General features: G+C 45.7%; 1 protein-coding gene and 1 pseudogene across 1 annotated transcript; one reads left to right on the forward strand and one right to left on the reverse strand.

Moving 5' to 3' along the window:
• The first annotated feature begins 27535 nt into the window (after positions 1–27535).
• Positions 27536–28354, forward strand: LOC147977483 (uncharacterized). The gene is made up of 2 exons (XM_087521181.1): positions 27536–27820; positions 28163–28354. Exons 1-2 carry the CDS (start codon positions 27536–27538, stop codon positions 28352–28354), a joined length of 477 nt encoding a protein of 158 aa, XP_087377307.1.
• Positions 28355–53872: 25518 nt separating this feature from the next.
• Positions 53873–58528, reverse strand: LOC147977484 (putative disease resistance protein RGA3; annotated as a pseudogene).
• Between the last annotated feature and the right edge of the window lie 13561 nt (positions 58529–72089).

Below are 72089 nucleotides of genomic sequence, written 5' to 3' on the forward strand. Positions count from 1 at the left end.
TAATTACATTTGTGGTCTCGCAGGCATTTGTATGTGTATCATGATGACATTTCTATGTGCTAAAGATTCTTCTACAAAGCCTGTTCAAATACAAAACAAATATGCCAAAAAAACTACTTAAATTAGCAGTAGCGAGTGTATAAAAGTTAGCAGCAGCGCCTCGATAGCAGTAGCGCGTCCAGGCAAAGCGCGCTAGCGCTACTAGCAGTAGCGAGCTTCCTCTAACCGCGCTGCTGCTACACTTGTGTAGCAGTAGCGCTGGTGTGCACGTGCTACTGCTATGTGTTAGCTGTAGCGCCTTATTAGTAGCGCCTATACCCGCGCTACTGATACATCTAAAACCTGCGCTGCTGCTAGCCTTTTCCCTAGTAGTGGTCGGCAGTATAGTTCAAGCTTCCAAACCTGACCTGATGGCCAGGGGTGTAGCTATCGATCTGCTCCAGATGGCCAAGCGAGTTGGCCCGCAGTACGAAGCCGCCGAATACAAAGATCTGTCCGGGGAGGAAAACCTCACCCTGGATCGCATCGTTGTAGATGATTGAAGGAGCCATCCAGCCTTATCGTGATGACACAGTGGAACTCTCAATGAAAGCACCAATGTCGGTGTCAAAACCGGCGGATCTCGGGTAGGGGGTCCCGAACTGTGCGTCTAAGGCTAATGGTAACAGGAGGTGGGGGACACAATGTTTATCCAGGTTCGGTCCCTCTCGATGGAGGTAATACCCTACTTCCTGCTTGATTGATCTTGATGATATGAGTATTACAAGAGTTGATCTACCATGAGATCGTAGAGGCTAAACCCTAGAAGCTAGCCTATGATTATGATTGTTGTTCTTGTCCTATGGACTAAACCCTCCGGTTTATATAGACACCGGAGGGGGCTAGGGTTACACAAAGTCGGTTATAGAGAAGGATATCTACATATTCGAATTGCCAAGCTTGCCTTCCACGCCAAGGAGAGTCCCACCCGGACACGGGACGAAGTCTTCAATCTTGTATCTTCATAGTCCAACAGTCCAGCCAAAGTATATAGTCCGGCTATCCGAGGACCCCCTAATCTAGGACTCCCTCAATATGTTTCTCATTTATGAAGGTGAAAAAGAGCTCGTCGTAAACGGTTACGTTGATGCAGGCTTTGACACTGATCCGGATGACTCTAAGTCGCAAACCGGATACGTATTTTTATTGAATGGAGTTGTCAGTTGATGCAGTTCCAAGCAAAGCGTCGTGGTGGGATCTATGTGTGAAGCAGAGTACATTGCTGCTTCGGAAGAAGCAAATGAAGGAGTTTGGATAAAGGAGTTCATATCCGATCTAGGTGTCTTACCTAATGCATCGGGTCTAATGAAAATCTTGTGTGACAATACTGGTGCAATTGCCTTGGCAAAGGAAGCCAGATTTCACAAGAGAACCAAGCACATCAAGAGACGCTTCAATTCCATCCGTCATAAAGTGTCGGAAGGGGACATAGAGATTTGCAAGATACACACGGATCTGAATGTTGCAGACCCATTGACTAAGCATCTTCCAAGAGCAAAACATGATCAGCACCAAAGCTCCATGGGTGTTAGAATAATTACTATGTAATTTAGATTATTGACTCTAGTGCAAGTGGGAGACTGAAGGAAATATGCCCTAGAGGCAATAATAAAGTTATTATTTATTTCCTTAATTCATGATAAATGTTTATTATTCATGCTAGAATTGTATTAATCGGAAACTTAGTACATGTGTGAATACATAGACAAAACATATAGTCCCTAGTATGCCTCTACTTGACTAGCTCCTTAATCAAAGATGGTTATGTTTCCTAACCATATACATATGTTCTCATTTGATGAACAGGATCACATCATTAGAAGAATGATGTGATGGACATGACCCATCCGTTAGCTTAGCATTATGACCGTGTCAGTTTCATTGCTAATGCTTTCTTCATCACTTATACAAGTTCATCAGACTATGAGATTATGCAACTCCCGAATACCGGAGGAGCACTTTGTGTGCTACGAGAAGTCACAACGTAAATGGGTGATTATAAAGGTGATGTACAGGTGTCTCCGAAGGTGTTTGTTGGGTTGGCATAGATCGAGATTAGGATTTGTCACTCCATGTTTCGGAGAGGTATCTCTGGGCCCTCTCGGTAATACTCATCACTATAAGCCTTGCAAGAATTGTGACTAATGAGTTAGTTGCGGGGTGAAGTATTGCGGAACGAGTAAAGAGATTTACCAGTAACGAGATTGAACTAGGTATTGAGATACCGACGATCGAATCTCGGGCAAGTAACATACCGATGACAAAGGGAACAACGTATGTTGTTATGCGGTTTGACCGATAAAGATCTTCGTAGAATATGTAGGAACCAATATGAGCATCCAGGTTCTGCTATTGGTTATTGACCGGAGACATGTCTCGGTCATGTCTACATAGTTCTCGAACCCGTAGGGTCCGCACGCTTAACGTTCGATGACGATTGGTATTATGAGTTTATGTGATATGATGTACCGAAGGTTGTTCGGAGTCCCGGATATGATCACGGACATGACGAGGAGTCTCAAAATGTTTGAGACATAAAGATTGATATATTGGACGACTATATTCGGACACCGGAAGTGTTCCGAAGAAGTTTTGGATAAAACGGAGTGCCGGATGGTTATCGAAACCCTGGGGGAACTAATGGGCCTCAATGGGCCTTAGTGGACAGAGAGAGGGGGCGGCCAGGGCAGGCCACGCGCCCCCTCCCCTTGAGTCCGAATAGGACAAGGAAGGGGGGGCGCCCCCCTTTCCTTCCCCCTCTCCCTCTCCTTCCTTCCCCTCTTCCCTTCTTGGTGGAATCCTACTAGGACTAGTAGTCCTAGTAGGACTCCCCTCTTGGGGCGCGCCTACAAGGGCCGACCGGCCTCCGCCTTGCTCCTTTATATACGGGGGCAGGGGGGCACTCTAGAAGACACAAGTTGATCAAGTTGATCTTTTAGCCGTGTGCGGTGCCTCCCTCCACAGATTTCCACCTCGGTCATATCGTCGTAGTGCTTAGGTGAAGCCCTGCGCCGGTAACTTCATCATCACCGTTACCATGTTGTCGTGCTGACGAAACTCTCCCTCGACCTCAGCTGGATCTAGAGTTCGTGGGACGTCACCGAGCTGAACGTGTGCAGATCGCGGAGGTGCCGTATCTTTGGTGCTAGGATCGGTCGGATTGTGAAGACGTACGACTACATCAACCATGTTGTTGTAACGCTTCCGCTTTCGGTCTACGAGGGTACATGGACACACTCTCCCCTCTTGTTGCTATGCATCTCCTAGATAGATCTTGCGTGATCGTAGGAATTTTTTTGACATTACTGCGTTCCCCAAGAAGGATTACTCCCTCTTTTGGATTTGGTGGTAGGATGATACCATAGTAGTGCTAGGTTGTACTTGCTATGCCGTATGATCATGCATGCTTACTACTACTCTTCTGCTCCATTGCTTGTTGTTTGTTGTGTGCTAAATTGCTTGTTGCTTGTGTGCTCCATCGCTTGATGCTTGAACTATTGCTCTTGTGCACTGCTAGGACAAGTGGTATACGGTGTTCGTCGGGAGGGCTCCAGGGTTTACAGTTCATGGGAAGCTTTCAATGAACAAGTTTCAGGGTACAACAACTTCAACCACAGAGGGTTTAAGACTAGGAAGGCGGCATAAGATGCTTACTCCAAGTTTGTGGTAAAGCGGGCATGCATGATTGAAGTTGACAAGGCCGCGCCACACTATGAGGTGAAGAACTTCATCATCATCCTGTAGTTCGTCACCATTACAGTGTTGTGGGTTAGTGTGTGGTCGCTGTGATTGTGCGTAAGGTGCAGCGGATAAGCTCACCACATAGGGTACAAGGTCTAGAAATTTGTACAAAAATAAAAACAACCACAACCTCATTCATTTTGCCAAAATAATTAACGATCTACAAGAAATAGTAAAAAAGGTTGGAAGTCAAGACACGTCACATTCACACATTTGCCTCAAGAATGGCCTCATGTTTGCTCTCCTATGAGAGACTCCGTGCAATCTTCACCTAAGGCAGAGGTGAACGCAAGGGAGTTGTCCGACGTAAATATGGCATGGCGTGCCCGCCGGGCAAGGCTGCGGCAACCCTTGTGGCGGACGTTGGTGAGGCGGAGTCGCATTCTCTAGCGCGGCCTATGGTGCCCACCAACCCCGGGCGCCGTAACCGTGTCATGGTGGATGTCAGCGGCTTCGGCCATGACAGATCCATCATTAATATCCATCCACCAGCAACGGGTTCTAAGTAGGAAGAGTAGGACATGGAAGACGCCGGCGAATCGAGTCTTGTGAGCCGGTGTGTATCCCATCTCCTACTCTACCTCACCAGCGACCGCACCAACACTTTGAGGGGCGCAGCCATCCACCGGTCATGGACAGGGCGGAGCCGGGCCAAGTTTAGTTTTATGTTGCATGTAATAATATGATTTAATGATTTGAAAATGTTTTTTATGGTTGTGGAATCATTTTTTTGTGTGTTGTTCATTGGGAGGGCTCCAACGTTTTACAATTCATGGGAAGCTTTCAGTGATCAAGTTTCAAGGTACAACAACAACAACCATAGAGGGCGGAAGATGCTAACTCCAAGTTTGTGGTAAAGCATGCATGCAAAGTTGAAGTTGGCAAGGCGGCGCCACACTATGAGGTGAAGAACTTCATCATCATCCTGTAGTTCGTCACCATTATAGTGTTGTGGGTTAGTGTGTGGTCACTGTGATTGTGCTCCATTGCTTGATGCTTGAACTATTGCTCTTGTGCACTGCTAGGACAAGTGGTATACGGTGTTCATCGGAAGGGCTCCAGGGTTTACAGTTCATGGGAAGCTTTCAATGAACAATTTTCAGGATACAACAACTGCAACCACAGAGGGTTTAAGACTAGGAAGGCGGCAGAAGATGCTTACTCCAAGTTTGTGGTAAAGCGGGCATGCATGATTGAAGTTGGCAAGGCGGCGCCACACTATGAGGTGAAGAACTTCATCATCATCCTGCAGTTCGTCACCATTACAGTGTTATGGGTTAGTGTGTGGTCGCTGTGATTGTGCGTAAGGTGCAGCGGATAAGCTCACGGCATAGGGTACAAGGTCTAGAAATTTGTACAAAAATAAAAACAACCACAACCTCATTCATTTTGCCAAAATAATTAACGATCTACAAGAAATAGTAAAAAAGGTTGGGAAGTCAAGACACGTCACATTCGCAACTTTGCCTCGACAATGGCCTCATGTTTGCTCTCCTGTGAGAGACTCCAATCTTCACCGGAGGCGGAGGTGAACACATGGGGGAGTCGCCCGACGCAAATATGGCGCGGCGTGCCCGCCGGGCGAGGCATCGGTAGCCATTGCGGCGGACGTTGGCGAGGCGGGGTCACACTCTTCGGCACTGCGTATGGTGCCGACCAACCCCAAGCGCCGCAACCGCGTCCTGTGGACGTCGGCGGCTCTGACCATGACGGATCCATCATTGATATCACATCTACTGGCGACGGGCTCCGAGGAGGAAGAGTAGGACATGGGAAGCGACGACGAATGGAGTCCCGTGAGCCGGTGTGTGTCCCATGTCCTACTCTATCACGCCAGCGACCGGACCAACACTTTGAGGGGCGCAGCCATCCACCGGTCTGAAGGAAATATGCCCTAGAGGCAATAATAAAGTTATTATTTATTTCCTCATATCATGATAAATGTTTATCATTCATGCTTGAATTGTATTATCCGGAAACATGATACATGTGTGAATACATAGAAACATAATGTCACTAGTATGCCTCTACTTGACTAGCTCATTAATCAAAGATGGTTATGTTTCCTAACCATAGACATGTGTTGTCATTTGATTAACGAGATCACATCATTAGGAGAATGATGTGATTGACTTGACCCATTCTGTCAGCCTAGCACTTGATCGTTTTAGTATGTTGCTATTGCTTTCTTCATGACTTATACAAAGTTCCTACAAACTATGAGATTATGCAACTCCCGTTTACCGGAGGAACACTTTGTGTACTACCAAACTTCACAACGTAATTGGGTGATTATAAAGGTTCTCTACAGGTGTCTCCAAAGGTACATGTTGAGTTGGCATGAATCGAGATTATGTTTTGTCACTCCGATTGTCGGAGAGGTATCTCTGGGCCCTCTCGGTAATACACATCACTTAAGCCTTGCAAGCATTGTAACTAATGAATTAGTTACGGAATGATGTATTACGGAACGAGTAAAGAGACTTGCCGGTAACGAGATTGAACTAGGTATTGGATACCGACGATCGAATCTCGGGCAAGTAACATACCGATGACAAAGGGAACAATGTATGTTGTTATGCGGTTTAACCGATAAAGATCTTCGTAGAATATGTAGGAGCCAATATGAACATCCAGGTTCCACTATTGGTTATTGATCGGAAACAGTTCTAGGTCATGTCTACATAGTTCTCGAACCCGTAGGGTCCGCACGCTTAACGTTACGATGACAGTTTTATTATGAGTTTATAAGTTTTGATGTACCGAAGTTTGTTCGGAGTCCCGGATGTGATCACGGACATGACGAGGAGTCTCGAAATGGTCGAGAAATAAATATTGATATATTGGACGACTATATTCAGACACCGGAAGTGTTCCGGGTGATTTCGGAGAAAACCGGAGTGCCGAAGGGGTTACCGGAACCCCCCGGGGAAGTATTGGGCCTTAGTGGGCCTGAGAGGAGAGAGAGGGCAGCAGCCCAGGAGGTGGCGCCCCCCCCCCCATGAGGAGTCCGAATTGGACTAGGGGAGGGGGCGCGGCCCCCCCTTTCCCTCTCCCTCTCCCTCTCTTTCCTTCCCCCTTCCTCCTTCCTAGTGGGACTAGGAAAGGGGAGTCCTACTCCCACTAGGAGGAGGACTCCCCCCTCCTTGGCGCGCCCCCTAGGGCCGGCCGGCCTCCCCCCTTGCTCCTTTATATACGGGGGCAGGAGGGCACCCCATGACACACAAGTTGATCTACGGATCGTTCCTTAGCCGTGTGCGGTGCCCCCCTCCACCATATTCCACCTCGGTCATATCGTCGCGGAGTTTAGGCGAATCCCTGCGCCGGTAGAACATCATCATCGTCACCACGCCGTCGTGCTGACGGAACTCATCCCCGACACCCTGCTGGATCGGAATCTGGGGAACGTCATCGAGCTGAACGTGTGCTGAACACGGAGGTGCCGTACGGTGCTTGGATCGGTCGGATCGTGAAGACGTACGACTACATCAACCGCGTTGTTATAACGCTTCCGCTTTCGGTCTACGAGGGTACGTGGACACACTCTCCTATCTCGTTGCTATGAATCACCATGATCTTGCGTGTGCGTAGGAAAATTTTGAAATTACTATGTTCCCCAACAGTGGTATCAGAGCCTAGGTTTTATGCGTTGATGTTATATGCACGAGTAGAACACAAGTGAGTTGTGGGCGATACAAGTCATACTGCACCATCATTGGATAAAGCATAAAGCACCATCTTCAAGTAGAGGGTACAGCGGGTTGCGGGAGAGTGGACCGCTGTAGATAGAGGGGTGAAGGTGATGGAGATGTTGGTGAAGATGGCGGAGCTGTTGGTGAAGATCGCGGTGATGATGATGGCCCCCGGCAGCGCTCCGGCGCCACCGGAAGCAAGGGAGAGGGCCCCGCTTCTTCTTCTTCTTCCTTAACCTCCTCCCTAGATGGGAGAAGGGTTTCCCCTCTGGTCCTTGGCTCCCATGGAGTGGGAGGGGCAAGAGCCCCTCCGAGATTGGATCTATCTCTCTGTTTCTGCGTTCCCCGATCCTTCCCCTTCACCGTTTCTTTTATATACAGAGATCCGTAACTCTGATTGGGGTGAATCTTTCGCCCAGATTTTTCTCATAAAATTAGCTTTCTTGCGGCAAAAGAAGAGCGTCAACCGCCTTACGGGTGGCCCAGGAGAGTGCCAGGCGTGCCCAGGGGGGACGACGTGCCCCATATCTCCTGGCCACCTCGGGCACCGTTTCGCTTTGATTCTTCCTCCGAAAAATCCCAAATATTCCAAAATAATTCTCCATCCGTTTTTATCCCGTTTTGATTCCATTTGATATTGGGTTTCTGTGAAACATAAAACATGCAACAAACAGGAACTGGCACTGGGCACTGGATCAATATGTTAGTCCCAAAAATAGTATAAAAAGTCACCAAAAGCATATGAAAGTTGTAGAATATTGGCATGGAACAATCAAAAATTATAGATACGACGGAGATGTATCAGCATCCCCAAGCTTAATTCCTGCTCGTCCTCGAGTAGGTAAATGATAAAAAAGATAATTTTTGATGTGGAATGCTACCTAGCATAATCTTGATCATATGTCTAATCATGGCATGAATATTAAGATACGAGTGATTCAAAGCAAGAGTCTATCATTTGACATAAAAACAATAATACTTCGAGCGTACCAATAAAGCAATCATGTCTTCTAAAAACAACAAGGCCAAAGCAAGATTATACCTACAAAATCATATAGTTTGGCCATGCTTCATTTTCGTCACACAAAATGCTCCCATCATGCACAACCCCGATGACAAGCCGAGCAATTGGTTCATACTTTTTAACGCGCTTCAGCTTTTTCAACCCTCACGCAATACATGAGCGCAAGCCATGGATATAGCACTATAGGTGGAATAGAATATGATGGTGGAGGTTTATATGGAGAAGACAAAAAAATAAGAAAGTCTCACATCGACGCGGCTAATTAACGGGCTATGGAGATGCCCATAAATTGATGTCAATGCGAGGAGTAGGGATTGCCATGCAACGGATGCACTAAGAGCTATAAGTGTATGAAAGCTCAAACTGAAAACTAAGTGGGTGTGCATCCAACTTGCTTGCTCATGAAGACCTAGGGCATTTGAGGAAGCCCATCGTTGGAATATACAAGCCAAGTTCTATAATGAAAAATTCCCACTAGTATATGAAAGTGACAACATAGGAGACTCTCTATATGAAGAACATGGTGCTACTCTGAAGCACAAGTGTGGAAAAAGGATAGTAACATTGCCCCTTTTCTTTTTCTTTTTTTTTTCTTTTTTTGTTGGGTGGGCTTCTTTGGCCCCCTTTTTTATTTAGGCTTCTTTGGCCTTTCCTTTTTTTCTTTTTTTTTCTTTTTTTTCATGGGGCAATGCTCTATAATGATGATCATCAAACTTTATTTACTTACAACTCAATATTACAACTCGATACTGAAACAAAGATATGACTCTATATGAATGCTTCCGGCGGTGTACCGGGATGTGCAATGATCTAGCGTAGCAATGACATCAAAAAATGGACAAGCCATGAAAACATCATGCTAGCTATCTTACGATCATGCAAGGCAATATGACAACGAATGCTCAAGTCATGTAAATGATGATGATGGAAGTTGCATGGCAATATATCTCGGAATGGCTATGGAAATGCCATGATAGGTAGGTATGGTGGCTGTTTTGAGGAAGATATAATGAGGCTTACGTGTGATAGAGCGTATCGTATCACGGGGTTTGGATGCACCGGCGAAGTTTGCACCAACTCTCGAGGTGAGAAAGGGCAATGCACGGTACCGAAGAGGCTAGCAATGATGGAAAGGTAAAAGTGCGTATAATCCATTGCCTCACATTAGTAATAAAGAACTCATATACTTATTGCAAAAGTTTATTAGCCCTCGAAGAAAAGTACTACTACGCATGCCCCTACGGGGATAGATTGGTAGGAAAAGACCATCGCTCATCCCTAACCGCCACTCATAAGGAAGCCAATCAAAGAAACACCCCATGCTTCAAATTTATCACACAACGGTTACCATACGTGCATGCTACGGGACTTGCAAACCTCAACACAAGTGTCTCTACAATCCACAACCACCCACTAGCATGACTCTAATATCACCATCTTTATGTCGCAAAACTATTGCAAGGAATCAAACATATCATATTCAGCGATCTACAAGTTTATGTAGGATTTTATGACTAACCATGTGAATGACCAATTCCTGTCATCTCTCTAAATTGATATAAGTGAAGCAAGAGAGTTTAATTCTACAAAATATATGCCCACGCTCTAACAAGTATAAGTGAAGCAAAAGAGCATTCTACAAATGGCGGTTTTCTATGTGAAGGGAAACAGGCAATCCAAACTTCAAATGATATAAGTGAAGCACATGAAGCATTCTATAGAGCCATACTCAAAAGATTTAAGTGAAGTGCAATGAGCATTCTATAAATCAACCAAGGACTATCTCATACCAGCATGGTGCATAAAAGAAAAATGAAAACTAAATGCAAAAGACGCTCCAAGACCTGCACATATCGCATGAACGAAACGAATCCGAAAACATACCGATACTTGTTGATGAAAGAGGGGATGCCTTCTGGGGCATCCCCAAGCTTAGACGCTTGAGTCTCCTTGAATATTTACTTGGGGTGCCTCGAGCATCCCCAAGCTTGAGCTCTTGCCTCTCTTCCTTTTCCTCATATCGAGACCTCCTCGATTAGACACTTCATCCACACAAAACTTCAACAGAAAACTCGGTAAGATCCGTTAGTATAATAAAGCAAATAACTACTCTAAGTACTGTTGCAAACCAATTCATATTTTGTTTTTGCGTTGTGTCTACTGTAATATAACTTTTCCATGAGTTAATCCACTAATATAAATTGATAGATTCATCAAAACAAGCAAACTATGCATCAAAAACAGAATCTGTCAAAAACATAACAGTCTGTAGCAATCTGAACATTCACCATACTTCTGGTACCCCAAATATTTTACCAAAATTAGGAAAAATATACAAGTTGTACAGAAAGACAGTGCAAAAAGAATCAGAACTGTTTGACGTTCCAGTGAACAATGTAAAATCGCGCACTACAGCCAAAGTTTCTGTCCTGCACCGTACAAACCAACAAGCATTGTAAACATCCTAAAGGCAACCCTTGGCATATTATTTTTATAATACAATGGAATTGTACAAGGGGATAATTATTTTTGATGAAAAGTTTCTGTAATTAAGATTCACAAAGTTTCTGTGAGCATGAACAAAGTTCAAGGAGCTCTCCCACTTCAACAATGCTTGTCTCTCTCACTTTCACTTTCCTTTTTGAAAAGTTATTGGGTTCCCCTCTTTATTTTATTTTTTGTTTTTAAACTATATGAAAGCACTCAACAGAAATAAATGAATCTCTAAAACTTCCGGGTTGTCTCCCTGCCAGCGCTTTCTTTAAAGCCATTAAGCTAGGCATAAAGTGCTCAAGTAATGGATCCACCCGGATCCCAAGGTATATCAAAGCCAATTTTAATTAACAATGATTTGTAATTTAGTAGTGAGCACAAAGTAACATATATCATGCAACAACGATGTCTAACTCTCTTCCTACTCATCGGCATGTCATAAAAGAACAATTCATGCACACATAGTAAAGGCCAATGCATAGTATAAACAGTTTCTTGCAATTTCATCGTATTGGAAACATAGAGAGGTGGAGATATAGTTCCTCTCTCATAACAATTGCAACTAGGATCAGCAAGCACATGCATATTATATCTATCAAAATAATCATGTGCAGTAGCAAAAGGCAACCCATCAATATAATCCTTAATAAGCACAAACTTCTCCGATATAGTGTAGTTGGGAGAATTCAAAAAGATAATAGGACTATCATGCGTGGGTGCAATAGCAACAATTTCATGTTTAACATAAGGAACTATAGCAAGTTCATATCCATAAGCATAATTCATATTGGCATCTTGGCCACAAGCATAGCAAGCATCATCAAAAAGGGATATTTCAAGAGAATCAACGGGATTATAGCAATCATCCTTCGGTAAGCACGAAGGGGAATTAAACAATATATGAGTTGAAGAGTTACTCTCATTAGAAGGTGGGCACGGGTGATCAATCCGCTCTTCCTCCTTTTGTTCTTCGCTCTCCTCATCTTTTTCATCCAATGAGCTCACAGTTTTGTCAATTTCTTCTTCCATAGCTTCCTGCAAAATATTATTCTCTTCTTGGACAGCGGAGACTTTCTCAATAAATGCATCAATATTGTAATTGTATTCATAATTTTCATAGCAATATTTCAATATAGCAAAATTTTCAGGCCTATAAACATCATCATCTAAAGCTTCATACTTTTCAAACAAAGATTCAATTTCATAAGCAGCCTTAAAAGCAACAAATTCTTCAATTCGTTCAACATCATAGTAATCATATATACCATTAGCATAAGAAGCTAAGGTTTCATTATCATTAAATTTTCATGAAAAGGGAAGGTGTGGAGCCTTCATCCTAGAGCAACAAGTAATATCATATCTCAAGCATAGATCCTGAGCATACCAACACAACATATTAATTTGATCCCATAATAGCTTCCCTTTTTGTGTCAAGCGATAATCCCTAAAGTATTCACATTGATCCAACCTTACTCCCATTATAAAATTGAATAGGGTTTTCTCAGGATTATCAAAGTAGTACATAATATTTTTCACATAATGATCATCGAGGGTTTTAGGAGGTTCCCCATCTCCATGAGCAGCAAGTACACCTAATTTTTTTGGTATTTCGTGTTCCATATCCATAGCTAATGATAGAGAACAACTAATGACAGCAAATAAAAATTATTTAGTGATAAAGCAAACAAGCACACACGAGAATATTCACCCCACGCTATGACTCCCTGGCAACGGCGCCAGAAAAAGGTCTTGATAACCCGCAAGTATACGGGATCAGTTGTAGCCTCTTTCGATAACTAAGAGTGTCGAACTCAACAAGGAGCTAAAGGTAGAACAAATATTCCCTCAAGCTCTATCGACCACCGATACAACTCTACGCACGCTTAGCGTTCGCTTTACCTAGAACAAGTATGAAACTAGAAGTACTTTGTAGGTGTTGTTGGACAGGTTGGCAAGATAATAAAGAACACGTAAATAAAAGCTAGGGGCTGTTTAGATAAATAAACAATAAAGTAAATATAGCGAGTGTGGAAAAGTGGTGGTAGGAGTTGTGGAATTATCCCTAAGCAATTGACTACTTTACTAGACCGATAGCAAGTTTTATGTGGGAGAGGCCACTGCTAGCATCTCATCTCTGACTTGAAATTCTATGCACTTATGATTGGAACTATTAGCAAGCATCCGCAACTACCAACGTTCATTAAGGTAAAACCCAACCATAGCATTAAGATATATTGGTCCCCCTTCAATCCCGTATGCATCAATTTCTATGATAGGTTGAAGCTTCTGTCACTCTAGCCCTCCAATACATAGTCCTATCAACATACAACTAACCCTATGGTGTGATCCACGCGCGCGTTCATATGATGGGCACCAAAGGACAGCAACATAACCACAAGCAAATTAAATCAATCATATCAATTCATCAACCACCAATAGGACAACGAAAATCTACTCAGACATCATAGGATGGCAACACATCATTGGATAATAATATGAAGCATAAAGCACCATGTTCAAGTAGAGGGTATAGCGGGTTGCGGGAGAGTGGACCGCTGTAGATAGAGGGGGGAAGGTGATGGAGATGTTGGTGAAGATGGTGGAGGTGTTGGTGAAGATCGCGGTGATGATGATGACCCCCGGCAGTGCTCCGGCACCACCGGAAGCAAGGGGGAGAGGGCCCCCCTTCTTCTTCTTCCTTGACCTCCTCCCTAGATGGGTGAAGGGTTTCCCCTCTAGTCCTTGGCTCCCATGGAGTGGGAGTGGCGAGAGCCCCTCCGAGATTGGATCTATCTCTCTGTTTCTGCGTTCCCCGATCCTTCCCCTTCACCATTTCTTTTATATCCGGAGATTCATAACTCTAATTGGGGTGAATCTTTCGCCCAGATTTTTCCCATAAAATTAGCTTTCTTGCAGCAAAAGTAGAGCATCAACCGCCTTAAGGGTGGCCTAGGAGAGTGCCTGGCGCGCCCAAGGGGGGAGGGCGCGCCCCCTATCTCCTGGCCACCTCGGGCACCGTTTTGCATTGATTCTTCCTCCGAAAAATCCCAAATATTCCAAAATAATTCTCCGTCCGTTTTTATCCCGTTTGGATTCCGTTTGATATTGGGTTTCTGCGAAACATAAAACATGCAACAAACAGGAACTGGCACTGGGCACTGGATCAATATGTTAGTCCCAAAATAGTATAAAAAGTTGCCAAAAGTATATGAAAGTTGTAGAATATTGGCATGGAACAATCAAAAATTATAGATACGATGGAGACGTATCATACGTCACCGTGCAGCGAGGAGGACGAGCACGTCTGTCGCTACATGATTACGTTGGAGGGCAGGTTCGACGATACCTGGCAGGTTCTTCAGGGATCTCACTGGAGCTATGATCCTGTGATGGTTCCTTCTCTTTGGGTGTCCACCGCCCGACTGATACTCGTCGTTCGCTAGGGTTCTATTTGTATTAGTGATGTTATATGTATGATACTATTCGAGATGTATTAGTGATAATATTCGATGATGTACGGACGCAAGAGATGATTTAATTTTGCTTATTGAATACATGCTAATTTGAATACTAATTTATTTTATGATTTGGTTTTGCTTATTGAATTCTCAAATTGGAGAACTACTCCTATTTTGAATGCTCAAATTGGAGAGCACTATGCAAGGCGTATGCATTTGAGCCGGGTATGCTTATCACCTTCGATATTCATCCTGAAGATGAAATTGAAGGTAATATCGATATCTGGGTCGATGTGTAGACGCCTCTAGTTCTACCTCTATGTGTGTTTCTCAACTATTTTTATTAAGTAATTTATATTGTTTATTTAAAAATAGTTGACAACTAGTTAACATCATATATGCATCTTTGAGTGCCTGTAGATTTTGACATGTGCATCCTATGGGAATGATCCTTATATGTAAAATGATCTACGTCTATATATGCATCTTTGACCAAGCATTTGCATTCATGTTAGGGTTCGTCTAAATGTTGTAACATTCGTTGCAAGAGTGCTTCATGCTGTTAACTGCTGAAAACTGTTAAAACTTGCAATCTTGTCTTGATGGTTGCCACCAAATCTGAGCTCATATGCATATGATGTCTTCATGTGATTTGCACCTCATCATGTATCCTTCAGTGCCATGACCTTCTTTGCCCTGTTATGCATCATTAACATGTTCATATCTTGCTGCCAAGTAGCCATGTTTCTGTTTCTGTTGCACTTGTTAGATTTTCACCAAGTCTGAGAATCTGCCAATAGAAAGTTGCATTTTGCAAAAATCATAGTAATTGATTTGTGCATCATATACATTTGTTCAAATGGAGAAAGGGAAATCGGAATAAAAAAACTAATAAAACTAGCAGTAGTAAGGCGAGTAAAGTTAGCAGCAGCAAGCCATTACCAGTAGCGATGTTTACATCAAAGTGCTGCAGCTATTAGCAGTGGCGCTGTTCTGTAACGAGTGCTATAGCTAACCATGTATAGCAGTAGCGCGTGTCAACACACGCTACTACAACAAGTTGATCAGTAGCGCGGGAATGATCAGTAGCGCGGGCTCCTGCGCTACTGATACACCCAAAACCCGCGCAACTACTAGGCTTTTCCCTAGTAGTGCCACCTCCTCCTCCTCCTCCCGCGCACTACGCTCGAGAATCAGCGCCTCGGTGGCATCTTCCTGGAGGGGGGAGGTAGTTGGAAATTTTAACATGAGGTGTTTCAAATTGATTAACCAAACCCATCAGATTGTTCATCGGTATGTGGATTTGTGGGGTTGAGTGCATGAGAGTTAGAATACATATGTTTCTAACAAGGCGGCTCGATTTTACTATCGTCCGCCTTTTTGCGCTACATATGAGCTCTGTGATGAAGAGTGAAGAAGTCTCGCAAATCTGTGTGGCGGATCCGTACTACATGCACGAGTCTTTCTTGAGTCTCGGCGACTTTGAGCGTGAAACTGCTAGGGAGTACCTCCAAAACTTCATGGTACAGAATAAGGACCGGGAAATTGTCCTCGTGCCTTATCATCCAGTTCCGGACAACCCTTTCGTACATTTCAATCATTCCTTCTCTCTCATATGGGGAATAATTTGAGGTGTCTTTTCCCCGCAGCAACGGGCGCGCCGTCCTTATCGTTCTTTACCCGCAAGTCTCCCACGCCGTGTATTTTGACCCTTCCAGAGACTACGAGAAAAAGGACTACACCCACATAATGAATATTCTAGATGATGCTCTCCAAGGCTTCAGCTTTAGAGGTGGCCACATGCAGATCAGGAAACAAAGGAACAAGAAGATGGGTTTCGCGCATAAAACTAACTTCTCCTGCATCCATGTCCCAAAACCAAGCAAGAAGGATGGATTCTACATCGTCCATCTCATGATTCAGTTCAATACGGATCACCAAAAGCTTCGCATTAACAGCAGAAATGATGATCATATCCACAAGTGGCTAGAATCTCATGGAGAAGCGAATTATAAACTTAGAGATGACTTCTTTCGCATCCAAAGCGACATTGCGACGATCATCATGAAATAAGTCGTCGATGAGAAGGGGATGTTCCACCACGGCCCTATATCGCGAGCTGACGTCCGAACTCGCATAGGCATGCAACGTCTAGACCTCACGCCGTTCAAGAAGCTAGGGTTCGTCCTCGATGATATGGAAGGATGGAACTTCTAGTGATTTATGATGCCGATGATGATGATATGTGTCGGTTGAACTTGTATACTTTTTGTAGCGATGAAACTTTGTGATGTCCACTGTCCCTACCGAACTTACGTAACGCTACTTTGTTAGTTTGCGTACGATGACCTGCGTACCTCTAGTTAATTAATTTGCGTACTGTATGTTGCATCTAGTTGCTAACCCTTTCTTTTTCGGTGTTGCTCTAGTATATTTTGTTGCATATATATGATTGTACATCCTCTTCATGAACATGCATCTCTAACAGGTACCTAGTTTCTTGATGGCGAGATGGAATTGCTATGTCGTGTACAAAGGGAAGGTTCCGGGGGTGTACAACGAGTGGCATGAGTGTCAGGCGCAAGTGAATGGGTCCACGGGCGCCAGCCATAAAGGCTTCAAAAGCAGACAAAAAGGAGAAGCTAGTTACTTGAGGTTCACGCTAGCGCGAGAGAGGACTCGTAACTGCCACCTCATGTACTGCATAGTTCCGCTCTCACTCATAGTGATAGCACTTCTTGCGTATACCTTTGTTTAGATGGATGACGTTGTTGTAGTTGCAAGTATTCGAGACTTGCATGTATCGCTATTTTCGAGATGATGACAAGATATCACTTTGTGTTGGATGATGATTATGATGAGACTATTTGTATGTACATGCTATGATTACATTTGTGGTCTCGCAGGCATTTGTATGTGTATCATGATGAGATTTCTATGTGCTAAAGATTCTTCTACAAAGCCTGTTCAAATACAAAACAAATATGCCAAAAAATACTACTTAAATTAGCAATAGCGAGTGTATAAAAGTTAGCAGCAGCGCCTCGATAGCAGTAGCGCGTCCAGGCAAAGCGCGCTAGCGCTACTAGCAGTAGCGAGCTTCCTCTAACCGCGCTGCTGCTACACTTGTGTAGCAGTAGCGCTGGTGTGCACGCGCTACTGCTATGTGTTAGCTGTAGCGCCTTATTAGTAGCGCCTATACCCGCGCTACTGATACATCTAAAACCCGCGCTGCTGCTAGCCTTTTCCCTAGTAGTGGTCGACAGTATAGTTCAAGCTTCCAAACCTGACCTGATGGCCAGGGGCGTAGCTATCGATCTGCTCCAGATGGCCAAGCGAGTTGGCCCGCAGTACGAAGCCGCCGAATACGAAGATCTGTCCGGGGAGGAAAACCTCACCCTGGATCGCATTGTTGTAGATGATTGAAGGAGCCATCAAGCCTTATCGTGACGACACAGTGGAACTCTCAATGAAAGCACCAATGTCGGTGTCAAAACCGGCGGATCTCGGGTAGGGGGTCCCGAACTGTGCCTCTAAGGCTAATGGTAACAGGAGGCGGGGGACACAATGTTTATCCAGGTTCGGTCCCTCTCGATGGAGGTAATACCCTACTTCCTGCTTGATTGATCTTGATGATATGAGTATTACAAGAGTTGATCTACCACGAGATCGTAGAGGCTAAACCCTAGAAGCTAGCCTATGATTATGATTGTTGTTCTTGTCCTACGGACTAAACCCTCCGGTTTATATAGACACCGGAGGGGGCTAGGGTTACACAAAGTCGGTTATAGAGAAGGATATCTACATATTCGAATTGCCAAGCTTGCCTTCCACACCAAGGAGAGTCCCACCCGGACACGGGACGAAGTCTTCAATCTTGTATCTTCATAGTCCAACAGTCCGGCCAAAGTATATAGTCCGGCTATCCGAGGACCCCTAATCCAGGACTCCCTCAATATGTTTCTCATTTATGGAGGTGAAAAAGAGCTCGTCGTAAACGGTTACGTCGATGCAAGCTTTGACACTGATCCGGATGACTCTAAGTCGCAAACCGGATACGTATTTTTATTGAATGGAGTTGTCAGTTGATGCAGTTCCAAGCAAAGCGTCGTGGTGGGATCTACGTGTGAAGCGGAGTACATTGCTGCTTCGGAAGCAGCAAATGAAGGAGTTTGGATGAAGGAGTTCATATCCGATCTAGGTGTCTTACCTAATGCATCGGGTCCAATGAAAATCTTTTGTGACAATACTGGTGCAATTGCCTTGGCAAAGGAAGCCAGATTTCACAAGAGAACCAAGCACATCAAGAGACGCTTCAATTCCATCCGTCAGAAAGTGTCGGAAGGGGACATAGAGATTTGCAAGATACACACGGATCTGAATGTTGCAGACCCATTGACTAAGCATCTTCCAAGAGCAAAACATGATCAGCACCAAAGCTCCATGGGTGTTAGAATAATTACTATGTAATTTAGATTATTGACTCTAGTGCAAGTGGGAGACTGAAGGAAATATGCCCTAGAGGCAATAATAAAGTTATTATTTATTTCCTTAATTCATGATAAATGTTTATTATTCATGCTAGAATTGTATTAACCGGAAACTTAGTACATGTGTGAATACATAGACAAAACATATTGTCCCTAGTATGCCTCTACTTGACTAGCTCCTTAATCAAAGATGGTTATGTTTCCTAACCATATACATATGTTCTCATTTGATGAACAGGATCACATCATTAGAAGAATGATGTGATGGACATGACCCATCCGTTAGCTTAGCATTATGACCGTGTCAGTTTCATTGCTAATGCTTTCTTCATCACTTATACAAGTTCATCAGACTATGACATTATGCAACTCCCGAATACCGGAGGAGCACTTTGTGTTCTACGAAAAGTCACAATGTAAATGGGTGATTATAAAGGTGATGTACAGGTGTCTCCGAAGGTGTTTGTTGGGTTGGCATAGATCGAGATTAGGATTTGTCACTCCGTGTTTCGGAGAGGTATCTCTGGGCCCTCTCGGTAATACTCATCACTATAAGCCTTGCAAGAATTGTGACTAATGAGTTAGTTGCGGGGTGAAGTATTGCGGAACGAGTAAAGAGATTTACCAGTAACGAGATTGAACTAGGTATTGAGATACCGACGATCGAATCTCGGGCAAGTAACATACCGATGACAAAGGGAACAACGTATGTTGTTATGCGGTTTGACCGATAAAGATCTTTGTAGAATATGTAGGAACCAATATGAGCATCCAGGTTCTGCTATTGGTTATTGACCGGAGACATGTCTCGGTCATGTCTACATAGTTCTCGAACCCGTAGGGTCCGCACGCTTAACGTTCGATGACGATTGGTATTATGAGTTTATGTGATATGATGTACCGAAGGTTGTTCGGAGTCCCGGATATGATCACGGACATGACGAGGAGTCTCAAAATGTTTGAGACATAAAGATTGATATATTGGACGACTATATTCGGACACCGGAAGTGTTCCGAAGAAGTTTTGGATAAAACCGGAGTGCCGGATGGTTATCGAAACCCCGGGGGAACCAATGGGCCTCAATGGGCCTTAGTGGACAGAGAGAGGGGGCGGCCAGGGCAGGCCACGCGCCCCCTCCCCTTGAGTCCGAATAGGACAAGGAAGGGGGCCGGCGCCCCCTTTCCTTCCCCCTTTCCCTCTCCTTCCTTCCCCTCTTCCCTTCTTGGTGGAATCCTACTAGGACTAGTAGGACCCCCCTCTTGGGGCGCGCCTACAGGGGCCGACCGGCCTCCGCCTTGCTCCTTTATACAAGTTGATCAAGTTGATCTTTTAGCCGTGTGCGGTGCCTCCCTCCACAGATTTCCACCTCGGTCATATCATCGTAGTGCTTAGGTGAAGCCCTGCGCCGGTAACTTCATCATCACCGTTACCATGTTGTCGTGCTGACGAAACTCTCCCTCGACCTCAGCTGGATCTAGAGTTCGTGGGACGTCACCGAGCTGAACGTGTGCAGATCACGGAGGTGCCGTATCTTCGGTGCTAGGATCGGTCGGATCGTGGAGACGTACGACTACATCAACCGCGTTGTTGTAACGCTTCCGCTTTCGGTCTACGAGGGTACATGGACACAATCTCCCCTCTCGTTCCTATGCATCTCCTAGATAGATCTTGCGTGATCGTAGGAATTTTTTTCAAATTACTGCGTTCCCCAAGAAGGATTACTTGCTATGTTGTACTTGCTATGCCGTATGATCATGCATGCTTACTACTACTCTTCTGCTCCATTGCTTGTTGTTTGTTGTGTGCTAAATTGCTTGTTGCTTGTGTGCTCCATCGCTTGATGCTTGAACTATTGCTCTTGTGCACTGCTAGGACAAGTGGTATACGGTGTTCGTCGGGAGGGCTCCAGGGTTTACAGTTCATGGGAAGCTTTCAGTGAACAAGTTTCAGGGTACAACAACTTCAACCACAGAGGGTTTAAGACTAGGAAGGCGGCATAAGATGCTTACTCCAAGTTTGTGGTAAAGCGGGCATGCATGATTGAAGTTGACAAGGCCGCGCCACATTATGAGGTGAAGAACTTCATCATCATCCTGTAGTTCGTCACCATTACAGTGTTGTGGGTTAGTGTGTGGTCGCTGTGATTGTGCGTAAGGTGCAGCGGATAAGCTCACCACATAGGGTACAAGGTCTAGAAATTTGTACAAAAATAAAAACAACCACAACCTCATTCATTTTGCCAAAATAATTAACGATCTACAAGAAATAGTAAAAAAGGTTGGAAGTCAAGACACGTCACATTCACACATTTGCCTCAAGAATGGCCTCATGTTTGCTCTCCTATGAGAGACTCCATGCAATCTTCACCTAAGCCAGAGGTGAACGAAAGGGAGTTGTCCGACGTAAATATGGCGTGGCGTGCCCGACGGGCAAGGCTGCGGCAACCCTTGCGGCGGACGTTGGTGAGGCGGAGTCGCATTCTCTAGCGCGGCGTATGGTGCCCACCAACCCCGGGCGCCGTAACCGTGTTGTGGTGGACGTCGGCGGCTTCGGCCACGACAGATCCATCATTGATATCCATCCACCAGCAACGGGCTCTAAGTAGGAAGAGTAGGACATGGGAGACTCCGGCGAATCGAGTCTTGTGAGCCGGTGTGTATCCCATCTCCTACTCTACCTCACCAGCGACCGCACCAACACTTCGAGGCGCGCAGCCATCCACCGGTCATGGACAGGGCGGAGCCGGGCCAAGTTTAGTTTTATGTTGCATGTAATAATATGATTTAATGATTTGAAAATGTTGTTTGTGGTTGTGGAATCATTTTTTTGTGTGTTGTTCATTGGGAGGGCTCCAACGTTTTACAATTCATGGGAAGCTTTCAGTGAGCAAGTTTCAAGGTACAGCAACAACAACCATAGAGGGCGGAAGATGCTAACTCCAAGTTTGTGGTAAAGCATGCATGCAAAGTTGAAGTTGGCAAGGCGGCGCCACACTGTGAGGTGAAGAACTTCATCATCATCCTACAGTTCGTCACCATTACAGTGTTGTGGGTTAGTGTGTGGTCGCTGTGATTGTGCTCCATTGCTTGATGCTTGAACTATTGCTCTTGTGCACTGCTAGGACAAGTGGTATACGGTGTTCATCGGAAGGGCTCCAGGGTTTACAGTTCATGGGAAGCTTTCAATGACAATTTTCAGGATACAACAACTGCAACCACAGAGGGTTTAAAACTAGGAAGGCGGCAGAAGATGCTTACTCCAAGTTTGTGGTAAAGCGGGCATGCATGATTGAAGTTGGCAAGGCGGCGCCACACTATGAGGTGAAGAACTTCATCATCATCCTGCAGTTCGTCACCATTACAGTGTTATGGGTTAGTGTGTGGTCGCTGTGATTGTGCGTAAGGTGCAGCGGATAAGCTCACGGCATAGGGTACAAGGTCTAGAAATTTGTACAAAAATAAAAACAACCACAACCTCATTCATTTTGCCAAAATAATTAACGATCTACAAGAAATAGTAAAAAAGGTTGGGAAGTCAAGACACGTCACATTCGCAACTTTGCCTCGACAATGGCCTCATGTTTGCTCTCATGTGAGAGACTCCAATCTTCACCGGAGGCGGAGGTGAACACATGGGGGAGTCGCCCGACGCAAATATGGCGCGGCGTGCCCGCCGGGCGAGGCATCGGTAGCCATTGCGGCGGACGTTGGCGAGGCGGGGTCACACTCTTCGGCACTGCGTATGGTGCCGACCAACCCCAAGCGCCGCAACCGCGTCCTGTGGACGTCGGCGGCTCTGACCATGACGGATCCATCATTGATATCACATCTACTGGCGACGGGCTCCGAGAAGGAAGAGTAGGACATGGGAAGCGACGATGAATGGAGTCCCGTGAGCCGGTGTGTGTCCCATGTCCTACTCTATCACGCCAGCGACCGGACCAACACTTTGAGGGGCGCAGCCATCCACCGGTCATGGACAGGGCGGAGCCGGGCCAAGTTTAGTTTTATGTTGCATGTAATAATATGATTTAATGATTTGGAAATGTTGTTTGTGGTTGTGGAATCATTTTTTTGTGTGTTGTTCGATCAGTGTCCGCGGACGCGCGTGGGTGCGTCCTCATGTGTTTGGGGGCTGGATTTTGGTGTTTGTGTTTGTGTTTGTGTTTGTGTTTGTAGATACTCTAAATACACAGTCACCGTTAGATGGGCTCACACAACAAGTACGGTAATAAGTAGATCACAAATTCTTATTTATTTGGAAAACCAGTATGCACACATAGTAAGCTGCGTCGAAACCGGTACATGCTAGTATGGCAGATTATTTAGGCAACACTTATATTTTATAGGTTATACGTAGGTGCACTGATGCACCTCTCAGAGTGTGAGTCTGCCTGCAGCCAGCACTCATTGAGCTCACCAGCGAGTCCGAGGCCAATTAGACCGTTCCAGTGGCCACCAGGCAAACCAGGTTGGGGATGCGGGCCAGGCCGCACACGCCGAACACGGAATTGACGCCACCGGCGGCATTGGCGCCGACAAGGCCACCAGCCAGCTTGAAGGCCATGCACAGACAGTCGGCCGCGCTCTGCATCCCCATCCCCTGGATCCGTTGGCAGCACCGGTTCTTGTCGGATAGGCTTGTCCTGCCCGGTTGAAGTTTAAGACACACTCCAAACGCGACTGCGCCATTAAACGTGCAATTGCCACCGCGAGTGGATGGTGCCGGTGCCATTGCCGGTGAAGGCGGCATGCTCTGGCCACGCGCTTGGACAGAAGCCAGGGCCAGGAGGACCGCGGCTAGGAGGAGAATGCGAGAGGACGCCATGGCTGTTGTTGTTGGTGGCTGGTGGGTAACTGGCTATTGTTGTTGATGTTTGGTTGCAGCGGCTGTGTAGACAAGCAAGTCGATGTTGGTGCGTATGCAGACTAGGAAGCATCAATTTATAGGATGTATCTGAAGTTGTTTCGCTGAGGCGATTAGTGCTCACGTTCGTACATATTATGACTTGTTTTGGTGAGACGACTAGTACAAGCAAGAAATAATACTTTGGTACCCAAGGTACGTTGCAAGTATAAGCGTAGAATTTCTACATCCCCACCGATTTTCTCTAATAGAGCACATGGTATATATACTCATGTATCCCTTTTGTTTTTGTAAGAGCATCTCTAGCATACCCTTTATAAGGATAGCCCTTATAAGGGGTTTACGGTTCGCGTTTTCTCTTCTATAAGGGGCGAATTTTGCTGCGGCAGAATAGAAACCGCATATGAAACTTTAAACTTTTAATAAAATGTTTCGCCGAGAGATGAACAAGAAACAGTAGTAGCTAGAAGTTGATCATGGATACATGAGTTCACCGATTTACATAGGGTAGATTCGTCGAAGCATCGGCCTAACCCTAACCTTAACTCCCCAAAATGGGGCTCGCCAGAGCCCTCCGGGTGCGGCGGCGATGCTGCGGCGTGGCGGTGATCACTCGTCGTCATCGTCGGAGGTGAGGCCGATGAACATGGAGTCTTGCGCGTCGGCTTTGGGGCGCCACGTCTCCATCTTCTCGTGGAACTCCCGCGCCCTGGCGAGGCCTTGCTCGTACATGACCTGGTTGATCTCCTCGTCCCACCGGCGGCGCTGCACCACACTACTAGGGAAAACCTTATATACAGAATCTTAGCAGTAGCGCGGGACAAGAAGGGGCACTACTGCCAAGTATCAGTAGTGATGGCCCCAAACAGGCGCTACTGCTAGCGACTTAGCAGTAGCCCGGGTCGGCAGGGCCACGCTACTACTAAAGTTCCCGATCGTTCCCGCCACGCTAGGTTTAGCACTAGCGCGCCCTAACTAACCGCGCTGCTGCTAAGCCCACTTACCCGCGCTGGCCCATGCCCCCCTCACTCGATCTCACTCACACACACTCACACTCACTCACTCTCCTCCTTCAATCCCCTCACTCCAGTTGCCGTCCCCCGCGCCGGTCCTCCCCTGCCAGCCGCCCTCGCCTGCGCCGGTCCTCCTCCCCCTCCGACCGCCCTCCCCCGCGTCGACCGTCCTCCGCCGACGGGTACTCCTCCTCCCTCCTTCCTCCTCCTCCCTAGTTTATTTTGAACCCTAGCTAGTTGAAAAATGTAGGTTAAATCTTAGAATAATGTAGTAGGTTATGATCTTAGGTGTTTAATCTTAGCTGTTTAATCTTAGAATAATGTAGTATGAACCCTAGTTATGATCGAACCATGTTCAGAATGTAGGTTTTTAATTAGGTGTAGTTAATAGAATTTAGGTGTTTTAGGTGTATTTAACATAATTCTAGGTTGATTCGTTTTGAAGTGGACATGTCATATTTTGAACATGTCACATTTGTTGTTATTTTTTCAGTTAAAGCAATTATTCCTGTTATATGCAATTTTTCTGAGTGGCCTATGTTTTGCCAGGATGTAGATTCACACACGTTTTAGCAAATTTCAGCCGCTCGATATGTCCTGCTTTTCGCAAAGGTCATGCTGAATTTTGTTAAGTGTTTATTAATTTTGTTTTCATAGTTAAGAATTTTGTTCTCGATCGACGTCGACGATGCCTATCCCGCATCCTCGTCGTCGACCCGGTGGAGGAGGCCTGCTTGATCAGAGGGGCCATGTCCGTGACTGGGCTCCGCCAGGCTGGTACTGGGAGGTGCTACGTTCCGGGGGGGGCGCAACTTGGTGAGGAGCCAACCCGTCGTTGAGCCGAACCTTCTTTGGTGGTGGTCTCATGGGCCACTGATGGTGCGAAGGCTTTCGTCCACCGCGGAGGTGGTACGTTGATAACCTGCAAGTATACGGGACCAGTTGTAGCCTCTTTCGATAAGTAAGAGTGTCGAACCCAACGAGGAGCTAAAGGTAGAACAAATATTCCCTCAAGTTCTATCGACCACCGATACAACTCTACGCACGCTTAGCGTTTGCTTTACCTAGAACAAGTATGAAACTAGAAGTACTTTGTAGGTGTTGTTGGACAGGTTTGCAAGATAATAAAGAACACGTAAATAAAAGCTAGGGGTTGGTTAGATAAATAAACAATAAAGTAAATATAGCGAGTGTGGAAAAGTGGTGGTAAGAGTTGCGGAATTGTCCCTAAGCAATTGACTACTTTACTAGACCGATAGAAAGTTTTATGTGGGAGAGGCCACTGCTAGCATGTCATCCCTGACTTGGAATTCTATGCACTTATGATTGGAACTATTAGCAAGCATCCACAACTATTAACGTTCATTAAGGTAAAACCCAACCATAGCATTAAGATATATTGGTCCCCCTTCAATCTCGTATGCATCAATTTCTATGCTAGGTTGAAGCTTCTGTCACTAGCCCTCCAATACATAGTCCTATCAACATACAACTAACCCTATGGTGTGATCCACGCATGCGCTCATATGATGGGCACCAAAGGACATCAACATAACCACAAGCAAATTAAATCAATCATAGCAATTCATCAACCACCAATAGGACAACGAAAATCTACTCAGACATGATAGGATGGAACACATCATTGGATAATAATATGAAGCATAAAGCATCATCTTCAAGTAGAGGGTACAGCGGGTTGCGGGAGAGTGGACGGCTGTAGATAGAGGGGGGAAGGTGATGGAGATGTTGGTGAAGATGGCAGAGGTGTTGGTGAAGATCGCTGTCGGTGTCAAAACCGGCGGATCTCGGGTAGGGGGTCCCGAACTGTGCGTCTAGGCGGATGGTAACAGGAGACAAGGGACACGATGTTTTTACCCAGGTTCGGGCCCTCTCGATGGAGGTAAAACCCTACTCCTGCTTGATTGATATTGATGATATGGGTAGTACAAGAGTGGATCTACCACGAGATCAAGGAGGCTAAACCCTAGAAGCTAGCCTATGGTATGATTGTTGTAATGGTTGTTTGTCCTACGGACTAAAACCCTCCGGTTTATATAGACACTGGAGAGGGCTAGGGTTACACAGAGTCGGTTACAATGGTAGGAGATCTACATATCCATATTGCCAAGCTTGCCTTCCACGCCAAGGAAAGTCCCATCCGGACACGGGACGAAGTCTTCAATCTTGTATCTTCATAGTCTTGGAGTCCGGCCGATGATGATAGTCCGGCTATCCGGACACCCCCTAGTCCAGGACTCCCTCAGTAGCCCCCGAACCAGGCTTCAATGACGACGAGTCCGGCGCGTATATTGTCTTCGGCGTTGCAAGGCGGGTTCTCCTCCAAATTCCATGTGCTTGCCGAATAGTGTCCGGCTTCCTCACAAATGTTGCGCTCCTTGGCTTCCATGCCCAATAATGTCCCTCTTCCACATGTCGCACGAATGCGAAAGGCCAGGGTATTTTCATATTTTACCCCCTAGCTGCGCAAATAATCTGCCTATAAGAGAGGCAAGAATCCAGATCCAAATCACACCATCTTCCTTCCGCGAGTACTCATCGGAGCGCTTCTGACCAAAAATCCACTCCATCATGCACCGTCGACGCGGCTCCTCCTCTCGCGCTCCTAGCCCTCAGCCAGGAGATTGGAGGAGATGTTCAGTTCCGCACCACGAGCTGGTGACGCTCCAAGCGGAGGGATACCTTCCTCCGGCCTTTATGGTCCCGGTTCGAGCCGGGCTGGCCACCTACAAAGGTGGAAAGCAAGTGGAGGCCACCCCTAGTCCCTCCAAAGGGGAGCGGGTGTGCTTCGTCCCTCATCTAATAAGGGGGCTCGGATTTCCCATACATCCGTTCCTCTGGGGGCTTCTGGAGTTCTACGGACTCCAGCTTCATCACCTCACGCCCGCCTCTATTCTGCACATCGCGGGTTTCATAGCTCTTTGCAAGCTGTTCCTGGGCATCGAGCCCCATTTTGCGCTGTGGAAGAGACTATTTTGCCTCGTACCCCGTTCTCACGAGGGGTCAATATATCAAGTGGGCGGAGCCGAAATATGGCGCATCGCCGGGACCGGATATCTATCCGGAACCCCAAAGAAGGCGTCCGAAGACTGGCCCTCGGAATGGTTTTATGTGGAAGATGCTCCACTGCCGGACCCAGTTCGGATCGGCCTCCCGGAGTTCAGCAAGGCTCCTCTGAAGAAACGCCTAAGTTGGCGCCCTCGGAGCCCTCAACAGGAGGAAGACAGGAGCGTCCATTATTTGATGGGCCGGATAAGGTTGCTGGCCCATTCCGGATTGACCATGATTGGAGTCATGGCCACGTGCATTATGCGAGGGGTGCAGCCACTCCAATATAGGGGCCACCCCATGTGGGATTTCAACGGGGAGAATGACGCCACCCGTCATGGCCGCAAGGGGCCGGGATCGGCCGCAGATCTGGTGAAGATCCTGTCCGGCCTGTACAAGGGGGAGAAGGAGGACTTCCTCCAGACGAGCCCATTGAATGGTTTCTCCATGAATAACCCTCGGAGCTAGGTAAGCGGACGTTTATTCATCCGACCCGTGCTTTCAAAGTTAAGTGCCTTACTCTATGATTTTGACGCAGGAACTGCGCCGGGATGTGGAGGACATACACAGTCCGGCTCCACAACCCGAGGATCCGGGAAGATCCCTTGATCCGGCCTCCGAAGAGGATCCGGATATAAAGGTGGAGCTGATTGACGGGGTGTTCCACCAACTCAGCATGGACAATGCTCTAGTCACCATTACGGCTGACTACCCCGGCTTATCTCCGGCTTCCCAAGTAATTATGACCGGAGTCCTGACACCATTACCTCGTCCTTGCATATTTCTAACCATCGTATACAACGGTGTCTTGCAGGAGGTGCCTTCAAGGCGGGAAGCCGAACCCGCGGCGGCTGACCAACAAGGGTCAGTCCGGCCCAGCAGGCGGAAGAGGGGTGCGGTACGAATCGAAACGTCACCGCAACGGTATAGCTCGCGACCGTTGTTTAGGAAAAAGATTCCTAGGAGGTGTATTAATGCTCATGACTTTTCCAGGAGAAAGAGCGCTTGCCGGACTATGCCCGGAGAGGTTGCCAACCAAGCCTCCGCCAGCCAGGCTCCAACACCTAGTCCGGAGGGGGAGGCGAGCGCAAGGCGCGAGCCGGATACTCCTCCAACGGAGGATGCCGACAGGCTGTCCGCCACCAGGTCTGAGGTGGAGAGCGCCATGAATCATAGGCGCCGTCGGACAGTTCTTTGTGACGCGTGTTTCTCCCCAGAAGCGTTGAATGCCTTTAATGCGGGAGACGCGCACCTCCGTGCCGCTCAAGATGGTTTAACCAGAGCCACAGAGCACTATGTAAAAGACATACGGGTAAAGGATTTTAATAGTTGTATATGCCAGTAGCCCCCGAGACTTAAAGTAGTTAAAATAACTGATTTAAGGATCATTTGATATGCAGGATCTCACGGAGAAGAATGCCCAATTGTCTCAGGAGCTACAAGGGTGCAAGGACCAACTTGAGGCCGCACTAGCCGCCGCAGGAGGAGACACCGAGACCCCCTCCGGTAACACATATTTCAAAAAGATAAGCAGTGTGCGGCGTGCGTATAAGTCTGACAATAATATTGCAGATGTTGCCGGACTTGATCCGGACAAGCAATAGCTACTGCGCTAGCTGAAGGCCGGCGAGAGGGTGCTTATGAAGGTGCAGCAGGAGAGGAACAAACTCCAAGATGCCCACACCCAGCTTGGAGAAGAGCTAAAAGGTGTTCGGGCCCAGCTGTCTGGCTCCGTGAAGGAGAATCAGCGGCTTCCTCGCGGCATCTATAGTAAGTGCTTGAGCAAACTCTTTTGAAAAGAAGAGTTCGGCGAGGAAGTCAATTGACAGAAATATGTCTGTAGGTGTGCTCACAGGTCGCCCTGCGGAGGAAATGCCCGGTTCAACGGGTGACCAACTTCCCGAGCTGGTGCAACAGCTCGAACGTGTTCGGCAGGCGATGAGTGGCGTCGTCCAGGCCTTATGGCCGTCCGTCTCCCTACCCGAGGGCCTTGGAGAGCTTGCGGAGAAGCTTCAGGGAGCACGGCAGCGCTTCCGTTTATGGAAGATATCGGCCTACCGTCAAGGTGCCAGGGAGGCCTGGGCCATGGTGAAGACGCGGTACAAGAAGGCGGATCCAAACCACATGGCCGAGGTCGGACCTGTGGGGCCCGATGGGAAGGAGATCCCTGTGAGCTTAGTGTACGGCCAAGTAGAGTTGGCCGCTAAGTATTCCCAACGGGACTGTAAATTAGAAAGCCTGTTAGACGGGATTGAGGAGGAGTACAGTCAGTCGATTTGACGATGTATTTAAAATGACATGTAAAATGCCTTCTTGCCGGATTGTAGATCGTTTGTCTTTGCCGACCTTTTCGCTTCAACCTCGGGACCCTAGAGTCCGGAGTGTGTCCGAATACCTTCTCGGTTATGAAAAAACCGGGGCATGCATGGAGACCAGGCGTAGGGGTCATTAGTGCTTTATCAGACAAGTGCCCAACTAGTTATGTTATATTACATGGTTAGTAAGAAACATCTTCCAAGGAGAATAGTTCCGTTAAGGGTTCCTTTCCCTGGGAGGCATGCCCTAAAGTGCATGTCCGAAGTGCGAAAAGAGCAGGAAAACATCTGGGGGCAGATAAATAAATAAATAGGTAAAAGATCATCTTTCAAGTCACCGACCGAATATTCCCTTAAGAACGCTAGCTTTTGGCTTCACCCAGTCTGAGGTACACATACGGCTGACCCGGCAGTAACAATCGCAGAGGTGCTCCCTTTACCTCCTAGCCGAACAATCGGGAACGTAGGGGTAAGCACAGGAGCCAGGCAACCCAGCTTGGCCAAAACTTAAGTCATATCGATGCATATAATGGTGAATAAAAGGTACATGCGGAAATTTGACACATGTGTTGGGCATAAAGCCCGTATAAGTAAGCTTCTGTTAAAGAAGCCCCAAGGTATAATGAGTGCGGGTAGCACATCAAGTGTGTGAGAACAATGCGCAAATCGGCCCTCAAGGGCTTTATGGAAAAGGTGGGAGAAAAGAGAGAAACAAAAGACAGCTAAAGTGTAAAAATGTGGACGGAGGAAGGAGACGAACTCTGAGTCCGGTGCTAGGCGTAGAATCTTCGGAGGCGGGCTGCGTTCCATGGGTTCGGCTCGAGTCGGTTGTCCGATGCGTTTCGCAGATGGTATGCTCCGCCGGTCAGAACTTGGTCGATGATGAAGGGACCTTCCCATTTGGGCTTGAGTTTGTCCTTTTTCTTGTCCAGCAGGCGTAGAACTAGTTCGCCAACATTGTAAGTCTTGGCTCGTACCTCTCTGCTTTGATATCTTCGAGCCTGCTGCTGATGGAATGGGGAACGAGCCTTGGCCACGTCGCGCTCCTCCTCCAATGCGTCCAAGCTGTCCTGCCGATCCAACTCGGCTTCTCTTTCTTCGTACATGCGCACTCGAGGTGAGTCATGAATTATGTCGCAGGGCAAAACTGCCTCTGCGCCGTATACCATAAAGAATGGTGTGAACCCGGTAGTACGGTTTGGCGTGGTCCGCAGCCCCCAAAGTACGGAGTCGAGCTCCTCTACCCAGTGCATGTTAGATTCCATAAGGGACCGCACTAATCTAGGTTTGATGCCGCTCATGATTAGACCATTTGCTTGTTCAACTTGACCATTGGTTTGAGGGTGATAGACCGAAGCATAGTCGAGCTTAATGCCCATATTTTTGCACCAGAGTTTGACCTTGTCGGCCATGAAGTTCGTGCCGTTATCGGTGATGATGCTGTGGGGGACACCGTAACGGTGTACTACCCCGGATATGAAGTCTATCATAGGTCCGGATTCGGCCGTTTTAACTGGCTTGGCCTCTATCCATTTGGTGAATTTGTCCACCATGACTAATAGGTATTTTTGCTTGTGGGTTCCCCCTTTAAGGGGTCCAACCATGTCAAGCCCCCAGACCGCAAACGGCCAGGTGATGGGTATAGTTTTGAGGGCGGTGGGTGGCATGTGGCTCTGATTAGCAAAGAGCTGACAACCGACGCATCGTTGGACTAAGTCATGAGCATCTGCCCGGGCCGTCGGCCAATAAAATCATGTAAGGAAGGCCTTACCTACAAGGGCCCGGGCTGCAGCGTGGTGTCCGCCTAGTCCGGCGTGAATTTCAGCCAAAAGATTTCGCCCTTCCTCTTCGGAGATACACCTTTGAAGGACTCCGGTTGCGCTTTTCTTATAAAGTTCCCCCTCATGGACCTTGTAGGCTTTAGATCGCCGAACTATGCAGCGGGCCTCATTTCGGTCTTCGGGAAGTTCCTGCCTAATTAAGTAGGCTAGGAATGGTTCCGTCCATGGGGCAATGACTGCCATTATTTCGTGGGCGGAAGGTGTTATGTCATTGATTGAGCCATCGGTTGTGTCAGAATGTTTGGTGTTGGGCGGTGCAGTTGGTTCCGGGTTGTTGTTTCCGGACTCCTCTTCCCATACTACGGATGGCTTAAAGAGCCGCTCCAGGAAGATGTTTGGAGGTACGGCGTCGCGTTTTGCGCCGATGCGTGCCAACACGTCGGCTGCCTGGTTATTATCCCGGGCTACATGGTGGAATTCGAGTCCTTCGAACCGAGCTGACATTTTTAAGACGGCGTTACGGTAGGCTGCCATTTTCGGATCTTTGGCATCAAAGTCTCCGTTTACTTGTGATATTGCGAGGTTTGAATCCCCGCGTACCTCGAGGCGTTGAATGCCCATGGAGATTGCCATCCGGAGACCGTGCAGAAGGGCCTCGTATTCGGCTGCGTTGTTGGAGTCTGTGTACATTATTTGAAGTACGTATTGGACTGCATCTCCGGTTGGGGACGTCAAAACGACGCCAGCCCCCAAGCCGGCCAACATTTTAGAGTCGTCGAAATGCATGATCCAATTGGAGTATGCGCCGTACTCTTTAGGGAGTTCGGCTTCAGTCCATTCAGCGACGAAGTCAGCCAAGACTTGCGACTTTATAGCTCGCCTGGTTTGTAGGTTATGTCAAATGGTAAGAGCTCAATGGCCCATTTTGCAATCCTGCCCGTCGCGTCGCGGTTGTTTATGATGTCGTTGAGGGGTACTTCGGAGGCCACTGTTATCGAACACTCTTGAAAGTAGTGTCGCAGCTTCCAGGATGCCATGAACACCGCGTATGCTATCTTTTGATATTGCGGGTACCGGGACTTGCAGGGAGTTAAGACAGTGGATACGTGGTACACTGGTTTTTGAAGAGGGAATTTATGCCCTTCTGTTTCTCGTTCGACGACGAGCACCGCGCTTACAACTTGATGTGTTGCCACGATATATAACAACATTGGTTCGCCCAGGTTAGGCGCGGCCAGGACCGGATTTGTTGCCAATATGGCCTTTATTTCTTCGAGTCCGGCAGTGGCAGCATCCGTCCACTCGAAGTGTTCGGTGCGCCTGAGGAGGCGATAGAGGGGCAATGAATCGGCTTAGAGCCGCCACGCATCCGGGAGATGAAGCGGCTTAGAGCCGCCATGCATCCAGTCAATTTTTGTATTTGTTTGAGGTCTTTTGGAATATCCAGCTATGACAGAGCTCGGATCTTGGCTGGGTTTGCTTCAATTCCTCTACCGGATACAATGAAGCCCAGCAGCTTTCTGGCTGGTACGCCGAAAACGCATTTTTCCGGGTTCAGCTTAATGTCATATGCTCGGAGGTTGTCGAATGTGAGCCTCAAATCGTCTACTAGAGTTTCGATGTGTTTGGTCTTGACGACCACGTCGTCTATGTATGCCTCTACTGTTTTGCCGATCTGGGTAGCCAGACATGTCTGAATCATGCGCTGATATGTTGCGCCGGCGTTTTTGAGTCCGAAGGGCATCGTGTTGAAGCAGAATGGTCCGTATGGAGTAATGAATGCCGTTGCGGCTTGGTCCGCCTCCGCCATCTTGATTTGATGGTAGCCGGAGTATGCGTCGAGGAAGCATAATGAATCATGCCCTGCAGTAGCATCGATTATTTGATCGATGCGGGGAAGGGGGAAAGGATCCTTTGGACAAGCCTTGTTGAGGTCTTTAAAATCGACACATAGGCGCCAGGATTTGTCCTTCTTTGGTACCATTACCAGGTTTGCTAGCAAGTCCGGATGTTTGATGTCTCTGATGAATCCGGCTTCCAGTAGTTTGGCTAGCTCCTCTCCCATTGCCTGTCTTTTGGGTTCGGAAAATCGCCGAAGAGCCTGCTTGACTGGCTTGAATCCTTTTAGGATGTTTAGGCTGTGTTCTGCCAATCTGCGTGGGATTCCTAGCATATCTGAAGGGTGCCAGGCAAAGATGTCCCAATTCTCCCGAAGGAATTCTCGTAGTGCGGCGTCTACATCAGGGTTTAACTGTGCCCCAATGGAGGCCGTCTTTGTTGGGTCCGTTGGATGGACCTGGAATTTGACTATTTCGTCCGCTGGTTTAAAAGAGGTGGACTTGGATCTCTTATCGAGTATCACATCATCCCTGTTCACCGTAAAGCGCAGCGTAGTGAGTTCCTCCGCCGCTAGGGCTTCGGATAGTGCCTCCAGGGCTAATGCGGCTGTCTTGTTTTCGGCGCGGAGTGCTATGTCCGGATCACTGGCAAGGGTGATGGTTCCATTGGGCCCGGGCATTTTAAGCTTCATGTACCCGTAATGGGGTATGGCTTGGAAAATTGTGAATAACTCTCGTCCTAATAAAGCGTGATATCCGCTGCTGAACGGGGCCACTTGGAACGTGACCTCCTTGGACCTGTAATTGTCCGGCGAGCCGAACACCACATCAAGTGTGATTTTTCCTGTGCAGCGTGCTTCCTGGCTAGGGACTATTCCTCTAAAGGTTGTGCTACTTCGCTCAATGCGGCTCCAGTCTATTTCCATTTTTTGAAGGGTTTCCTCGTAGATGAGGTTTAATCCGCTGCCGCCATCCATGAGTACCTTGGTAAGACGAAAGCCGTCCACTATTGGACTGAGGACCAATGCGGCAGGTGCTCGGGCTGTTCGGAATTTAGGTTCGTCGCTGGCGTTGAAGGTGATGGCCGTGTCGCTCCATGGATTTGTTGTTGCTACTTGGTAGACTTCGGCGAGGCTGCGGATTGTTCTTTTCCGCATATTATTTGATGCGAAAGTCTCGAAGACTGTTAATATTGTACTGGTACTGTTGGGGTGGGTCTCCGGGGCTAGAAGCTCTTCGCCACTTTTGGCCACCTGCCGCAGTATCCAACATGCTCGAAGGCTATGAGTTGGAGTGGCGCCCTCTGTACTATGAATTTTACAAGGTCCGCTGAGCCATCCCTCCAATACGGTTCCGTGCCCTTTATGGGGTTTTTGCTTTTTGGTTCTTGTCCTGGGTGTCTGAGCATGGTGCACCCTTTTGTTTCGGACTAGGGTTGTGTTCGGAGCCGGATTGTCCCAAAACTTAGTTTCGGTTTTCCGGACACTCTCCATCTCACAGTATTTTCGTACTATGGATGCCAGGTCGGCGAAGCGTGTAATTTCGTGACGACTTACGGCGTTCAAGATTCCCTTGTCCATGCAATTGTTGCAGAAAATTGAAATTGCGTTTTCCTCACAGCAGTCCTTTATCCTGTCCATAACCAGGAGGAATCTGGCCCAGTAATGATATACTGTTTCAGCGGGCTCTTGCCGGATTTGAGATAGATCGCTTATGTTTGGGTGGGTGGGTGGAATTAATTCCGGAACCCTGCCCAACTTGAGGCTCAAGGGCCGAAAAGTTTCCAAATTTGGAAGCTTGGATTGCTGGATGTCGTCCAACGACTCTGGTCTGCTGCCTGACTTTAGGTTCAGTACTTGATTGGCGTCCGTCCCTCCATGGAAATCCGGCATGGAGGGATCAGGAGTCCGGACATAGATGGTTTTTAATACAGGGGGAGAATCGCCGCGTTGTTCTTCTACCACAGCAACGTGATGGGTAACCTAGGGAGAGTCAATCTCTCTCAGATCGGTTTTAAGCCCAATCTGATTGTAGTCTGTAGCGACTCCCAGGGCGGCGAAGCGATCCAAGAGCTCGTTTACGGAAGAGAGCTCCATTGGATCTAGCTGCTCGGTAAATTCCGAGTTGACATGAAGATCGCTTTTGATGATCCGAGAGGTCATCGTCGGAGCGGCGGCCGAACAGGCGGTTATAAGAAAACCACCCAGCCGGATAGTTTGGCCGGCGGTCAAAGCTCCTTTGGCAATGGTACCGTCTTTAAAGACGGGAAGAGGCATCCTTCCTGATCATGATGGCACAGAGGAACTCTCAACGAAAGCACCAATGTCGGTGTCAAAACCGGCGGATCTCGGGTAGGGGGTCCCGAACTGTGCGTCTAGGCGGATGGTAACAGGAGACAAGGGACACGATGTTTTTACCCAGGTTCGGGCCCTCTCGATGGAGGTAAAACCCTACTCCTGCTTGATTGGTATTGATGATATGGGTAGTACAAGAGTGGATCTACCACGAGATCAAGGAGGCTAAACCCTAGAAGCTAGCCTATGGTATGATTGTTGTAATGGTTGTTCGTCCTACGGACTAAAACCCTCCGGTTTATATAGACACCGGAGAGGGCTAGGGTTACACAGAGTCGGTTACAATGGTAGGAGATCTACATATCCGTATTGCCAAGCTTGCCTTCCACGCCAAGGAAAGTCCCATCCGGACACGGGACGAAGTCTTCAATCTTGTATCCTCATAGTCTTGGAGTCCGGTGATGATGATAGTCCGGCTATTCGGACACCCCCTAGTCCAGGACTCCCTCAATTGCGGTGATGATGATGGCCCCCGGCAGCGCTCCGGCGCCATCGGAAGCAAGGGGGAGAGCCCCCCCCCTTCTTCTTCTTCTTCCTTGACCTCCTCCCTAGATGGGAGAAGGGTTTTCCCTCTGGTCCTTGGCTCCCATGGAGTGGGAGGGGCGAGAGCCCCTCCGAGATTGGATCTATCTCTCTGTTTCTGTGTTCCCCGATCCTTCCCCTTCACCGTTTCTTTTATATCGCCCAGATTTTACTCATAAAATTAGCTTTCTTGCGGCAAAAGAAGAGCGTCAACCGCCTTACGGGTGGCCCAGAAGAGTGCCAGGCGCACCCAGGGGGAGGGCGTGCCCCTATCTCCTGGCCACCTCGGGCACCGTTTCACGTTGATTCTTCCTCCGGAAAATCCCAAATATTCCAAATAATTCTCCATCCGTTTTTATCCCGTTTTGATTCCATTTGATATTGGGTTTCTGCGAAACATAAAACATGCAACAAACAGGAACTGGCACTGGGCACTGGATCAATATGTTAGTCCCAAAAATAGTATAAAAAGTTGCCAAAAGCATATGAAAGTTGTATAATATTGGCATGGAACAATCAAAAATTATAGATACGACGGAGACGTATCAGCATCCCCAAGCTTAATTCCTGCTCGTCCTCGAGTAGGTAAATGATAAAAAAGATAATTTTTGATGTGGAATGCTACCTAGCATAATCTTGATCATATGTCTAATCATGGCATGAATATTAAGATACGAGTGATTCAAAGCGATAGTCTATCATTTGACATAAAAACAATAATACTTTGAGCGTACCAATAAAGCAATCATGTCTTTTCAAAACAACAAGGCCAAAGCAAGATTATCCCTACAAAATCATATAGTTTGGCCATGCTTCATTTTCGTCACACAAAATGCTCACATCATGCACAACCCCGATGACAAGCCGAGCAATTGGTTCATACTTTTTAACGCGCTTCAGCTTTTTCAACCCTCACGCAATACATGAGCGCAAGCCATGGATATAGCACTATAGGTGGAATAGAATATGATGGTGGAGGTTTATATGGAGAAGACAAAAAAAGAAGAAAGTCTCACATCGACATGGCTAATTAACGGGCTATGGAGATGCCCATCAATTGATGTCAATGCGAGGAGTAGGGATTGCCATGCAACGGATGCACTAAGAGCTATAAGTGTATGAAAGCTCAAACTGAAAACTAAGTGGGTGTACATCCAACTTGCTTGCTCATGAAGACCTAGGGCATTTGAGGAAGCCCATCGTTGGAATATACAAGCCAAGTTCTATAATGAAAAATTCCCACTAGTATATGAAAGTGACAACATAGGAGACTCTCTATATGAAGAACATGGTGCTACTCTGAAGCACAAGTGTGGAAAAAGGATAATAACATTGCCCCTTTTCTTTTTCTTTTTTTCTTTTTTTGTTGGGTGGGCTTCTTTGGCCCCCTTTTTTATTTAGGCTTCTTTGGCCTTTCCTTTTTTTTCTTTTTTTTTCTTTTTTTTCATGGGGCAATGCTCTATAATGATGATCATCAAACTTTATTTACTTACAACTCAATATTACAACTCGATACTGAAACAAAGATATGACTCTATATGAATGCTTCCGGCGGTGTACCGGGATGTGCAATGATCTAGCGTAGCAATGACATCAAAAAACGGACAAGCCATGAAAACATCATGCTAGCTATCTTACGATCATGCAAGGCAATATGACAACGAATGCTCAAGTCATGTAAATGATGATGATGGAAGTTGCATGGCAATATATCTCGGAATGGCTATGGAAATGCCATGATAGGTAAGTATGGTGGCTGTTTTGAGGAAGATATAATGAGGCTTACGTGTGATAGAGCGTATCGTATCACGGGGTTTGGATGCACCGGCGAAGTTTGCACCAACTCTCGAGGTGAGAAAGGGCAATGCACCGTACCGAAGAGGCTAGCAATGATGGAAAGGTAAAAGTGCGTATAATCCATTGCCTCACATTAGTAATAAAGAACTCATATACTTATTGCAAAAGTTTATTAGCCCTCGAAGAAAAGTACTACTACGCATGCCCCTACGGGGATAGATTGGTAGGAAAAGACCATCGCTCATCCCTAACCGCCACTCATAAGGAAGCCAATCAAAGAAACACCCCATGCTTCAAATTTATCACACAACGGTTACCATACGTGCATGCTACGGGACTTGCAAACCTCAACACAAGTGTCTCTACAATCCACAACCACCCACTAGCATGACTCTAATATCACCATCTTTATATCGCAAAACTATTGCAAGGAATCAAACATATCATATTCAGCGATCTACAAGTTTATGTAGGATTTTATGACTAACCATGTGAATGACCAATTCCTGTCATCTCTCTAAATTGATATAAGTGAAGCAAGAGAGTTTAATTCTACAAAATATATGCCCACGCTCTAACAAGTATAAGTGAAGCAAAAGAGCATTCTACAAATGGCGGTTTTCTATGTAAAGGGAAACAGGCAATCCAAACTTCAAATGATATAAGTGAAGCACATGAAGCATTCTATAGAGCCATACTCAAAAGATTTAAGTGAAGTGCAATGAGCATTCTATAAATCAACCAAGGACTATCTCATACCAGCATGGTGCATAAAAGAAAAATGAAAACTAAATGCAAAAGATGCTCCAAGACCTGCACATATCGCATGAACGAAACGAATCCGAAAACATACCGATACTTGTTGATGAAAGAGGGGATGTCTTCCGGGGCATCCCCAAGCTTAGACGCTTGAGTCTCCTTGAATATTTACTTGGGGTGCCTCGGGCATCCCCAAGCTTGAGCTCTTGCCTCTCTTCCTTTTCCTCATATCGAGACCTCCTCGATTAGACACTTCATCCACACAAAACTTCAACAGAAAACTCGGTAAGATCCGTTAGTATAATAAAGCAAATAACTACTCTAAGTACTGTTGCAAACCAATTCATATTTTGTTTTTGCATTGTGTCTACTGTAATATAACTTTTCCATGAGTTAATCCACTAATATAAATTGATAGATTCATCAAAACAAGCAAACTATGCATCAAAAACAGAATCTGTCAAAAACAGAACAGTCTGTAGCAATCTGAACATTCACCATACTTCTGGTATCCCAAATATTTTACCAAAATTAGGAAAAATATACAAGTTGTACAGCAAGACAGTGCAAAAAGAATCAGAACTGTTTGACGTTCCAGTAAACAATGTAAAATCGCGCACTACAGCCAAAGTTTCTGTCCTGCACCGTACAAACCAACAAGCATTGTAAACATCCTAAAGGCAACCCTTGGCATATTATTTTTATAATACAATGGAATTGAACAAGGGGATAATTATTTTTGATGAAAAGTTTCTTTAATTAAGATTCACAAAGTTTCCGTGAGCATGAACAAAGTTCAAGGAGCTCTCCCACTTCAACAATGCTTGTCTATCTCACTTTCACTTTCCTTTTTGAAAAGTTATTGGGTTCCCCTATTTATTTATTTTTGTTTTTAAACTATATGAAAGCACTCAACAGAAATCTATCATGCGTGGGTGCAATAGCAAAAATTTCATGTTTAACATAAGGAACTATAGCAAGTTCATATCCATAAGCATAATTCATATTGGCATCTTGGCCACAAGCATAGCAAGCATCATCAAAAAGGGATATTTCAAGAGAATCAACGGGATTATAGCAATCATCCTTCGGTAAGCATGAAGGGGAATTAAACAATGTATGAGTTGAAGAGTTACTCTCATTAGAAGGTGGGCACGGGTGATCAATCCGCTCTTCCTCCTTTTGTTCTTCGCTCTCCTCCTCATCTTTTTCATCCAATGAGCTCACAGTTTTGTCAATTTCTTCTTCCATAGCTTCCTGCAAAATATTATTCTCTTCTTGGACAGCGGAGACTTTCTCAGTAAATGCATCAATATTGTAATCGTATTCATAATTGTCATAGCAATATTTCAATATAGCAAAATTTTCAGGCCTATAAACATCATCATCTAAAGCTTCATACTTTTCAAACAAAGATTCAATTTCATAAGCAGCCTTAAAAGCAACAAATTCTTCAATTCGTTCAACATCATAGTAATCATATATATATACCATTAGCATAAGAAGCTAAGGTTTCATTATCATTAAATTTTCATGAAAAAGGAAGGTGTGGAGCCTTCATCCTAGAGCAACAAGTAATATCATATCTCAAGCATAGATCCTAAGCATACCAACACAACATATTAATTTGATCCCATAATAGCTTCCCTTTTTGTGTCAAGCGATAATCCCTAAAGTATTCATATTGATCCAACCTTACTCCCATTATAAAATTGAATAGGGTTTTCTCAGCATTATCAAAGTAGTACATAATATTTTTCACATAATGATCATCGAGGGTTTTAGGAGGTTCCCCATCTCCATGAGCAGCAAGTACACCTAATTTTTTTGGTATTTCGTGTTCCATATCCATAGCTAATGATAGAGAACAACTAATGGCAGCAAATAAAAATTATTTAGTGATAAAGCAAACAAGCACACACGAGAATATTCACCCCACGCTATGACTCCCTGGCAACGGCGCCAGAAAAAGGTCTTGATAACCCGCAAGTATACGGGATCAGTTGTAGCCTCTTTCGATAACTAAGAGTGTCGAACCCAACAAGGAGCTAAAGGTAGAACAAATATTCCCTCAAGCTCTATTGACCACCGATACAACTCTATGCACGCTTAGCGTTCGCTTTACCTAGAACAAGTATGAAACTAGAAGTACTTTGTAGGTGTTGTTGGACAGGTTAGCAAGATAATAAAGAACACGTAAATAAAAGCTAGGGGCTGTTTAGATAAATAAACAATGAAAATATAGCGAGTGTGGAAAAGTGGTGGTAGGAGTTGCGAATTGTCCCTAAATAATTGACTACTTTACTAGACCGATAGCAAGTTTTATGTGGGAGAGGCCACTGCTAGCATCTCATCTCTGACTTGAAATTCTATGCACTTATGATTGGAACTATTAGCAAGCATCTGCAACTACCAACGTTCATTAAGGTAAAACCCAACCATAGCATTAAGATATATTGGTCCCCCTTCAATCCCGTATGCATCAATTTCTATGATAGGTTGAAGCTTCTGTCACTCTAGCCCTCCAATACATAGTCCTATCAACATACAACTAACCCTATGGTGTGATCCACGCGCGCGTTCATATGATGGGCACCAAAGGACAGCAACATAACCACAAGCAAATTAAATCAATCATATCAATTCATCAACCACCAATAGGACAACGAAAATCTACTCAGACATCATAGGATGGCAACACATCATTGGATAATAATATGAAGCATAAAGCACCATGTTCAAGTAGAGGGTACAGCGGGTTGTGGGAGAGTGGACCGCTGTAGATAGAGGGGGGAAGGTGCTGGAGATGTTGGTGAAGATGGCGGAGGTGTTGGTGAAGATCGCGGTGATGATGATGACCCCCGGCAGTGCTCCGGCGCCACCGGAAGCAAGGGGGAGAGGGCCCCCCTTCTTCTTCTTCTTCCTTGACCTCCTCCCTAGATGGGAGAAGGGTTTCCCCTCTAGTCCTTGGCTCCCATGGAGTGGGAGTGGCGAGAGCCCCTCCGAGATTGGATCTATCTCTCTGTTTCTGCGTTCCCTGATCCTTCCCCTTCACCATTTCTTTTATATCCGGAGATTCGTAACTCCGATTGGGGTGAATCTTTCGCCCAGATTTTTCCCATAAAATTAGCTTTCTTGCAGCAAAAGTAGAGCATCAACCGCCTTAAGGGTGGCCTAGGGGAGTGCCTGGCGCGCCCAAGGGGGGAGGGCGCGCCCCCTATCTCCTGGCCACCTCGGGCACCGTTTTGCATTGATTCTTCCTCCGGAAAATCCCAAATATTCCAAAATAATTCTCCGTCCGTTTTTATCCCGTTTGGATTCCGTTTGATATTGGGTTTCTGTGAAACATAAAACATGCAACAAACAGGAACTGGCACTGGGCACTGGATCAATATGTTAGTCCCAAAAATAGTATAAAAAGTTGCCAAAAGTATATGAAAGTTGTAGAATATTGGCATGGAACAATCAAAATTATAGATACGACTGAGACGTATCATACGTCACCGTGTCAGCGAGGAGGACGAGCATGTCTGTCGCTACATGATTACGTTGGAGGGCAGGTTCGATGATACCTGGCAGGTTCTTCAGGGATCTCACTGGAGCTATGATCCTGTGATGGTTCCTTCTCTTTGGGTGTCCACCGCCCGACCGATACTCGTCGTTCGCTAGGGTTCTATTTGTATTAGTGATGTTATATGTATGATACTATTCGAGATGTATTAGTGATAATATTCGATGATTTACGAACGCAAGAGATGATTTAATTTTGCTTATTGAATACATGCTAATTTGAATACTAATTTATTTTATGATTGGGTTTTGCTTATTGAATGCTCAAATTGGAGAACTACTCCTATTTTGAATGCTCAAATTGGAGAGCACTATGCAAGGCGTATGCATTTGAGCCGGGTATGCTTATCACCTTCGATATTCGTCCTGAAGATGAAATTGAAGGTAATATCGACATCTGGGTCAATGTGTAGACGCCTCCAGTTCTACCTCTATGTGTGTTTCTCAACTATTTTTATTAAGTAATTTATATTGTTTATTTAAAAATAGTTGACAACTAGTTAACATCATATATGCATCTTTGAGTGCCTGTAGATTTTGACATGTGCATCCTATGGGAATGATCCTTATATGTAAAATGATCTACGTCTATATATGCATCTTTGACCAAGCATTTGCATTCATGTTAGGGTTCGTCTAAATGTTGTAACATTCGTTGCAAGAGTGCTTCATGCTGTTAACTGCTGAAAACTGTTAAAACTTGCAATCTTGTCTTGATGGTTGCCACCAAATCTGAGCTCGTATGCATATGATGTCTTCATGTGATTTGCACCTCATCATGTATCTTTCAGTGCCATGACCTTCTTTGCCCTGTTATGCATCATTAACATGTTCATATCTTGCTGCCAAGTAGCCATGTTTCTGTTTCTGTTGCACTTGTCAGATTTTCACGAAGTCTGAGAATCTGCCAACAGAAAGTTGCATTTTGCAAAAATCATAGTAATTGATTTGTGCATCATATACATTTGTTCAAATGGAGTAAGGGAAATCAGAATAAAAAAACTAATAAAACTAGTAGTAGTAAGGGGAGTAAAGTTAGCAGCAGCAAGCCATTACCAGTAGCGATGTTTACATCAAAGTGCTGCAGCTATTAGCAGTGGCGCTGTTCTGCAACGAGTGCTATAGCTAACCATGTATAGTAGTAGCGCATCTCAACACACGCTATTACTACAAGTTGATCAGTAGCGCGGGAATGATCAGTAGCGCGGGCTCCCGCGCTACTGATACACCCAAAACCCGCACTACTGCTAGGCTTTTCCCTAGTAGTGCCACCTCCTCCTCCTCCCGCGCACTACGCTCGAGAATCAGCGCCTCGGTGGCATCTTCCTGGAGGGGCGAGGTAGTTGGAAATTTTAACATGAGGTGTTTCAAATTGATTAACCAAACCCATCAGATTGTTCATCGGTATGTGGATTTGTGGGGTTGAGTGCATGAGTTAGAATACATATGTTGTATGTTGCTAAAATCATAAGAATCTGAAGCATCAAGATTATTTTGCATCGGCCCTTGCGCATAATTAGATGCATGATTGATAAAACTAGGGCTAGCTGATTCATTATGCTCATTAGGCGATCTAGCAACAACATATGGATTATTTGCATATACAAAGGGGAATTTGGTATTCATATTACCTTTATAGATTGCAGAAACTTGATTACAAGTGGTATACAGTGTTCATCGGGAGGGCTCCAACGTTTTACAATTTATGGGAACACTAGTAGAAAAAGGGTCTAATGTGCAGCTCATTAGTCCTGGTTTGAAATTGAGCCGGCACTAATGTGACTATTAGTGCCGGTTCCAACGGCTAGGCGGACCGCTATTAGTAGTACAAGTTCGTAGCGAACCTTTAGCACCGGTTCGTGCCACGAACCGGTACTAAAGAGAGTGGTGGAAGAATGTTGTCAGACTGGGGCCCGTCCAGCACCTTTAGTACCGGTTCGTGCCACGAACCGGTACTACAGGTCATCCTACATATAAACCCTTCGTCCACCTCGCTCTGTTCTTTCCCCTTTCCCCTCTCCTCTCTGTTCTTCCTCTCTTCCCCTCGAGCTCATCACACATTTTTCCCAATTTGTGTCAAGATTTGAAGGCCCCCATCCATTCAAGTGATCACAAAGGTTAGCAACTTTGTCCTTTCATCTCTCATTGCTAGATTAGCTCTTGCAATGCTTTATATAGTGATTAATTTGTGGGTTTTAGTAATTTGGGAGGAATTATATGTGGTAGTTTATTTGATTTATATGCAATTTGAGCTTAAAATAACTCTTAGTTTGCATATGTAGGTGTGGTTTACTTAGTGCATTCCCGTCTCTGTCGTAACCACCATCGATCGTCTGCACCGACCCATCGCCGGCACCACCTTGTGGTGAGCCTCTTGTTCTTATCTTTTTTATATAAAAAAATCATGTTTGTGTGATTTAGATATATAGTTACTTGTATAATTATCTTACCCGTATGTTGTTTGTTATACATAGTGCCATGGTTTTGATATCCGTCCCTGTCGGCCCTCGTTCGTGTTATGATTCGGATGTGGTATATTCTCTTTTAAAACTATTTGTTGCATTTCGTATGAAAAATTATGCCCATCAAGTTGACATAGATATTTTTATCTAGGAGGTATGTGAACCGGAAATTCCAACTGACCCTATTGTCGAGAGGTTAAATTTAGTTGAAAGAGAAAACAAGTATTTGAAAGAAAAATTGAACAGAATTGAGGGGGAGAGGATGGAATTGGAGTTGCATGTTGCTGATGTCATCGATGATCACAAGATCAAGATGGAGAAAATGCGGTTGAAGATTAGAAATATTAGAAAATATGCCATTGATAGTGAGGCTTGGTATCATTATGCTGTTGGATCAATTCTTACCTTAGTTGCGATCTTGATCGCATTTGTTGTTGCATTTAAATGCTTTAGCTAGAGAGTTATTTGTATGTTGCATTTAAGTGTTGTATGAACTTTATGTATGAACTTGTATTAATTTGGTCTATTCAGTGGTGTGTAATGAAGATGCGCCGGCAATGGATGTACGATGACCGATGCTCTCCCCAGTTCGTTGATGGCGTGCATAATTTTCTGATTGCGGCTCAAGCAAACAAGCGGGCGGATGGTTTTATGCCTTGTCCATGTGCTGGCTGTAAGAATGATTACAATTACTCTAACTCAAGAACCATTCACGTCCACCTGTTTGAGTCCGGTTTCATGCCCCACTATAATGTTTAGACCAAGCACGGAGAAAGAGGGGTTATGATGGAAGACAACGAAGAAAGAGGACGACGATAGCTATCCTGGCCATGGGTTCCCAGAATACGATGATACAACAATGGGGAAGAAGCTGAGCCGGCAATGCGAGAAGAAGCTGAACCGGCAATGCGGGAAGAAGCTGAAGAAGAGGCATCAGATGAGCCCGCTGATGATCTAGGTCGGGCTATTGCCGGTGCAAAGAGAAACTGCGCAAGTGAAAAGGAGAAGAAGAAGTTGCAGCGCATGTTAGAGGATCACAAGAAATTGTTGTACCCGAATTGCAAAGCTGACAATAAAAAGCTGGGCACCACACTGGAATTGCTGCAATGGAAGGCAGAGAATGGTGTATCTGAAAAGGGATTTGGAAAGTTGCTGGTAATGATAAAGAATATGCTTCCAAAGGACAATGAATTGCCTGAGAGTACGTACGAAGCAAAGAAGGTTGTCTGCCCTCTAGGGTTAGAGGTGCAGAAGATACATGCATGCCCTAATGACTGCATCCTCTACCGCGGTGAGTACGAGGATTTGAACGCGTGCCCGGTATACGGTGCATTGCGCTATAAGATCAGTTGCGATGACCCTGGTGATGTCGAGGGCGAGCGCCCCGGGAAGAAGATTCCTGCCAAGGTGGTGTGGTATGCTCCTATAATACCACGATTGAAACGTTTGTTCCATAACAAAGAGCATGCCAAGGTGACGCGATAGCACGGAGAAGACCGTAAGAAAGACGTAAAGTTGAGAGTACCCGCTGACGGGTCACAGTGGAGAAAAATCGAGAGAAAGTACAGGAAGGAGTTTGCAGGTGACCCAAGGAACGTATGGTTTGATCTAAGTGCAGATGGCATTAATCCTTTTAGGGAGCAGAGCAGCAACCATATCATCTGGCCTGTGACTCTATGTTTGTATAACCTTCCTCCTTGGTTGTGCATGAAGCGGAAGTTCATTATGATGCCAGTGCTCTCCAAGGCCCTAAGCAACGCGACAACGACATTGATGTGTACCTAAGGCCATTAGTTGAAGAACTATTACAGCTGTGGAATGGAAAAGGTGTGCATGCGTGGGATGAGCACAAACAGGAAGAATTTGACCTAAAGGCGTTGCTGTTCGTGACCATCAATTATTGGCCTGCTCTTAGTAACCTTTCAGGACAGACAAACAAGGGATACCGCGGATGCACGCACTGTTTGGATGATACTGACAGTATATATTTGGATAGTTGTAGGAAGAATGTGTACCTGGGACATCGTCGATTTCTTCCGAGCAGGCATCCCGTAAGAAAGAAAGGCAAGCATTTCAAAGGTGAGGCAGATCACCGGACGAAGCCTCGCCACCGTACTGGTGCTGATGTACATGATATGGTTAAGGATTTGAAGGTAATCTTTGGAAAGGGTCCTGGCGGACAACCCGTTCCGAAGGACGCTTACGGACGCGCACCCATGTGGAAGAAGAAATCAATATTTTGGGACCTGCCCTATTAGAAAGACCTAGAGGTCCGCTCCGCAATCAACGTGATGCACGTGACGAAGAATCTTTGTGTGACCCTACTTGGCTTCTTGGGCGTGTATGGGAAAACAAAAGATACACCGGAGGCACGAGAGGACCAGCAACGTATGCACGCAAAAGACGGCATACATCAGGGTCATGCCAGCTACGCTCTTACCAAAGAAGAGAAGGAAATCTTCTTTGAATGACTGCTCAGTATGAAGGTACCGTCTGGCTTCTCGTCGAATATAAAGGGAATAATAAATATGGCAGAGAAAAAGTTCTAGAACCTAAAGTCTCATGGCTGTCACGTGATTATGACGCAACTGCTTCCGGTTGCATTGAGGGGGCTTCTACCAAAAAACGTTCGATTAGCCATTGTGAAGCTATGTGCATTCCTCAATGCAATCTCTCAGAAGGTAATGGATCCAGAAATCATACCAAGGTTACAGAATGATTTGGTGCAATGTCTTGTCAGTTTCGAGTTGGTGTTCCCACCATCCTTCTTCAACATCATGACGCACGTCCTAGTTCACCTATGCAAAGAGATTAACGTTTTGGGTCCTGTATTTCTACACAATGTTCCCCTTTGAAAGGTTAATGGGAGTCTTGAAGAAATATGTTCATAATTGTGCTAGGCCAGAAGGAAGCATCTCGAAGGGCCATGAAAATGAGGAGGTCATTGAGTTTTGTATTGACTTTATTCCTGATCTTAAGCCGATTGGTGTTCCTGAATCGCGGCATAAGGGCAGACTGGATGGAAAAGGCACGCTAGGAGGGGATCAAATAATATGTATGGACGGGCATTCTCTCACTGAAGCACACTACACAATTCTACAGAATTCCACCTTGGTGGCTCCGTATATGGAGGAACACAAGAGTTTTCTACGCTCCAAACACCCGGAGCAGTCTGACGACTGGATTACACGTGAACAAACAGGGACTTTCGCCGGTTGGTTGCAGACACGTGCCATGCATGACGGCGATATTGAAGATGACATGTACAGGAGAAGCAAAGAGAACACTGGGACGCTTTCGTGAAATTCAAGGAATCAGAATTATCTACGGAACGGTCCAAAAAAACAAAGCCAATGCCGCAAAAAAGAAGCAATTCCATAGGCTGGGGTCAGGTGGCTACGCGGTGGCAATGCCTAAGTGGGATAAGTCTGAGCAAGAGATGTTGGCTGCACAGGTCACTCCAGTTACATTGAGCTGCCCCCCGGATGCAGAACTTGGTTCTATGCGCATAGGGGGCGTTGGACCCGAAGACAGGCGAGGATTCGAAGAAGGCATGTCTTAAAGGAGCTGATGTTAACTTAGTTGAAGCAATAGAAGAAGCTCGAAAGGTGGTGTTCACGCCCAACAGAGAGAACGACGAGTTTACGCGCGCCCTGGGAAATCCTGAACACCCGGGAAGAACACGAGGCAAGGGCGTTGTTCCGTGGTATGAGGACTTTTTTGAGTGGAACGCCGACTACAGAAGCCGTGCGAGAAGGAATATGGAGGAGGAGGAGAAGAAGAAGCTGGAGGACAAGCAGAGGAAGCAGGAAGCAGAACGGCTTCAAGGCCTAGAATCAGCGCACGCAGACTTGGCACTCAAATTCCAGCGGCAGCAGCAGCAGATCGACTCACTTAGCCAGGAAAGGGGGTCTCAGCAATGGCAGCAGCTAGCGGATGATCCAGCATTGGATAGCATCGTCCCATCCATGCCGAGAAGCAGCGTGGGTTCCGCCCCGGGCGACGCACTGCTGGATAGATATCCTGTGGATGACATCATGGAGAACACTAACTATGAGCTACACTTCAAAATAAAGAACATATCCGTGAAGGCGGCGGACACCGTTGCTTATACAAATCCCCCTGGAGCAACCTACCATTGCAAAACGATTCTAGCCAGATATGCTTGCATCATGGTTGATGAGGTGGTGGACCAATATTCGGGGCTACAGCTTGACATTCCTGGAGGTGACGAGGAGCACACACTGGGAGAGGCCATACATCGTATCATCCTATGGAGAAACGATTGCATCATCTTTCGAAGGCCACCGACACCGCGTCAGCTAGAGCTTGACATTCCAGGAGGTGACGAGGAGCAGACGACTCCCGCTCCTCCAAGTCCGGCACAGCTTCAGGCCACTCCTCCTGCTTCAAGTCAGCCAACACGTGAGGCCACTCCTCCTGCTTCAAGTCAGCCAACGCGTGAAGCCACTCCTCCTCCTCCGAGTCCACCAACGCGTGCCACTCCTCCTCCAAGTCCGACACCGCGTCAGCCGTCTCCGCTGCCTCAGCAATCGCAGAAGAGAGCCGCCGCAGCTATGGTGCGTAGTGCTACAAGTCGAGGTAGTACAGGAGGTACATGCGGAGGCAAGCGATTTCACTATGGTCCAAGCCTCGTGCCTCTTCCGCAGAGGCCTTACGACATGACCAATGAGCAAAACGAAGCCATAGTGAAGGACCAAGTGGACGCCCATTTTGGACCGAAACCACCACCGCCGCCAAGGGAGAAAGTGCCCGAGGATAAGATTGACCACTTTATTCATATGGCTAAAGCACCAGCTCCCAAGCCTGTTGATTCGGACTATGAGCGCCAAATCAGGAAGGCACATCGAGCACGACAAAGGGAGTCGAGCTCAAGCTCAAGCCAAGCAGCTGGCCAAAAATGCGGGAAAACCGTTCCCCAGCTAGGAGAACAGGCGGCGTAATCGATCCCCCCGCTTGTTGTACCAACACATGAGTACCGGCGCCGGTCAGCTGGTAATAACCGACGAGCATAGAAGGCAGGCTGAAATGCTCGGTATCACTGTTGGACAACTCCTCGAGATTGAGCCCATGCCTCTGCTTAGAGAGCAGGACATAAAACGGAAATATGTCCGCGGCCAACCTTTGATCAAGCCTGAGGAGGTCAAGAACCTCCCAATGAGAATGTATGAATTGCATGATTGGTACATGAAAATTACCAAGAGTACCAACCGAGAGTCCCTCGTGGTGAAAGTCAAGGAAGAGTATTACTTCCACAAGCTAGCTCTGGCCGTTGAGTATTCAGAACTATTTTAATTATTCAATCAAGACGCACTCGACAAATCTCTCGTCAGTTGCTATTGTCTGTAAGTGATTTCTTTCTGTAATTTAAGTATCAAACTAGCTGTAGTGCTCATTGATCGATCATTACCTGTAATTATCCTCACTATATTCTTTTCTGTGGTATTATGCAGGATGAAGATGTATGAAATGAAAAAAGATGGACGCTATGGCATTGGGTTCATTGACCCAAATACCATTAATGAAACATGGAAATATCCATGGTATAAAGCAGATGTAGAGAAAAACAGCTAGAGTTCTTAAAGCGCCTCAATACCAATGAAGATATACTACTTCCTTACAACTTCCTGTGAGTCACACTGTCTTGTACTACAAATTTTGTTTTTACTTACTAGCTAGCTAGATGTTAATAACTATTACTACCAATGATGAGTGTTATGCACATGCCCGCTTAATTAAGACATGCAAACATGTGCGTATGCAGTTTCCATTGGATCTTGTTAATCATTAAAGTTGACAAAGGAACAATTGAAGTACTGGAGTCACTACTTCAAGAAAAAGACTACTCAATCGTGAATGGGATAGTCGACACGTAATTTCAATCATTATTAACTATATGTCGGCCTCTTTAGTTCGTCATTTCCTGATATCAACTATTTAATAACTCGTTTATTCATTTTCTTTGTCGGCGGGCAGGGCTTGGGAAAAGTTCAGGAATTCGAAAGTGGTTCCAGGCGAATGGAGAGAAAAGTTGTATTGGTTTCGACCCAAGGTATAACTAATTAAGTAGTACTAGCTAGCTACCATGCATCTCTTTAATTCTAGTTTCAATACCATTAATTATCATGCTTGATTAATTACTATCTGATTAAATTCTATTCTCGTAAAGGCCGTGAAGCAGGCGCCGGGGACTGATGTGTGTGCATACTACGTTTTCGAGAACATTCGCATGATGACGTCCGAAAGGACCAAAACTGATAGACAGCTATGGGTACGTTTGATAGAACAATATTCACAATTTTTACATCATTATCGATATCTAGTCGCATAACTAATACACATGCATATTGATCTCCTTCTTAACAGTTCGAGTTGGTGCGGGAGAAGCTCCTACCAGAGGAGCGCATACGAGCACTTCAAGAGGAAATAGCGTGATTTTTGCTCGACCGGGTCATAGATCGCAAAAGGGAATTCTATTACGAGCTACCGCCCCAATGAACCACTCCCAATTGTCATCATGCTCTGAAGGCACCAAGGCAATTGCCACTGGCTCTGAAGGCAACATGTACGAAAAACTGTATATATATATACATGTGTATGTGTGAATAATGGTGTGGTTGTGAGACATTTGATGATATATATATATATATATGATCGGTTCTACGAGAAATTCTATTTATATATATGCATAACGTGTACAATATGTAGTATCGTAAAATACCAGCAAACGAAAAAGAATTAAATGAAAAATACAAAATTAAAGGAAAAATAAATAATAAAACCAAAACCCCCCAAAAATTTGTTGGTGTTACCAACCGGTACTAAAGGTCTCCCCACACCCGGCCCTGACTCGTGCCACGTGGTGGCCCTTTAGCGGCGGTTTGTGCAGAACCGGTACTAAAGGGGGGAGGGGACCTTTAGTCCCCACCCTTTAGTGCCGATTACATAACCGGCATTAAAGGCCCTTACGAACCGGTGCTATAGCCCGGTTCTGCACTAGTGGAAGCTTTCAGTGAGCAAGTTTCAAGGTACAGCAACAGCAGCCATAGAGGGCAGAAGATGCTTACTTCAAGTTTGTGGTAAAGCATGCATGCAAAGTTGAAGTTGGCAAGGCGGCGCCACACTATGAGGTGAAGAACTTCATCATCATCCTACAGTTCGTCACCATTACAGTGTTGTGGATTAGTGTGTGGTCGCTGTGATTGTACTCCATTGCTTGATGCTTGAACTATTGCTCTTGTGCACTGCTAGGACAAGTGGTATACGGTGTTCATCGGAAGGGCTCCAGGGTTTACAGTTCATGGGAAGCTTTCAATGACAATTTTCAGGATACAACAACTGCAACCACAGAGGGTTTAAAACTAGGAAGGCGGCAGAAGATGCTTACTCCAAGTTTGTGGTAAAGCGGGCATGCATGATTGAAGTTGGCAAGGCGGCGCCACACTATGAGGTGAAGAACTTCATCATCATCCTGCAGTTCGTCACCATTACAGTGTTATGGGTTAGTGTGTGGTCGCTGTGATTGTGCGTAAGGTGCAGCGGATAAGCTCACGGCATAGGGTACAAGGTCTAGAAATTTGTACAAAAATAAAAACAACCACAACCTCATTCATTTTGCCAAAATAATTAACGATCTACAAGAAATAGTAAAAAAGGTTGGGAAGTCAAGACACGTCACATTCGCAACTTTGCCTCGACAATGGCCTCATGTTTGCTCTCATGTGAGAGACTCCAATCTTCACCGGAGGCGGAGGTGAACACATGGGGGAGTCGCCCGACGCAAATATGGCGCGGCGTGCCCGCCGGGCGAGGCATCGGTAGCCATTGCGGCGGACGTTGGCGAGGCGGGGTCACACTCTTCGGCACTGCGTATGGTGCCGACCAACCCCAAGCGCCGCAACCGCGTCCTGTGGACGTCGGCGGCTCTGACCATGACGGATCCATCATTGATATCACATCTACTGGCGACGGGCTCCGAGAAGGAAGAGTAGGACATGGGAAGCGACGATGAATGGAGTCCCGTGAGCCGGTGTGTGTCCCATGTCCTACTCTATCACGCCAGCGACCGGACCAACACTTTGAGGGGCGCAGCCATCCACCGGTCATGGACAGGGCGGAGCCGGGCCAAGTTTAGTTTTATGTTGCATGTAATAATATGATTTAATGATTTGGAAATGTTGTTTGTGGTTGTGGAATCATTTTTTTGTGTGTTGTTCGATCAGTGTCCGCGGACGCGCGTGGGTGCGTCCTCATGTGTTTGGGGGCTGGATTTTGGTGTTTGTGTTTGTGTTTGTGTTTGTGTTTGTAGATACTCTAAATACACAGTCACCGTTAGATGGGCTCACACAACAAGTACGGTAATAAGTAGATCACAAATTCTTATTTATTTGGAAAACCAGTATGCACACATAGTAAGCTGCGTCGAAACCGGTACATGCTAGTATGGCAGATTATTTAGGCAACACTTATATTTTATAGGTTATACGTAGGTGCACTGATGCACCTCTCAGAGTGTGAGTCTGCCTGCAGCCAGCACTCATTGAGCTCACCAGCGAGTCCGAGGCCAATTAGACCGTTCCAGTGGCCACCAGGCAAACCAGGTTGGGGATGCGGGCCAGGCCGCACACGCCGAACACGGAATTGACGCCACCGGCGGCATTGGCGCCGACAAGGCCACCAGCCAGCTTGAAGGCCATGCACAGACAGTCGGCCGCGCTCTGCATCCCCATCCCCTGGATCCGTTGGCAGCACCGGTTCTTGTCGGATAGGCTTGTCCTGCCCGGTTGAAGTTTAAGACACACTCCAAACGCGACTGCGCCATTAAACGTGCAATTGCCACCGCGAGTGGATGGTGCCGGTGCCATTGCCGGTGAAGGCGGCATGCTCTGGCCACGCGCTTGGACAGAAGCCAGGGCCAGGAGGACCGCGGCTAGGAGGAGAATGCGAGAGGACGCCATGGCTGTTGTTGTTGGTGGCTGGTGGGTAACTGGCTATTGTTGTTGATGTTTGGTTGCAGCGGCTGTGTAGACAAGCAAGTCGATGTTGGTGCGTATGCAGACTAGGAAGCATCAATTTATAGGATGTATCTGAAGTTGTTTCGCTGAGGCGATTAGTGCTCACGTTCGTACATATTATGACTTGTTTTGGTGAGACGACTAGTACAAGCAAGAAATAATACTTTGGTACCCAAGGTACGTTGCAAGTATAAGCGTAGAATTTCTACATCCCCACCGATTTTCTCTAATAGAGCACATGGTATATATACTCATATCATCCACACTGAGTTTCTCCAATCTAGAGATGTAACCTGCAGGCAATAATTTGGCCCTCTGAGAGGCCACCTCTAAGAGCATATCTGCTGCTAAGGTGCTGCACTTCTGCACGTCCAGTTCTTTGAGGTTGACTGCGATGAGAGGATTGAATCCGTCCACTGTTAAATTACTGCAGCTTATTAGCTTTAGAGTGGTGAGAGACGTGAGGTTTGACAGCAGAGCCATTGACTTCATGCTTGTCTCGTCCCAAACAACAAGTTCCCTCAAGGAAGCAGGGAAAGGGCAAATGGTCGCTGATTCTCCCATTCCCATGGGCCACCGACACAACAATTTGCCACAGTACAATATTCTTAATGATTGGAGCAACGACTTGTCCTCCTGAATTCCTCTTCCATTATCCACAGGCACAAGAACCAGGCCCTCACACTCTGAGAAGGTAAGTTCCTGCAGTGAGCTGGATGATGGGAACTGACTTACACATTCCTCATAGTCATGGTTTCCATTTATCTCCAACACAGAAAGAGCTGTGAAGCAGTTTAGCACTTTTGACGATAATGATTTGCTGCTGGTAATATGAGATACATATAATTTGAGACTCTCAACTGAATGGAAGACAATACTGCCATCCAGCTCTTCAGGGAACAAACCGTCGCATCTTCCGACAGTTAGTTCTGTTAGGGATTTAAACTTTCCAATGTCTGTCAATGATATTTGTGATACATGTGCAATAGCTATATCTTCTACTTTATCCAGATTGTGGTAGGCCAAAGCACCACCATACCCTCTAACAACCAATGCCTTTCCATCATAAGACAACAACACTTCTGAATAACCTCCTTTAACAACCAAATCTGTCAGTGTGGAGGTGTGAGGCATGGAGGGCAGAGACATCTTGGGGCAGTCACAAACTTCAAGTCTGCGCAAATTGGTGCAGGATACCTCCGAGAAGGGCATCACACGGAGGTTGGGACAATCTCTGCATGTGATTGTTTCAAGACTTGGAAAGGAATGGCAATTAGGTTCCACAATCCATTCAGCAAGTTCGGGCATCTCATAAAACTCAACTTCCTTCAAGCGCATAAAACATTTTCCTGGAGCGCCACCACACAGAGGCCCAAACTGAAGCATTCCAGAAATTTTATTCAAATAGAGGCCCTTGAGATTTGGTAGGTTCCCAAAAGGTGGGAGGGTGCTCCAAGATACGCCTTCTAGGGTGAGAGTCTCTAAACTTGTTAACCAGATGTCAAGACACAACCAACTAGGACCAATGGTACCACCATGATTTGCAATTGTAAGTACTCTAAGATTCGAGTGTGGTTTAAGAGCATCAAGAATACCAGCATCTGTAGTTGCTCCATCTCTGCCCGACCAGAATAATTTGAACTCCTTCAGATTCCTTTTCAATATCAGTTTGGCTGCAGTAGCTTCCTCCTTGGTTGCCACATGTTCAAGACCACGTATAATCAGTCCTCCTTCAAGGTCTGTCAGTGCCCCAAGTTCTGTCAGTTCAAATCCCATGCTCTCCTTCTTGACATGGAATTCTTTCAACTCCTGCAGATGCTTCATCTTTCCAACATTGCGAATATTGGAGTGCAGATCACTTTCAGCATGGAAATCATGTAAATTCTCAAGGTAGCTAAAGTCTTCAGGCAAATCAGAACTACCACGCCAACGATCTAGGTCCAAGAATTTCAAGTGATAAAATCTTGACAGTGTACTAGGTAAGCTCATTTCATCTTCATTGTAAGACGAACTAATTTTGAGGTACTGGAGGTGGATAAGTTTTGAAAACCTATATGGAAAACATTGTGCAGACTTCACCACTATAAACAGGACACGCAGACTATTTATTTCCTTGAAGCTATCTTTCAAAAGGTTGGCGATTTCTTCTTCATATCTTCTAAAAATCATCAAACTTCGCAGATTAGCAATGTCTATCCTCTCCCTTAGTTCAAACATTTCTTGCTCAAAATTTGCATCATATCTGTCTTCTATGTTGATAGATAAGTGTCGAACTGATTGTGGGACGGCATCGGCTCTGAAATCTAAGCCACATATATTGAGGCATTCTTGTGCAGAAACACTCTTAGATAGCTCATGCATTAAATCATGCATTACATAGTAGTTTCGACCACGCCAATCGGATTCCTTCATGAGAAAACCATTGTCCACTAGCTCTTCCAAGTAATTCCTATCGGCTTGGTGATCCAAGTCTATGATGCCAATTGAAACCCAGAAATGATTGATTTCTGAAGAAGTAAACTGATAATCTTCAGGGAAAAGGCCACAATAGGAAAAGCATTTCTTCAGATAAAAAGGGAGGCAATCGTAGCTAATCATTAAAGATTGCATGATACCATCATCATTTTCCTGCTTTAGCCACTGATGCTTTTCAAGAACTCCATTCCAATGTTTCAGAGAAAGGTCCTTGTGCAATAGCCTACCAACTGTTTTGGCTGCCAACGGGGAACCTTTTAGCTTGTTTGCAATTTTTCGTGCAATACCAGCAAAACTCATTTTGGTAATGCTCGGGCTTCTTGTTTTCACCAAATATACATGCTTCAAAGAATGTGAAGAAGTCATTAGACTCCAAACCTGTCAGTTGTAGTGAACCAAAACCAACTGTTTCCATCATTTGTGCTAGCTTTGGGAATCGAGTTGTGACAAGTAGCATGCTTCCTTTGGCTTCCCCCTTCGTGAACGGAGCTAACAAGGTTTTCCACTGATCCTGACTGTCACATTTCCATATATCATCCAAGACAATTAGAAACCTCTTGGACTTGAGACGATGTGCTATGGATTTCTGAAGCTGGTCTAAATTGTTTGTTTCATTTGCAACACCACTGCTTCCTCCTTCTTCAGTTGCAACTATGCAGGCAAGGATCTCCCTGGTGAGCTTAAGCACATCGAAATCAGTCGATACACATACCCAGACCTTGACTTGGAATTGATCTTGAGTCCTTGCATCATTGTACAGATGAGTGGTGAAAGTTGTCTTGCCAATACCCCCTGGACCAACTGTAGGAAGAACAGAAAGAGTGTGTGTGGCAGTAGTGATACGGTTGACAGTTTCCTCAAAAATGCCTTTCCTGCCATACAATGTATCTTGTACAATCATGGAAGCAGTCTGAGGCCGATGTAGGACGACTGCCACTGCCGTGCTGCTGCTTGGGATAGAGCCCAGCAAATTGGAGACGGAATCACAGTGGGACTCCATGGCCTGTAACACGGACTTGATTTGTCTCGAGATGGACACTCTGTGGAAATGCGGCATATCACCATCATCAGCAGTGGCAGTAGCAGAGTTGGAGTTGGTGACGGCGGCAACAGCAGTAGCAGCAGCAGCATCAGCACCACCATTCCTCTTGGGTGTACAGGGGGAACAAGAAAAGCAGTGGAGCAAGCTGCCTAGGGTGTTGGTGACGTGGCGTGGTGCACCGGCAACAGCAGCAGCATCATCATCACTACCATCCCTCTCGCTCTTGGGTGTACAGGGCGAGCAAGAAAAGCACCGGAACAAGTGGCGAAGAGCACTAGCGGCGTGAAGAGCTTGATGGCCGGCCTCTTGGGTGGTGGCGTAGGTGGTGCCGTGGAGCTTGTCATGGATCTGGAAGTAGTGGACCTCATCCAGCAAGTCCTCCGCCTGGTCGGCGTCCCTGCTCAGCTTCTCCAGCAAGCGCTGCAGGGCAGGGTTGTCGCCGACGTGGCCCTGGGGGCGTTGTGCAGCAGGCCTTGCGTCTGCAGCAGCTTGTCCTTGATCTGCTCCGAGTTGTGGCCGAGCTTGAGGCTGTCCACGTACGCTGCCACCGGGACGGCGGACAGCATCGTGAACACCTTGCCGAGGAGCGTGGCCGCCGGGCCGAGAGCCGCCGCCATCTGCACTCCGCCAGCGGCCTCGCCGGAGCAGTGGTGGAAGCAGCAGACAGCGGTGGATTCAGGTGGCCTACGAGAAATGTGTCGGGCAGAGGAGGTGAGGAGAGTGGGAGTGGCGGCTGGGAGTGGGAGCGGGAGCTGGTGGTCGGTCGGAGGCAACCAAACTAGGTTAGGCCTAAGGTGGGGAATTTGGGCGGGGTTGTCACTGTTTTTTTTTCTTAGAAACAAGCACAAGCAGCATCCAACTTTAGTTATTAAATTGATAAAGCCAACAACAACAAATTAAATTATGAATTAATAAAGCCAACAACGTTCACTAATACAAAGAGATTGGTTCACAAGGGATTCGAATTGGATCCAAGACATTCTCTAACACGGCTCAGCAGAAATTGTGTCGGCATACACTTGAAATTGTGTCTTCAGGGCTACCACAAAGGGAACAACAACAGTTGCCAAGGCCACGCCGCTTCTATAGGTTAATGGCCAAAGGCAACTTGCGAAATGAAAATGTGAACCTTGGCTTGAGCCCAAAGAGACTTGGCGAATCTAACCTTAGGACTACGGACCAGCTTGCATACATGGATTTCACCAAGAAAGATCCCTAGTTTTCGAGTCCCACTCGATCAGAGCTCAAGTTGATATTTGAAACAGCCACATTCAGGTTGACAAGATTAGAAGCCTCAGCAGGCGACATCGACCTAAGGAATCCTAATTCAGCAGAGCCAGAGGCGAATATATCTGTCGCTAACCAGACCTTCCGGTTCAGGTGCAATAGTGAACAAAGCCAGGAAAATGGATCCAAGCTCGCCGCAAATTTGGGGACTTCTATCTAGTCAGGAATATGGGTTTTAACTTTTAAGAGAACAATGAGAACACATTATGTTATCCTCACCCGCAAGAGAAGATATTAGGTTAATCCTGATCCAAACTAAAGGAAAACCATATGGCTCTTGGAATCTTGAATCTTAATTTAAAAACTCTTCCATCTTATCTCTTGTCCTCGTATGCCTAATCGTTGATGCATGTGCTGTCACACACATGAATCCTGGAGCATTCATTGGGTATACCACCAGCGGGCATATAAAAAGTGGAGAGTTCATCAATTTTTTGCTGTTTTTTTACATTTCGACCAATACTATACAGTAAAGCTTGTTGATTTTTGTGTTCAACTGACAGCCTTCACATGGTGCCGTGGTTCGTGCATGAATCAATGTGATTAGGGGCATAGTTAAAACCTTAAGGCACAACTAGTAGTACTGTATTGATAAACCCATGCGTTCACCTAATCGATGAATTTCTTAACATATAAATAGGATTGATCACTTTAACCAAGATCGATGCGCGTGGTGGCATAGGAGAGTACATGACAAAGGCAGTACTCGTACGTTGTTTCGTAGTATATAGTAGAATAAGAGCAAATTGTTGTTCCAGATGCCTTTGAGAAAACCAGATTACGAGAGACACTACTCTGAGTTGCTTGAGCCTTGAGCCTTGAGCCCACCAACTAGGAGAGACACTACTCTGAGTTAGCTAGCTCGAATTTCTTTTTAGCAGGTGGCAGATTTGATTAAGCCAGCAGACAAATTGCTAGCTTGTAGTATAGTATTTGGTTAGGTACAAATACTATGTCTCATCTGGCCTGCGACGACCAAACAAAGATACCAACTCATTTGTTGCTTTGGTGCATAACAGAAATGGCAGATACTGGTGGTGTGCTAGAAGTATATGTATGTAAGTATTGTTCATGAGGCATATATATTCAATCCTTGGTTCCAAAAGAGAGATGACACCCAACTCGAGTACCCATTGCCCATCGGACTTGGCTAACGGCGTTTCGTCTTTTCAATATTGTATAAGTTGGGCTGGCTAGTTGTGAGCTAAAGTGAGCCCAATCTGTGCATCAACGAACATGGAAAGGCATGACTGAAGTTGCAAGAGGATGTTATATATATTCAGAACAGGTGTAGATAACAATAGATACAAAGAGAGTAAATACTGTGACAAGATTTCGAGTGTACCTTGATTCATATTTTTCAAAATCAAAACGCAGATGCTGTCCCGGATGTTACGCTCTCCTCGATAGAAATTAATCTTGTCCTTTAAAAAGTCGCCAATATATATAATTAATCTTGTCCTGCTGCAGGCTGCCTGCAGCTGATGAATTTTGTACCAGATCCATCCATCTGAATCTGAATCTGAATCTGAATCTGAAAGAAAAAAAGCACTGAGACTGAGGCAACAAGTAGGAGTACAAGAAGAAGGCACATGGGGCGAACTCATACCTGATTGATTGGTTGATTGGATTGGATTGAGCTAAAACCACATTGGAGAGGATGAGGCACCGCAGCTTCCTCATCGACCACCCACCCCCGCCGCCGCCCCCATCCCGCTCTCGCCCAGGTCCGCCGCCGGTGGCTCCCGGATAAGGAAGCTCAATCATAGCCCAGATCCGCCGCCGCCATGTCGTCGATGTCGAGGTTGCCTCTTTCGCTTTTTTTTCGAGGACAAATGAAAAATCCGACTTGATTGAAAACCTTTATGTTTTTTCTTAGCATTTTCTAGTAGGAATATCGATTGAAAACCTTTATGTTTTTTCTTAGCATAGAAAATGTTTGTGTTTCTTTTTTGAAAACAAAATGTTTATGTGTTGATGCCACAAGTATTGATACACACCCCCAGATTTCTCGAAAAAAAACAGCAATCCACCCTCACAAAACACATATCAATTCACCTATAATACAATTGGATCTTCAGATTCACACTGTTGTGTTGGTTATTTCTTTTCTTTGAGCAAACACTGTTGTGTTGGTGGGTGTACACCGGCAGCCTCCGCATGTGTTGTTGGTGCTCTGTTGCGGTGGGTTTCTTTGTTTGTGGGCTGGTTTGTTGTTGGTGGTGATGTTTTGGCGGACTTGTAAACACCATTGTTTTGTATGCTAAAAAAAACTGTTGCTTTGTACATGAGCTTGTGTGAAGACCCTATCTCGGCCTTGGGCATGTGACTAGTGATGGCGGCGGCTACGGGCATCGTTGATGTTCTTGGAGGCAGCATTGTTGCCACCCCCTATTCAGGGCCGGGCGGACAAAATCCGAGGCCCTGTGCAAAACTGATATGTGGGGCTCTATCTCATTAAAAAAACTAAGCATCAATAGACTGATTATCGGACGACACCGGCGGTGCTTCTTTTCTAACATATCTATCCATTCCACCTTTATAAGATTTATCAATTAAATTCTGTTCTTTTTCTTTCCTCTTGCGCTTAGAGGAACCAGACTGATGTTTCCCCAAAGTGACTCCAAAATGTATTGTTGAAATACTCCCTCCGTCCGGAAATACTTGTCATCAAAATGGATAAAAGAGGAGTATCTAGACGTATTTCAACAATAGCAATCTCTTTTTATCCATTTTGATGACAAGTATTTTCGGACGGAGGGAGTACAATATACAAAAGATGAATAAAATACAATTGAACAGTAGCATATACAAATAAGTTTACGCGTCAATGTTTGGCAATTAGACGAACCATCTAACTTACCAAGTTCTCACCTAGTTTGGGTCATGTCCGCTTGACTCACCTAGTTTTGGGTCCTTGTCCAGTTGAACTGCTACATTGTGAGTGTGATCTTTAGCCGAGGAGGTAAGCGGAACCCGCGGAAGATGTCGGTGTTGGCATTGAGGTTGAGCGAGGTCTGAGACGTGGCAACAATTGCGGTAGTGTGTCAATGACTCTTCCTCTTTTGTCTGGTATGAAATACTATCAGAGAAGTTGAAGGCGCGGCAATAATTGCAAAGTTTGATGGTCAAATAACATTCGAGGAGCTCTGTACAAAAAAGATAACTTTGCAAGCACCCATAATTTGTTGATGATCATTCAAACAAAGTTTTGGATTTTTTTTGAAATATTTTGCTATGTTTTCTTCCGTGGGTGCATTGAGTTGGGTTTCAACCACTACTTTCCCTTCTCTACACAAGTGAGATGGACATTGCAGATGTGAGCCCATGGTGATGTAGGGTGGAACCCTACGGGCCGGTCTTTCATGATTTGGAGGGGGGTCCCCGAAAAATACGATGAACGCACTAGAGGAAAACACGAGGGGAACGAGAAGGAACACTCAAATCAACGAGAAATAGTCACACATGTGCTACATCCACATACACATAGATGTAACAAAGATCAAAGGACAACAAGGGAGGGTGCAAGGGTGTAACTAGTTCATCTCAATCCTATGAGGAGAGAGGTCTCGAATCCATATAGGATCTTCTCACAAGGGGGTCTTGAATCCACTTGGGGGATCTTCTTCTAGGAGTCCTTGGTCTCCAATGGAGTAGAGGGATAAGTGCAGGGGCGGATCTGGGCCCCAGGCCCGGGGCGTGGCATTTTTTTAAAGTTATTATCTATGCATGTTTTTGAATGGGCCCGGGGCTTGGCCCAATACACATCGAGCCATCCAGGGGCCAAGCGAGGCAGTTGCTCCTTTCGCTCGCACCTACTCCCTTCGTTCCCCAGACCTAGTCGACGCAGCCACTGGACGCAGGCAGCCAGTCGCTGCCGCCGCTGCTCCGCGCTCCCCGCCGGTGACTCCCCTCCGCTCCGCGCTCCCCTGCTCGCCTGCTCCGCCTCCACGGTCCACGCAGCGCGCCTGCTCCACCGCCCCCGCCCGCCCGCCTGGGTTGGTCCCCTGCTGGCCGCTGCTCCGGCCTCCGGTGCTCGCCGGCTCACCGCCTCGACCTCTCCTAGCTCCAGGCGGCCACGCCGTCTTCCCTCAATCCCTGTGCTGACTGCTGCCTAGAATTGGTAATGGGGCTGTTTTCTGTTGATACAAATTTCAGAGATTAAACATTTTGTATCTGCAATCTGCTTATGGTGTTGGTTGCTGCTGCTGTCAAACATTCAATTTCACTTGAATTGTATTTGAATGTGAATGTTGTTGTTGCTACTGTTAATGTCAATTTCATTTCATTTTGTAGAAATAAAAGATGAAGAGATATTTTTCATCCGTGGCCGCAACAGAAGTGTCTACACCCGGAGTTTTAGCAGGGAATCAAGGGGTCGAGAGGACTGAAGCAACTCCAGAAATAAGATGGGTGATGATTGGTTGAATTTTTCCATGGTCTGAAACATTGAGCGAGAAATATTTTCAAAGGTTGATGATGATGCTATTATATATCGCTTTCAATCCTATAGATGTCGCAAAGGAACTTTACCTCCTCGTAGTAGTAAGTTTTCAACTCTGTACAATGTTAATGGTTTCAGTTGATGTTTATGTCTTCTGATATGAAATTTTACTTTTCAAGGTGTTGGCTCTTCTTCCACCGTTGATCAAGTTATGGAAGACACTGATGAAGCAAGCCATTGATTTGGTACTCTTTTTACTGCACGTACTGTTCTTAGTTTTTGTCATCTTGTTTTATCCATTTTGTTGTATCTTTAAGCATTGAGTTCAAATTCGAAATTATTGGTACAATTGAGCCATATTTGAGGTAGCTATAGTTTGATGGAGGTTAAGTTTTTCTCTCGCGAAAAAAAAAATTGGGCCCGGGGCTTGCTCCATTCCTGGATCCGCCACTGGATAAGTGGATGAGCAAAGCTCTATCTCAACAATGAGCTATCACAATGCCAACCCTAGAAGGAGGAGGAGGAGGAGGACATCTATATATAGTCAAGTATGGAGGTGGGATGAGTGGGAGAGATGCATGGGCCTTCGGCCCGTTCACTATGCACAGACATGTGCCGAATGTCTGAGTTGGCGGGGGGCGGTTTCGGTTGCTCTATGGATATGGGGTGTCGGATTTCCGGGAGGGGGCGGATGTCCGGGCTCTGGCCAGATGTCCGGGCCCTGTAGCTTCGGCTGCTGGGTTGTTTCTATGGCAGATATCTTCAAGGGTTGGATGTTCGGATCCTGTAGACTCCTTCTGGTTCCTTTTGTCGGTCCTCTTCATCCATGTACTTGGGGACTTGTCGATCGTCACGAGCATCTCCGAGAGCGTCTTCTACGTACCTGATCACACATAGCATTCCGGCTTTAGGTAGCTAGTAGCCATGTCTCGCTTGGGTCATATGAAATATCACAAAGGAGAGATGTCACCTCGGTTTCTAGAGATCTTCCACATGCTCATGTCATCGGTCCACTTGGCACTTGGTGAGATGTTGGTAGGTCCATGGGCATGACCATAGGATGCTCCGCATCATCTCCCCCCATCCCCTTGGGAAAGATCCGACCTCGGATCGAAAAACTCATCACCATGAAAAGGAAGATAGGTCCGTGACGTTGAAGATATCGCTCACATTGTACTTGTCACGTGGTATGTCGATCTTGTAGGCGTTTTCATTGAAGCGTGCTAGCACCTTGAAGGCTCCATCGGCATGAGGTAGTATCTTGGACTTGCACTCATTGGGGAAGTGGTCTTTGCGAAGGTGTAGCCACACAAGATCTCCGGGGTTGAACACCATGGGGTGCTTGGTGAGGGTGCGTGATGACCCACAAGTATAGGGGGTCAATCGTAGTCCCTTCGATAAGTAAGAATGTCGAACACGACGAGGAGCGGAAGAAAATGAGAAGCGGTTTTCAGCAAGGTATTCTCCGCTAGCACTGAAATTATTGGTAACAGATAGTTTGATAGTAAGATAATTCGTAATGGGTAGCAATTACAAGTGTAGCAAAGGTGGAGCAAGTTGTCTCAATCCTTTTTATAGCAAAGGACAAGTTTAGACAAACTCTTATATAAAGCAAAGCGCTCCCGAGTCAATACATCACCTATGACGCATAGACTGGACCGGAACTCCTCGAAGGTGGTTGTCGGTAACCCCAATTTCTGAGCAGTGGGAACATGCAAGACGCGGACGCGCACGAGAGCCACATGCTCATGCACGAAGTGAATGTCAAGCTCAATGTGTTTCGTGCGACGATGATTAAAAGGGTTGGCGGGGAGGTAGACGGCGAAGACGTTGTCGCAATAGATGGTGGTGGCCTTGGGAACATCAAGATGTAGTTCCTGAATGAGTTGGCAAAGCCATGAACACTCTGCGATGGCGTTAGCCACAGTCCGGTACTCCGCCTCGGCACTGGAACATGACACCATGGTGATTGGCTCAAGGCATCCTCAACTCATGTGACGCAGATGGTCGAAACAAATTATTGCTCACGCTATCGCGTTCATGGTTCCTAAGAGATAATATACTTCTTCTGTTCCTAAATATAAGTTTTTGAGATATTTTTTTCCAGAAAAAATGAGTTTTTTTAAAGATTATAATAAAACTACATACGAATGTATATAGACATAGTTTAGAGTGTAGATTTGCTAAATACTGACGCCCATATTGGAATCCAGGAAAATAATGGATCCCTACCCCAAGCGGTTCAGTGAAGTTGAATATTGACGCTGCTTTTGACGCTGTCTCGATCGGGTGCGGGTACGTGTGGTGCTATTGCAAGGAACGGTCATGGGGTCTCTTAATTTCTTCTCGATCATGTGGTCACATCAGGTCGAACGGATGTATGTAGACATATTTTAGAGTATAGTCCATTTAACATACGGAGCAAAATGAGTGAATCTACACTCTAAAATATGTCTACATACATCTGTATGTTGTAGTCCATTTAAAATGTCTAAAAAGACTTATATTTAGGAACAGAGGGAGTAATATGCTTGCACACAACCTTGCAGCAAGAGTGAACTTAGTGAGTTATAGTGACAAAGGAATGTACTCAGTAAGTGTTGATCCGCATTGGTGATTCTCAAAAAAAAAGAAAACTTTTTCATGTTGACAACTTTTTCATTTGATGCCATATTAATTAGGGTTTCGGCCATGTCAACACAAGGTCACCAGAACACTTCTCTCACTAGTATATAAGCTGCATTTCATGGACAAGGAAAGCATGCATTAATCAAACCTTTTTGGAGTATTAAAGAAACAAACAAAAAAATCTCCAAACTTCTTTAATCATGGAGTAGCTGTTAAAATGAGTGATGGGATCTTTCACGCAGTCCAGTTTACTGACTTGGTTGGCTATTTAATTAGGTATTGTAGCTATCTTAATCGCATACATCTTAATGAGCTAGATTTGGTTCTTCATCCATCTTAATCACATCCTTATCAAATATTGCCAACTAGCCTTCCTCTCCAAATAAAAACCATGTGGCACTGACTATCCAACTCAAGCATGGCATGTAGTCTAATCTGCCGGGCAGCGTGAACACTTCAATTCAAGCGTGGAGAAACTAAGCACAGCTCTCACAATCTAGAAGCAACAATGGTTGAAATAAATCTGCAAAAGAATTAACAGGAGTAACTCACGATGTTGTTCTTGAAATCACCCTTAGCTATAGCAGAGAATTGCTTCTTCTCCTCACCCATTGTTGAAAGTCTACTACACGACCTGATGGACAACGGCCTTGACCAGGTCCTTCGGATAGTTCAGGAGGTGCGTGCACTAGGTGCGCACGTCCACCACGCATGCATGACATGCTCGGCCACGGCCATTGTACACGATCTCTCCCTCACCCCCTTGTACCTCTCCGCATGTATAAATAACCCTGCGAGATATGAATACAAGTGTGCATAGAGTTCTGTAAAACAACTCCCATGTGTTCTTGAATCCCTCCAAAAAGCACAGCTCTCACAATCAGTGCTCATCTCGTCACCCTGAACGATGATGGACAAAGAAACTGCTCAAAGATGAAGAGGAGGAGATGCGTACCAAGATCCAAGGAGCTGAGACCGTACAAGATCAGAGACCCATACCTTAGCCCCTTCTGTTGGCGCCAGCGGATTCAACGGTGTTGGTGTTGACCCTCCCTCCTTGCCTGAGAATGCGTCGGGGATGGGGGTGGGGGGCATCCTGCCTGACAGCCAGCAGATCCGGCGTGTCCGGCCTCGCTGCCACCGGATCCGTCAATTTGTCGCCAGCTTGGACCAAAAGGTCAAATATTTTGGTCCAAGGGATGTGTGACGAGCCAAGGGAATGTGGAGGGGATGAGCGTGATGAGCCGAGTGGAGCGCAGCGATGAGGTGAGGGGAGCTCGGTGCCAGAGTAGAGAGGGGGAGAGCGAAGCAAAGAGAGGGAGTTCGGCAGCGGAACACAGCGAGCGAGAGCAAAGTGCGGGTGTAGTTGTGACTCACGACAGTGTGTAGTGCGGGTTGACGCACAAAATATGGAGGGTTTTTTTTTTTGGGGGGGGGGGGGAGTGTACTATCACGACACATTTTTCCGATCGGAGGGAGTATATTTTTTCTTGCAAAGTGTTGAGAACCTAACTACCTTGAAATGATAATGCAAAATGAAAGAAATGGCTAAAGAAATGTTTCATGAACTAGGTGGTACTTTGTTTGCATGCAATGTAGTGTAATGCTCATTTAATTGTTGTGCAATGATACACCTAGACAATAGAAATGTGATTTGTAGGACATAACATCAACGCTATTAAGAAAAGTATCCTTCCTCCTTCCATCGGCGCCGCCGTGGATCTGCCCCACCTCCGATGGCCATGATAGGTTGACGGGTTGACGAATAGATTGGAAATTTCTCTCGCAAAAAAAACATCAACACTATTATGGGGTAGACAGGGGGCATTTGCCCCCCTCCCCTCCCCACTTCACCATGTTATATTTATTCAATAGTTATTATAATCATTTTTTATATCACGTAATATGTAATCACATGTGCACCTGGATCATCTACATGTTCTGCTCCATTAACTCGATCGTTGACGCGCCGAGCAACCCGTCAAAGGCGGCGCGAAGCCTGGCCATGAGGGCCATATCTACTACGGCGAGTACGGGAACCATGGCATCGACACCAATGTCAGCCACCATGTCGAGTGGTGTGCCTTCTACAAACTCAGTGAAGCCGATGCCAAGAAGTTTATGCCACACAAGTTTATCAACTGCGGCGAGTGACTCAGTCAGACGGGTGTGCCACACTACCTCAGGCTAGCTCTTGTGAGTAGAGCATGCAACGTGAGTATTTATCCCGCCCGCTGCCTTCTACTCCCTCCGTCCCATAATATATGAGCATTTTGGATACTACATAATGCCAGAAATGCTCTTATATTATGGGACAGAGGGAGTAGTTTGTTAAATTCAGTTTAGTCGCTCCGTCTGTTTGTTGGTTTCTCTAGCTATATATGTTTGTAGTTTGTTTAGTTCAGTGGCTCTAGATATGTCAGGATGTGAGCGACCAGCGGCCAATTAGCTGGCTATGTACTACTAGCTAGCTTCTGCGCATAATCGGCCGAATAAAATAGTAGGGGTTTTATTATTCACACTACTCAATTTTGTCATTAGAAATTACAACTGTTCAAAAATGCCATCATTTCATTAGATGTCTGCTCAAAAATGTCGTTAGACATTGTTATTGCCTAGTCAAACCCGTTGACCACGTTACATGACAAAAGTATCTCTAGACCCACAAGTCAGCTCACTCTATCTCATAATAATAAGTGTGGGCCTCACTTGTCAGGAGTAAACAAGTAAATAGTTTTAGAGAAAAATAAGAACGATGTTGGGATCAAATGGGGCTCACAAATTTATTGTAGTGAGATAGAGGGAGAGTTGGCATGTTGGTCCATAGGTATTTTTGTCATTATAATATGGAAAACGGGATTTGAGCTGACAGTAATAGTCTCCAGTGGCATTTTTGAGCATGCGCCTAACAAAGCGATGGCATTTTTGAGCAGTTAAAATTCCTAAAGGCAAAACTGAATAGTGGGACATAACCAGTGGCATAAATGATAAAAACCCAAAATAGTAGTAGTCACGTAAGCATGCAAGGCAGTAACTTCCACTATTCCTAAATATAAGTCTTTTGAAAGATTTCTATATGGACTATATATGAAGAAAAGTGGGTGTATCTATACTCTAAAACATGTCTATATACATATGTATGTAGTTCGTATTGAGAACTCCAAAAAGACTTATATTTGGAAACGGAGGGAGTACTTGTGACCGTAGCCGTATAGGTGCACTAGGTAGGCAGCGATAGCACTGATCGGATCTGTAATGTGTAGAAATGTTTGTTTGTGCATCTGTGTGATCTGTGATCGATGCATGTATCCATCGTTTGATTCCTGATGTGCCTGTGACCGATGCATGTATCCATCCCTTTAGCAACAACTTTCAAAATAGGGCTCCACATTTTATTATTCGCTGCCTAGGGAGTGTACAGAGATCAAGTTTCCTCTTGGAAAGAAGATGACTTCAAAAGCCATTTTGGAGTTGCATATGGAGTCTTTGATTTTAAAAATTGCAACTAGATGGGGTTCTACTAGAGAAAGCTTTTTACAAAAGATTATGAGCCATAAGATTCTTGATCCTTGGAATGAGCTCAATACCGTAAGAACCAAGACTGGAAATAAGATTGAAGAAATCGGAAAGAGTAGGTTGCAAGTTTCGATGTCCTAGGTGTCGTATCAGATCCTTCTCTACCAAAGTCTTGCAACCAGAGAAAAAGTTCCAATTCAAGGCCTTGACAACTGCTGCCGCAGAAAAATCCCTAGTCACTACTTGAATCGAACACTATTCCGAGTGCCAGAAACACTCGGCAAAGGGCCTAAAACACTTGGCAAAGCATTTGCCGAGAATTGTTGTCGGCAAAGACCACCCAACGTACACCTCTCGGGCAAATAGAAATTTGCCGAGAACCATCTGTCGAACACTACCAAAGGTTTTGCCGAGATCCAAATTGGGCCTCTCAGCAAAATAAAGTTGACTCACGAATGACAGACGGAGACGACAGTTGCCACGTGGCCCTGATACGTCTCCAACGTATCTATAATTTTTTATTGTTCCATGCTATTATATTATCTGTTTTGGATATTTAATGGGCTTTAATATGCTCTTTTATATTATTCTTGGGACTAACCTATTAACCGAAGATCCAGTGCCAGTTTCTGTTTTTTTTTCTATTTTAGAGTTTTGTAGAAAAGGAATACCAAACGGAGTCCAAACGGAATGAAACCTTTGCGATGATCTTTCTTGGACTGAAAGCAAACTAGAAGACTTGGAGATGAAGTCGGAGACGTAGAGGAGGCCAGGAGGCAGGAGGGCGCGCCCAGGGGGGTAGGCGCGCCCCCCACCCTCGTGGGCCCCTCGTAGCTCCACCGACCTAGTTCTTTTGCCTATATATACTCTTATACCCTAAAAACATCAGGGGGAGCCACGAAACCACATTTCCACCGCCGCAACCTTCTGTACCCGTGAGATCCCATCTTGGGGCCTTTTTCGGTGATCTGCCGGACGGGGATTCGATCATGGAGGGCTTCTACATCAACACCACTACCTCTCCGATGAAGCGTGAGTAGTTTACCACAGACCTTCGGGTTCATAAGTTATTAGTTGGATTGCTTCTTCTCTCTCTTTGATTCTCAATACAAAGTTCTCCTCGATGTTTTTGGAGATCTATTCGATGTAATACTCTTTTGCGGTGTGTTTGTCGAGATCCTATGAATTGTGGATTTATGATCAAGATTATCTATGAATATTATTTGGTTCTTCTCTGAATTCTTACATGCATGATTTGATATCTTTGCAAGTCTCTTCGAATTATCGGTTTAGTTTGGCCTACTAGATTGATTTTTCTTGCCATAGGAGAAGTGCTTAGCTTTGGGTTCAATCTTGCGGTGTCCTTTCCCAGTGACAGTAGGGGCAGCAAGGCACGTATTGTATTGTTGCCATCGAGGATAAAAAGATGGGGTGTGTATCATATTGCTTGAGTTTATCCCTCTACATCATGTCATCTTGCTTAATGCATTACTCCGTTCTTTATGAACATAATACTCTAGATGCATGCTGGATAGCGGTCGATGTGTGGAGTAATAGTAGTAGATGCAGGCGGGAGTCGGTCTACTTGACACGGACGTGATGCCTATGTTCATGGTCATTGCCTTAGATGTCGTCATAATTATGTGCTTTTTTATCAATTGCTCGGCAGTAACTTAGTCACCCACCGTAATACATGCTATCTCGAGAGAAGCCACTAGTGAAACCTATAGCCCCCAGGTCTCTTTTCCATCATATTACATCTCTTTTCCATATTAAATCTCGTTTACATCTTGCTAGTTTCCAATCTACTATTTTGCAATCTTTACTTTCCAATCTATACATCAAAATACCAAAAATATTTACTTTATTATCTCTATTAGATTTCACTTTTGCGAGTGACCGTGAAGGGATTGACAACCCTTTATCGCGTTGGTTACAAGTTCTTGATTGTTTGTGCAGGTATTCGGTGACTTGTGCATCGTCTCCTATTGGATTGATACCTTGGTTCTCAAAACTGAGGGAAATACTTACGTTACTTTGCTGCATCACCCTTTCCTCTTCAAGGAAAAACCAAGCAAGCTCAAGAGGTAGCAGGCCCATCTTTGCCGAGAGCTACTCTCGGCAGAACCAACGAATAACAAACAGTCACGTGGCGATAACCAAACAAGCTGGTCCCACACCCTTTGCTGAGGGGATGCTTTGCGGAGAGCTGCTCTCGACAAAGATAATGAATAGCAAACATCCATGTGGCGACCACCTGACAAGTTGGTCCCACACCCTACACCGAGGGGACACATTGTCTTTGGTAATTCAGTATATATATATATATATAATGTATGGAGATATACATTTTGGTGGTTCAGTAGCAGTGAATGTTA

Source organism: Triticum urartu, chromosome 4A (genome assembly GCF_056163025.1).
Source record: "Triticum urartu cultivar PI428250 chromosome 4A, HENAU_Tu73, whole genome shotgun sequence".
NCBI classification, from domain to species: Eukaryota; Viridiplantae; Streptophyta; class Magnoliopsida; order Poales; family Poaceae; genus Triticum; species Triticum urartu.

Bases quoted from the DNA above. Each gene is read 5' to 3' on its own strand.
- LOC147977483 (XM_087521181.1), top strand. From the start codon at position 27,536: ATGGTCCCGGTTCGAGCCGGGCTGGCCACCTACAAAGGTGGAAAGCAA. The intron at 27,821-28,162 runs GTACCCCGTTCT...CGAGGGGTGCAG, and splicing joins GGAAGAGACTATTTTGCCTC to CCACTCCAATATAGGGGCCA.